This window comes from Euphorbia lathyris, chromosome 4 (genome assembly GCF_963576675.1).
Source record: "Euphorbia lathyris chromosome 4, ddEupLath1.1, whole genome shotgun sequence".
Taxonomy (NCBI): Eukaryota; Viridiplantae; Streptophyta; class Magnoliopsida; order Malpighiales; family Euphorbiaceae; genus Euphorbia; species Euphorbia lathyris.
In genome coordinates this window covers 52,173,247-52,244,303 of record NC_088913.1, presented here as the reverse complement: position 1 = coordinate 52,244,303, position 71,057 = coordinate 52,173,247, and the positions used below count along the sequence as shown (strand labels likewise).

At 38.3% G+C, this 71,057-nt stretch overlaps 2 protein-coding genes across 2 annotated transcripts; one reads left to right on the top strand and one right to left on the bottom strand.

Annotated features, from left to right (window-relative positions):
- Nucleotides 1-13,103: 13,103 nt before the first annotated feature.
- On the top strand, nt 13,104-15,259 carry LOC136227764 (copper transport protein ATX1). The gene is made up of 3 exons (XM_066016505.1): nt 13,104-13,254; nt 14,095-14,170; nt 14,950-15,259. The coding sequence occupies exons 1-3, from the start codon at nt 13,246-13,248 to the stop codon at nt 15,123-15,125; spliced, it is 261 nt and encodes an 86-aa protein (XP_065872577.1). The 5' UTR covers nt 13,104-13,245; the 3' UTR covers nt 15,126-15,259.
- An 8,642-nt stretch (nt 15,260-23,901) lies between these two features.
- LOC136226073 (neutral/alkaline invertase 3, chloroplastic-like) lies at nt 23,902-43,511 on the bottom strand. The gene is made up of 7 exons (XM_066014366.1): nt 43,294-43,511; nt 41,888-42,684; nt 32,682-32,847; nt 32,369-32,580; nt 24,802-25,295; nt 24,666-24,714; nt 23,902-24,426 (listed from the first exon to the last, which is right to left on the bottom strand). Exons 2-7 carry the CDS (start codon nt 42,593-42,595, stop codon nt 24,100-24,102), a joined length of 1,956 nt encoding a protein of 651 aa, XP_065870438.1. The 5' UTR covers nt 42,596-42,684; nt 43,294-43,511; the 3' UTR covers nt 23,902-24,099.
- Between the last annotated feature and the right edge of the window lie 27,546 nt (nt 43,512-71,057).

Sequence of the window (71,057 nt, the reverse complement as noted above, 5' to 3'; positions counted from 1 at the left end):
GAACTCCAATCTCTATGTAAACCATATTTACTATCCTATGATGTCAACCTAAAAGAAAAGGACACCCAATCATATCTGTACACACATTTTGAAAAGATGATTGATGGCGACTCGAAAAAAAATGATGGAGCAAGTCGGCCACGTGTCTCAACATGGCGATAGGGTGCCACATCAAGTAGTAAACTTTTATTTTATAGAATATATTATATTATATTATTTATTTATTGCAGTGGGTGTGCAGTATTAGTAACTCCATTTGCTAAGTATATCATGGAGAAAATATACCAAATGATATTGATTCACAAATGCATATATTATAAGTGTCAACTTTGTTCTTCTATTACGACAAGATGGATCGTGTAGATTGAAATGAGAGTGGGAATTTATATGTTCAATCATTTAGTGATCTTGAAGACGATTAGATTAGTGGGTCATTATGAATAGTATTGTTTTTGTACATTATATAATACTCAATTTATGTTTTTGAAAAGTATTTATATTGTAGTGTTATATATTTGTTATTTTTGTTGTTGTTTGAAATTGTAATTTTTTTATAAAAAAAAATTTAGAGAGAGACTCTCATCCTTCTCTACCTTTCTTCTCATTTTTTCTTTTTTCTTTTCAGATCCCATCATTACCGCTATCGTCACCGTCACTTTCTGTATTCTAGCTCTCTAAACATGTCTAGTTAGAGGAGGAAGAAGGAAGCTTGTCTTTCTTCTTCCTCCTCCAATTTATGTTTTAGTCTTCGTTTTAGTTTCAAATTACTTTTTCTTGTTAGTTTGAAATCTATATATCTTCTTGAACTTCTATTTCCGTCAGATCTACAACTGTTCGCTATACTTCTTTCTTTTAGTCTTTTTTCGGTCTTAGCAAGAGCGAAAAAGCTTCATCTTGTCCGTAGATCTATAGATCTGCACGGTTGCAAAAACAGAAAAGACTCAGATCCGAACGTCCGGAGGAGCCTAAATGATGAAGCATGGATTACAATGGTTTTTCAACGGGATTTGGCTTACGAGAAGAATATGATTTCTATGTTTGTTGTATTTGTACCTTTTATGGTTATTATTGCTCGTTGTAGTCTTTTATTGCTCTTTGTAGTCATTTTTCTTCCTTTTGTGGATCTTATACTGGCTATAGCTTGTATGAGTTTATTTTCATACTGTATTTTGTACCTTTTAAGTTAATGAAATGAGATATGGCATTTCTATCAAAAAAAAATTGTAATTTTTTATTTTTGAAAATCATATAAAATTAGTTAAGCAATTTTTTGAATGAATTTTAATTGTTTGTATTATTTTGACACAAGTTTCGATCGATGTCTTGCACTTTCACTAGTGTTGAGCAATTTCCGCAAGTGCATGGCTTTCGCTTGTAGTAATAAAAAGATATCGATCCCACAGGAAATATTTTGATAAATAAAAAAAACTTATAATTTAGATTAAATTCGTTTTCTCGAGGTTAATAGAAAAATCGTTAAATGGTTTAAAAGGTATGAATTCTGATTCTAATTTTGCCAATAGTTTAAATTACAATTTATAGAAATTATGTTTAGATTAAAGTAGTATTCTAAGGCTTATTTACACTAAGCAAGAAAACAACTTATAACATTGATCTGATTATTAAGATGTAACAATTTATCAATTAATTCAATTTAATAGGCTTTGAACTGTAATCAATCTTTCCCCTCGGCCTAAGACTTAAAACCTTAATCAAATTTGGTGTTTATATCCGATTAATCGACCTATCGTAATGACCAAATATAAATCCGAATTTGCTTAAGTGTTCAACAAAGTTTTCATGGAAAATATCAGATTTGTTTATAAATGGTTTTATGAAAACACCAGTTAAATTACTTAAGAATATCGCCTTAGATATCCAACTTGCATAAGATAATCATTCTAACACATCGGGTTCTCTTGTATAATACAATCCGTAATCACGAGTGTATCGTTGTTAAGCCCAAAATACACCTAAAATATCATTAGTATTTACATCAGTTTTGCTATGAATTTGTGCTATTTATACCTGTTTAGAATACTTTTACGTTCGAATATATTTCTTTCTTGCAAGGTACCTAAATATTTGATAAAATCCAAATAGGAGCGAAAGAGGTTCAAAACAGAATAAAAAGCCCTACAAAAGGAGTCAAAAAACGACGAAGATCAATTACACCAAAACGAAGACAAAGCCGAAGTCAGAAACAGAAGAAAAATTCCTATTCTCGATTGAGAATCCAAATTCTCGGTAGAGAATTTGTGGGCCGCGATTGAGAATCCAAATTCTCGGTAGAGAATTTGGGGCCGCGACCGAGAATCCCAAATTCTCGGTCGCGACACGCGTCGTCTAACATCTTCTTCCTTTGTTCCGAAGACCAAAAAATCACTTCCCCATTCTCGGCCGAGAATTAATTATTCTCGGTAAGATCAGAAATTCTGCAAGCACAACAAACACATGTTTGAAATCCAAGAAACGCGTTCGCTCGGGTGGATAGAAACGTCTCTTCACAGCAGACACGACTCTCCACAACGGACACGACACTTCAATCACGACTCTTCAACATCTATAAATAAAGTATTGATTTGAGAGTTGAAAGATAATGAAAGAGTTAGATTTTAAGATTAGTGCAAGAGTTATGCAGAAACTCTGACTCAGAAATGAGTCAGAGATTAGATTTCATTTTTGTAAAAAGCATTATGGTGTACACACATTGTTTATTCAATAATTACAAACACAGTAGTGTTTAGATTTGTTCATATTAGTTTACATTTTGGTAGAGGCCGACCGCATCCCTATTACGAAGTTACAACGAGAAGATTGAGTAGAGAATCCGCCCCTGAGTCTGACAAACTCTAACGAAACCCAAGGAAATGATTGACAACTCGTTCACTTGCACGCGTAGAATGTTTTCATGCTCCTTGTTCTCTGTAAACTTGTATCAAATTTATGTTTCATCTAATAAAGTCCGTTCTATTCGATAAATTTTTATGCAGCACTTTGGTAAAGGATCTGAAGTGGATTGCTTGTGTTTTCATTAAAACGTAGTTAAATTCAAAATCTTTACAAGGAAACTTTGTTGAACAACTTAACAAATTAATATCATCAGTAGAGTATTAATTTGATTAAGGTAGCGATCTTACCCGACCGTATGAAGATTGACTATGGTTCAAAGCCCTAAAATTAGAGGTTACGTCATTTATTTCATTGTTATAATTTATACAAAGTTTAAGTTGTTTTCTTTGCTTAATGCAAACGAATACATTTGTTTACTTTTCTAAAAGTATTTAAACGTTCCTGTCTTGCAAATTAATCCCTAAATCAGAAATATTTTCTAACATTTGTTATACTCTAATCTAATTCTTATTCTTGCAATTTCAAAACCAAATCCAATTCAACGATTTTACATATTATAAACCTTAAAAGTAAATCTAACTGATTCAAAATAAGTTTTTGTTAAAAAGCGTTCCCTGTGGGATCGATATCTTTTATTACTACAAGCGTATACCGTGCACTTGCGGAAATCGCTCAACAAGTTTTTGGCGCCGTTGCCGAGGAACGCCAAAATTTTTAACAAAAATTTATGTTTTTCGTGTTTTATTTCGAACCTTGGTTTATAATATATGTATTTATTTATTTTTATAGTTTTTATTTTGAGGATGGTCACTAGGACTACATCCTCGTTGTTATTTAACGTTTGCAATTAGATGTTTGCAGATAAAAAATTCAAGTTTTTTCAAAGATAACCTGGAGATTTGATTATCAATGAAATTCACAGAAGGAGTCTACAGAAAAGAAATTAAGCATGCAGTTACATCAGAAGGAAAAGAAAATTTTATGAAACAGGATGTCAGACGTGACAGATGATTTTTCCAGAAAATTTACCTCTTCCCAAACACATTTACCTCTTTTCTATACACTAAATCCTTCACCAAAACGTCATATCTCTTTATTAAGAAAATTATTCAATTCCTACACTAAACCCAAATAATTTTCGTTTTTATCACTACCTTAAACGCCTACATCTTCTCAGACAAGATATATCAGAAGTAGGATGAAATTACCTTATCCGCCAGGAAGGAGTTTTATACTTTTAATATAGTTTTGAAAGTTTTGGTTCATGTGCGTAGTTTTTTTGTTCGGGGCCTGAACCAGAAGTTCGGACATTCAACCGAAATCACTAGATCCTTAAATTGAGAAAACGCTAAAAAAAGAAAGCGCTTAAAAAAAAGAAAAAAAAGAAAAAAAAAGAAAAAAATATAATTTCAAAGTTTGGGATACAGTTCTACTTTTTTGATTCCAAATTGAAATTATTTCCAGGTAAGTTAAAATGAACAAGACTATATTTAGTTGAATTTTTTTTTTTAGTACGAAGACGCTCCAATTCGAGAAAATTGAATTCGTGGATGTATTCAATAAAAATTAATTACTTAGTTTTTCATACTTTTTGTTGTTCATCTTTAATCTTGTTTGTTGTTTTATTTCCATCTTTACTTGTTTTAAATTTAATTTACATTTGTTTATGATTTTTAGTTTTTAGATATGAGTATGTCGAGTTTAAAATCAATAAAAATTTATTTAAGTCATGTTTTTAGAAATTAATGTGATTTGAAAAAAAAAACAAAAAAAAAAGAAATCAGAAATCTCAGTTGAGATTTCCGGATTCTCAGTTGAGAACCAGCAATCTCAGTTTGTCCAAGCAAAAGGAAGAAAAAAATATATATTTCTGGACTTACTGAGAATGTGAATTCTCAGTTGAGAATTTTACTTTCTCTGCCTTATAAATTTCTGAACTTACTGAGAATGTGAATTCTCAGTTGAGAATTCAGGATTTCAAAATTTCAAGGGAAAGGAAGAGAAAAACAAAATTTCTGAACTTACCGAGAATCGAAATTCTCGGTAACTTCAGCGAAACCAAAAAAAAAAAATTTCGCGACCGAGAATCGCCATTCACGGTCGCGACACGGGCGCATATTAGACCTGTATCTCTTCTTTCTTCTTCAGTTCATGCACCATTTCTGAAAATTTTGAACAATTAAGTTTCTTCATGTTCAAATGGTGTGAATTTGCACCTTTTCGCCACCAATAGACACATTAATTAATCCTAACATCATTATAAATAATCAGAGAAGATCAGATTTCAATACTTTTCATCTCTTTCAGACAAAATCTGATATTCTTCTCCAATTATTCAAACCTTTCAAAAAGTTACAGAAACTTTTTCTTCTTTCAAAAACCACGACTTCCAAGCATAAATCTTCCATGAAGATTACTGCTGCACGCAACAAGCGTCCTGATTTATCAGAATGCTACGGTGCACCGTTTTCCATTTAGCACATAATGAAGAACGAAGATTTTATAAAACTATTTGTTGTATATAGTTTGTATTCGGTTTGTTTTCGTGTTTGTTCTTTCTATAACTAATATATATGTCTTCTATTTTTTATAAAACTATCAAGTTTGATTCTTTGATTCTTTTTGCTTAAATATACGTTAACCATACAGGTTATACGCATACATCCGAATCTAAATTTAAATAAAACAGTATAACTTTTAACATGAATCTGTAATTATTTTTCATGAATCTGTATTCATTTTAGAAATGTTTCTGAACATCTGATTTTTCATATATATTACATACTAATACGGTATAATCGTTAATAACTATTGAACAAGTTTATGAACATTCATTTTATATGATAATTCTAAGTTTTGTTCTGTACTTATGTTTTTCAATTTTGATAGCATGTCAACTTTGATTCTTTGGTTATTTTTTACTAGTATATGTTAACTATGCAAGTTATTAAAATGAATCTGTATATCATATTAAAATGTATCAGTATAAACTTCAAACATAAATATGTATATGATGTTAAAATAAATTTGTCTATCATTTCATTAATCTGAAGCATTCAGATTTGCCTAAACGTTCCTTGTTCATTTATGTTCTTGTTCATTTGTGAATAAGTGATTAATAATTTGATTTGTTTAATTTTCATTTGTTTGTTTATGTATATAGGATCGTTTTTAATTTTTCTAGTACATATGTTTTTTTTCATTTATGTACACATGTGTTATGCAATAAGAATTCAAATTCATTTCCTACTTTTAATTTTTCGTTCTGATTTTTGTCTATTACAATTTATAAACTATCCGCAAATGAATCTGTTCATATATATCTTCAATACTAATAAGTTATGATCATTATTAACTATTGAACATAATAATAAATTTTTATTTTCATGCAATCATTGAGTTTAATTTTAATTATGAAATCATGAACTTATATCATGTTGATTATTACATATATCAGTATGAACTTATTAAAATAACACATACAATTTTTCATATGAATCTGTATCAATTTGCATAAGGTTCATGTTTAAGTTTTAAGCATGACTAAATACCTACATGAACTTACGTTCATTATCTTTTAGAAGATTGATTTACCTTATGTGAATTAATGAGCATTGTTTATATATTAAACTCTATTTAGGGCTTTTATTGTTTCCTTACTCAAATTTATCAAGGCTAAACCTTTGGTTTTCCTTGCATTTAATGTTTTATTTTGTGTTTTTAAGTTTCAGGTATATATGTTTTCATTTATAGGACATATTTGCACATGAATTTTATCAAAACAGAATTTTTTTTTATTCGCGACACGCACCCTGTAGGACGGGTATAGGCACAAATTTATGTGAACCACACCAATTTTGCAATCTTTTCCTATTCCTACACTAAACTCCTAAACACCTATATTCATACCTATATATACCTATCCCTTACACAAACTTTACATCACCTCCTATTTTTCCCAATTACACAATCCAAACTCTTCCCCGTACAATTAATTCCACACCATATCGCCTTTACTTTTACCAAATTTTTACCTACCCAATATACTTCTTTCCCAACCATAACCTCCATATCCTAACCCTCCAAATGCCTCGACATAAGAAGGTTACTCACAAGGTTTCCTCTACCTTTAATAATTGTTTGCATGTTGAATATGAATCCATTCAACATTATTTCAGATGAGGACGGGCAGTGGTACAAGCACTTTTATGGACATAATGCATATTGAAACAGACATTATTGACTTTTTGGTTACTCTTTCATATGCTAAAAAGAATGAGTGGGGTACATTTAGGAATTAGGTTCCAATTTATGAAGTTGGGGATGACGAGATGAGTATTTGGTTTGGAAATCATACCAAATAGTTTATTGTTAAGCCATCAATTTTCAAACTAATCCGGGTTGGACATATTTTGCCTAGATTAGATAAATTTACAAGATCAGGATTCGAAGTCCGGCTTTGTTTGTTAATTTTGGATTACATCATCAAGGTTTTCGTGGTAGATAGCATTGGACTAATTTTTGATAATTTTTAACCATGCTTCCATTTCCACCAATAAGCACGTTTCTATGCGTATTCTGATTACGGGTATTGTTTTGGATGCTACAGGTATCATGGAGTAATTTTTAAATCACTTACTCCTAATTTTCCACATTCGTTTAGTGGTTAACCAATGTTGGCTAGTTTTGCAAGATTCAATGTTGCTACTTCACGTTCACATGGGAATGGTAATAGTAATGAGCAAAGCAAATTTTGGTGGGGCTGCCGATATGTATTAAAACGGGTGTGGAGGTGGAGCATGTTGATGCCTACACACAAGCACAAGGACATGTTGGTGACGAGTACATTGTTGATAACCCAGTTAATTTGCAACAAATTTGGAACCAAATGAATACCCACAACCGCCAAATGAATTTGCGGTTAGATGATATTGATGAATGCTAATCAAAATATGAGGGATTACCGCGGTAGATGCAAATATACATACTTTGAGGAACGAGCACCCGTTCACCTGATGCCGGTTATTATCATTTTTCCGTCGTCTGGGAGTCGTGCCTACGCCTTCTCCACCAGGTTCACCTTCACAAGAATAGGTTTTATCTTATCTTTTCTCAACTCATTTATCTCTTATGTTATTTTTGATACGTTTGGTACAATTTCAATTTCTATTTATGTTGGATACCATCCTTTTCATATTTATATATTTTTTTCAATTTTGCTTTATTTCGTACAATTTTTTCGTGTTTTATCAATTTTTGCACCAATGAGGACATGGTCCAAATAAGTGTGGGAGGAGATATTGCATATATCATTTTATTTTTAGTACGAATAAATGCAACGAATAATTTTAATGCAACGAATAATTTTTAAGCAACATTTATAAATGCAACACTTGTTTTATGCAAATGCAACATATATTACAACACAATTTATTAAACATTATTTTTCATAACGTTACATTTTCATATGTTTATAAATTAATCATAAGTTAATATGATTATTTTTAGGTTATCTTTATCAATAGAAATAATATATTTCTATACAGGCAATATTTTTGAAATTTTTCACAAATTTTTCATAAATATTTGACACAATTTTAAGTAAAAATTGTCTCGAGTAGATGTATTTAAGTAAAATAAATTCTTTATTTCAAATCTCTATTTTATATCATGCAATTCATGATAAAATAAATCTTATTTTAATTTTCAATTAGGTTTATAGGCATTAAATTGAACTAACATTTTTAGCTCGGTTTTGATTTCGTCTTACATTAACACCAATTGAAGTTTTTAAGGAAACTTTAGTCATAATACATGTTGAATTTTAAGTCAGTATAAGATGAATGTGCTATCTTTCTTTTTCCCAAGTTACAATTTCATAAATTCATATTAATTAATCAATTAGTTGAATTCTTAACTTTTGGCAACGATTGAGACCAACCTTATCACAATCGAGGTATGAAAGGGAAGAAAATTAAGTACCGTTTACTTTTGGCCACGATTGCGACCACCCTTATCACAATCGAGGTATGGAAGGAACGTTTAAACAAAAAATTAAGCGTGTTTAAGTTTAAAGTAACGATTGCGTCCACCCATGGCATGGTCGGTACCTCTTAAGCAAACACTAAGCAATAAAATACGTATAAAGTTACGATTGAGACCACCCTTATCTCGGGCGTAACTAAGTAAATAAATTAAAATTAAGTACTTATTTAAATATAATATATCTCATATATTAGTTTAGGTTTGGGAAAGAAAATTTTGTGCTTTGAAATGCCTTGAGACGAAAGACTCAATAACATGCGTGCTTATATCGTCCCGAATACTTCAATTCAAAATTGAAAATACAAGACGAATGATTTATCGCCTTTATACTAAGTTAGTTTGATATTTTACGTATAAATTTGCCATGCAAAGTTAGTCTTTTCGGCTTAACTAATTTAAAAGGTAATACCAAGATATATGTTTTATTTTTATAAAGAGATTAGTTAAAGAATAAATTCAGTGAAATTTTGCTCAGAACTACCAAAAGATTAAGTGTGGAGATTTGTTAAGCCCAAAATACACCTAAAATATCATTAGTATTTACATCAGTTTTGCTACGAATTTGTGCTATTTATACCTGTTTAGAATACTTTTACGTTCGAATATATTTCTTTCTTGCAAGGTACCTAAATATTTGGTAAAATCCAAATAGGAGCGAAAGAGGTTCAAAACAGAATAAAAAGCCCTACAAAAGGAGTCAAAAAACGACGAAGATCAATTACACCAAAATGAGGACAAAGCTGAAGTCAGAAACAGAAGAAAAATTCCTATTCTCGACTGAGAATCCAAATTCTCGGTAGAGAATTTGTGGGCCGCGACTGAGAATCCAAATTCTCGGTAGAGAATTTGGGGCCGCGACCGAGAATCCCAAATTCTCGGTCGCGACACGCGTCGTCCAACATCTTCTTCCTTTGTTCCGAAGATCAAAAAATCACTTCCCCATTCTCGGCCGAGAATTAATTATTCTCGGTAAGATCAGAAATTCTGCAAGCACAACAAACACATGTTTGAAATTCAAGAAACGCGTTCGCTCGGGTGGATAGAAACGTCTCTTCACAGCAGACACGACTCTCCACAACGGACACGACACTTCAATCACGACTCTTCAACATCTATAAATAAAGTATTGATTTGAGAGTTGAAAGATAATGAGAGAGTTAGATTTTAAGATTAGTGCAAGAGTTATGCAGAAACTCTGACTCAGAAATGAGTCAGAGATTAGATTTCATTTTTGTAAAAAGCATTATGGTGTACACACATTGTTTATTCAATAATTACAAACACAATAGCGTTTAGATTTGTTCATATTAGTTTACATTTTGGTAGAGGCCGACCGCATCCCTATTACGAAGTTACAACGAGAAGATTGAGTAGAGAATCCGCCCTTGAGTCTGACAAACTCTAACGAAACTCAAGGAAAGGATTGACAACCCGTTCACTTGCACGCCGTAGAATGTTTTCATGCTCCTTGTTCTCTGTAAACTTGTATCAAATTTATGTTTCATCTAATAAAGTCTGTTCTATTCGATAAATTTTTATGCAGCACTTTGGTAAAGGATCCGAAGTGGATTGCTGGTGTTTTCAATAAAACGTAGTTAAATTCAAAATCTTTACAAGAAAACTTTGTTGAACAACTTAACAAATTAATATCATCAATAAAGTATTAATTTGATTAAGGTAGCGATCTTACCCGACCGTAGGAAGATTGACTATGGTTCAAAGCCCTAAAATTAGAGGTTCCGTCATTTATTTCATTGTTATAATTTATACAAAGTTTAAGTTGTTTTCTTTGCTTAATGCAAACGAATACATTTGTTTACTTTTCTAAAAGTATTTAAACGTTCCTGTCTTGCAAATTAATCTCTAAATCAGAAATATTTTCTAACATTTGTTATACTCTAATCTATTTCTTATTCTTGCAATTTCAAAACCAAATCCAATTCAACGATTTTACATATTATAAACCTTAAAAGTAAATCTAACTGATTCAAAATAAGTTTTTGTTAAAAAACGTTCCCTGTGGGATCGATATCTTTTATTACTACAAGCGTATACCGTGCACTTGCGGAAATCGCTCAACAATCGTAAATACCTGAGTATTCTTACTATGGCTTTTAAGTCGTTCTCCCCTAGATTTCTCGTGTACCTACTTAAATCATTGACACTAAAAACAGTATTAGGGCTCGCACCACTTATGAGATACATCAGACTGTCTATAACTCTTATGTATTCCACTTGGTTAACACTTTAACCTTACGACAAAGGAAATTGAAATGCTTCCAAAGCTTAGTTACATTCAAGGCAATATCAACGTGTACCTCATCCTCACTGATATCAGGAGAATCATCCTTCAAGAAGTTAGCTATATTTGACGTTGTTAGGTGAACAACAACTTTTACTGCCAAGTCTTAAAATTTACTCTAGTGAATTTTTTCGATTTTTCTTTGCAGATAACAGATGTTGCAACTAGTATAGATGGGTATGAAGCCTCTGAAGTGACCGTGTTCTTAGAACTAAATCCATCTTGAATTAATACATTTACCACACATGTCAAAAGACAATAAAAAAATAAACTAACCAGTTTTTAAAATTTCAAATAAACTAATTTGGAATCAGAAAATAATAATTTGTTTAAACAAACACAAACGTGACAAATAATTAACAACAAAATATCGTTTATATTTTTTTATTATCCAATTTGTCCGAATTCAGATATGATTTTTTCGTTCAAAAATCTGAAATTGTATTTCGTTCTTCTAGGTAATCGGGTCAAATATTCGTATATGTCTCTTTGGAAAATAAATAATATTATAACAACTTCATATTATAAATAAAATAAATAATATTATTAAGAATCCTCAAGCAAAATTTTACAAAGAAAAGAAAGGGAATATGATCTCACACTCCACAACCAGACTCAGAACTGGCAGCTCTTGCTAGAGTATGCGCTACATGATTCGTTGATTGACTAACAAAACTTATACGACAGTAAATGATGTCCGCACAAAGGAATTTACAATCAGAGATAATAAAATCAATCAGATAATCTATTTCGTCTATACTATGAAAAGCATTACAAATGTTTGAGAATCAGATTCCATGATAATATCTTTGTAGTTGTCCTCTTTCAACCAACTCAACGCTTCCTGCTCACTAAGACACTCAGCAATAAGGGGTCTAAAGAACAGGATAATAGTCCAGCTGACGCAACGACCGGGTTAGTAGAATTATCTCTAATAATGAAATCAAAACTAGCAATGCCTTGAATAAGGAAAATCACAACATCGATATTACACTTCAACATACCAGGTGAAGGCGGAAAACACTTAGCAGCTAGATGGGGTGTCGGAGAAGACGGACTAGCGGACATCGAACATAACTGAGTTTGGAAATGAGCATTAGAATAATATCTTGCTTTATATACCCGAGCCACTAGGGAAGTAGCATGATTCAAAAGCATGCACCCTTGTTTCGTAAGCAGAGCCAAATTAAAATCATTCATTTTTCTAAAATCCATTCCACCAACAGATTTTGGAAGGTGCAATTTATTCTAGGAAGTCCATCGGATGCATTTGCTATCTCCACCATTCGAGTCTAGTCAAAATGAGTTTATAAGACGCTGATGTTCCATATAAAATATCTTTGGAATTAAAACCAAACTCATAGTATGATTTAATCAACAATTCCTTATTAGTTTTGAAAGGATTTACCCTTTTTTTTCATAGTTCCAATTTAAAGTATTCATTAATTCTAGCCACTGCGAACTTGTGAGAAGAAAGACATTTGACAAGATATTCTGTTTGATAATAATAAAATTGAATTATTATTTTGTAAATTAAAGATAAATATGCATTCCTAGAGATAAATTTGGGTCTTATTGCTCACATAGAAATATTAGAGTAAAAGTTGACGAATGTAATGTGCACGGTCACGGTCACGGTGCACCAAACCCGATCCACCGCCCAACCCCCATGACGAAACTGTCAATGTCATCTCAGATCATAAAAGTTAAGGTTTTACAAAATTAATATTTGTTCTTTGATTTTCTTTTTTTTTTAGATTTCACACTTTGCCTCTGATATATCAAAATTTAGACGGAATCCGTTATCTCTATCTAAATTGAAATGAAAACAGATTTTACAGAGTTAATAAATTGGTGCAAATGTAATAAAGTGTTGTTAGATGAAGGAGCAAATACGTTAAAATAAAAAGTGAGAGGGTAAATATGAAAATTTAAATAGTTTAAGGTCAAATAGGTCATTAAGCCTAAAAGTCTATATAAATCCACAGGCATCGGCAATTCATCGGCAATCAGCTTTTCTTGGTTTCCATTACACACTCATAATCATGTCTCAGGTACTCATTTTCTTGTTTAATGATATGCAACCGCCCCTTCCGTTATTCTAATTCATGTTTTTATTCAGCTGGGTTTGACCAGTTTGCTAGATTAGATATATATTCATGTATTTAGATGTTTGGGTTAGGTTTTCTATTTCACTTATGGGGAGCATCGGACTTTTCTTTTTTTTGTTCAATTTTATTTGATTTTACATCTTTTACGGAGATTTTCTTGACTAATTTGAACACCTGCGCTTAATTTATGGTGAAATTTGTTCATTTCGAAGGATAAACAAAAGCACGAGCAATTTTTCTTTTTATATTGTTATCCAAATTCTGGGAATTTGGATCTTGGGGAAAAATAATCTTTACAGTTGACCGGGAATTAAACTGCCTTGACAACAAGGGCAATTGGATAAAGGATTTGTACTTGTCTTTGTTTATCATCTCATGTAAGAAGAGTCCGTTTAACCAATTTAACTAAATGCCTAGACTAGTTTTTTATATTAATCTGAAGCCTGAACAACACAGGCATCTTACCATGTTTTGAAATTAAAATCAACAAATCAGGTGACAGGAATCAAACCCTTGATTACTTGGTTAGAGAGACTTTGATACCATGTCATGAAACCAATTGAACTAAAAGCTTAATTTAAGGCCCAAGGTTAGTTTTTGTATTAATATCTGACAAAGCCAAAGTTTGAATACAGATTATGCCGCTTGATATTTTTTTAATAAGATTTTCGATATATACTTGTTTCCAAAGCTGATGATTTGATTGCCTATCTCTGCAAAGTTGTGTTCTTTGGTTTGTTTGTTGATATTAAAAGTGTTATTCCATTTGGTTTGGTGGTGCAGACAGTTGTTCTCAAGGTTGGTATGTCATGTGAAGGTTGCGTTGGAGCTGTCAAAAGGGTTTTGGGCAAAATGGAAGGTTTCTTTCAATCTTTTCCTTCTTCTTTTATAGTATTAGATTTTGTTAATTGATCTTGTTTATCTATTTGTGAATAATTTTTAGGGGATAGTAAAAAAAAAGTAGGTGGTTTGTTTGCCCTGTTTGCGACTCAAGTTTGTGGTTTAAAAGCTTGTAAACTCAGTCGTTCTGTCAAAATTGCTTTCATGACTATTTTTACCCCAAAAGGCAATTTGGAACAAGTATAAAAATTCTTTTTTACCGACAGATTGATATAAAAATTCTTTTACTGTAAAATGCACAAAGCACAAGCCCGAGTTTAAAAAAAAATTAAAACCACAGGTTTGCATTCCCAAATCGGGCATTGTAACTTGACATGATAAAGTCTGAAAATTACTTGTTTGTTTTGTTTATGTGATTTTCAAATATATTAGGGATTGGGTTTGATAGGTTTGAGTTCTTTCCAGTTGAAGGGTGGTGTTACAATTTCTGTTCGAAGAATCTTCTTTTTTGTGGTCTGGTTTGGAAATTTGTGTTTATAGGGGGTGGTCCGGGAATATCTTGTTGTGAAAAACCCAAAATGATGCTCTCAATTGATGTTGAAGTGGGGCAAGCTAATTTTAAAAAAGTGTGCATCTTTGAGTAGAGATAACACATGCTAAATATTTGTCAAATAAGTTGGTACATGACAAAAGTGCAAAAACCATAAACTCATTTGGTTTGATCGATGACATTTCACTTGTTTGGGCCATATTTTTGTTGTTGTTGTTGTTTAACTGTATTCATACAATTCAATTCAGGTGTGGAATCATACGATATTGATTTGAAGGAGCAAAAGGTTACGGTGAAAGGAAACGTGCAGGCGGATGCAGTTCTTCAGACAGTTTCGAAGACCGGGAAGAAAACAGCCTTCTGGGAAACAGAAGCAGCTGCAGAACCTGAAGCAAAAGCTGCAGAAACCGTTCCTGTTGCTTGATGAATTGATGTGGTTTATGGTTGAAATATTACTACTTTGATTGAAATTAGCTAAAATAATTGCTTGAATGGGTTATCTCATTCTGTATCATAATTGAATAGCATCTATTCTATATATTCCTCTCTTTTTTTCTTTTTTTGGTATCCAAAGGTTGGCTTTGCCTGCTATTCATCATTTAATGGAAAACGTGAACCCTCTAATGATTTGGGTTGGGGCCTTAACTCATTCCTTTATGTGTTTGTTTTTAACTTCAATTCATCAACTTACCATTTTCTTATATTATTTTGTCAAATATCATTATTCACCTTTTTCTTTTTTTGAACTCTATTATCATAAAGAGCAGAGAATGCTAGTATGTTTTATAGGGCTAAAGGGACTTTAAGTTTTCCTACTTCTCCTCAAAATATTATTCTACAAAATTTAAATTATTAAACTGTCATTTTTTAATATTCTTACAATATCAAATTTTTTCTCTCCTATTAAACACTTTTTGTTTTTAATTTCTCTTATCATTGTTTTCTTAGATTTAGGACCCATTTGTTTTAGCTATCCTATTTGTTGTTGCCATTTGTTTGATATTGTTGATAGGTAATAGATATTAGTTGTTCTTTCTACAAAAAAAAAAAAAAAAAAACATAACCAAACACTTTCTATTTCATATTTAGTATTGAAAGCAACAACAGTTCCAAAAAATGGAAACAAACGGGGATACAATAGGTAGTGCTCTGATATTTGAGATTTTTTTATGCCTGAAGTAAGATAGAGAAACGAGACTAACGATCTGACTCCGATATTTAAGTTAGAAGAATATAGGATGATGATATTAAACAATTATGAGTAAACTGTGATAAATATATATGTACCTTAATTAAATTTTAAAAGATGAAACCGTTACGGAAATAATCTTAGGTTTAAATAATTCGTAACATACATCTAGACACAATAGAAGGAGGGGGCTAAAAATAAAAAAAAAATTATAAAAAAATTCAGATATTAAAATCTCAAAAGATGCAATGACAATAAATATAAGGGTAAAGTTCAAATAAAACCCATGTGGTTTCACTAATTTTCAGATAAAGGACTGTGGTTTACTTTTTGTCAAAACGATGACTGAGGTTTTCAACTTTAGCAAAATAAGGACTTTTTCGATTGATACTATTAAAATCACCCTTAACAACTTCAAAAATGACATATTTTAAGAACTACTAATATTCTAAGCAACTTTAATTCTTCAACTTTTTTATTTCGAGATTATTTAGATGATGTTTGGTAAAGAGAGAGAAAGTTAATGTTTAGAGAGAGAAAGTTCCAAAAAAGATGATTTTATAAAATCGAAAATGTAGTTCCATAGAAAATATGACATTGAACAACTTTTTTTTTGGTAAACAAGGAAAGGAAAAAACAAAACGAAACAAGCACAACTGAGCCTGGGATCAGCCTAGGAAAGCTGACCCCGATCCTATCTTCAAGCAGAAGGGGTAAGAGAAAGGAAGGAGGACTAGAAAGAATGGAGACACCCAGCATCCTCTCATGGCCAGCAGCAGCCAGGCGGTCCGCAATACGGTTTTGCTCTCTGTAAATATGTCTGAACTCAACAGATTCAAAATCGGAGACAAGCCTCCTAATGGCTTTAATAAGGTTTTGGCTATTAAAACAGATAGCATGATTGTCGGAGATCATATCAATGGCCTCCTTATTATCAGACTCCACTGAGAGCCTCTTGACACCCAGACTCTTGGCAAGCTTAATCCCAGAGAGGATACCCCACAGCTCCGCCGAGAAGGATGAACCCATACCAATGTTATGAGAGAAACCAGACATCCAGGCACCCCCTCCATCCCTTAAAACCCCTCCGGCCGCAATTCTCCCACTAACCAGACAAGAACCATCTGTATTGAGCTTCACCACCCCTTCCTTGGGCCTACACCAACCGACAAGACGCTCCTCCTTATTCTGAGAAGCTCTAACCAAAGAATCCCCTTTAAAACTTTCAATAACTGAAGAGAGTTTCCTCGAGAAAAACTCAGGTAAGTTATGAACATACATCTCCTTACCACCAAAGATTTCTTCATTTCTCCACTTCCATATTTGGTGACAAATGATAGCAAAGATAACCTCCCCATGCTCAACCTTAGCCAGAAGCTTCCCACTCACCCCAGATTGGAACCAATCAGCCTCAGGATAGGCAAGGAAGGACGGAAGAATGTGAGGAGGAAGGACTTCCTTCCAAACCTTCATACTTTTAGAACAATCCCTCAGAGCATGGCAAAGGGACTCAACATGGCCAGAACACCTACTACAAGCACCAGAGATAGCAAGATGTCTTCTGTGCCTATCGACATTGGTCAGCAATCTGTCTTTCATTCCCAGCCAAATGAAGCTCCTGATTCTGTAAGGGATCTTCAAAGCCCAAATGGACTTCCAAGAAAAGGAGGGCTGGCCGGACCCATTACAAGAGAAGGCTTCAAAAGCAGACTTACAAGAATACATACCATTATTGGAAAGCGCCCAACAGTGCTTGTCCATATCTTCCTCCTGAGTACTAACCTTGACTCCCCTGATTTTAAGGAGAATATCCAGACCAAAGAAGGACTCAAACATAGGCCACTTCCAATCACCCTCAGCGTCAACCACATCCGCAATCCTCCAATGGTGGATACTGGAAGGCGGGGGAACGCAACAGATATCTATAAAAGGTCTATCCCCAATCCAGGAGTCATACCAAAAACTGATAGATTTGCCATTCCCCACATCCAGACCAACGCCTGAACAGAACTCAGCAAAGACAGCACTAAGACCTTTCCAAGTAAAAGAGCAATGAGCAACCCTATCTTTCGGACCACCAAAGATCTTATCCTTTCTGTATTTACCACGAAGCAGCCGAACCCAAAGAGAAGAGGGAGACTGCCACATACGCCAAAGGAGCTTCATCAAAAGGACTTTATTATTATCCTTAGCCTGTCTTATACCGAGCCCTCCTATAGATTTAGACTGGCAAACCTCCTTCCAGGGAACCAGGTGGATTTTCTTCCCTTCTCCAGACTCCCCCCAAAGAAAGCGCCGATTAATCTTGTCAAGGTCATTAAGAACCGGCACGGGCAGATTACAGGCCTGCATGATATGATTCGGAGCTGCACAATTGACAGACTGAACTAAGGTAAGGCGCCCAGCAAAGGAGAGAGAATTAGCTTTCCAGCTAGCACATAACCCATTTGTCCTATCCAGAATCTCCTTAAAAGAGGCTTTGGTCACTCTTTCACTATGGAGCTGAACCCCCAAATACTTCCCCAAGGATTGGGTAAGAGGAATACCCGACAAATCGCTAAGCCTCTTACAAACACTTCTATCCATATTTTTAGAACAAAGCATTCGAGACTTATGGATGTTAATCTTTTGACCAGAGGCAGCACAGAAATTATCCAGAATATTCATGATAACACCAATTTGCTCCTCATTCCCATCCACAAACAGTATCACATCATCTGCAAAAAAACAAATGGGAAATAGGAGGGCAAAACCTATTAATAGACACAGGATGAAGGGAGCCGTTATCCACCGCTTCTTGAATAAGGAGGGCCAGCCGCTCCATAGCTATCACGAAGAGAAAATGGCTCATCGGATCCCCTTGCCTAATACCCCTAGACGGAGAGAATTCCTCAGACATATCCCCATTAATCAGGACTTGGAAGACAGGAGAAGAGATACAATCTTCAATCAGCTTCCTCCAGTTCTCAGGGATTCCCACTCTATATAAGCTATCCATAAGAAAGCTCCAATTTAAGCGATCATACGCTTTCTCCAAATCGAGCTTAAGGGCCACAATCCCTTTCTTGCCTTTCCTAACTTTCATAGAATGAATCATCTCCTGGGCGACAACCACATTATCCATCATTTGCCTACCAGGGACGAAGCTCCCCTGGTTCTGACTAATAACCCCAGGAAGGATAATCCGAAGACGATTGGCTATAATCTTTGTGACCGCTTTATAAATAACATTACAAAGACTGATAGGCCGCATTTGCAAAAAAGAAGAGGGTTTCTCAACTTTAGGGATCAGGACGAGGAGAGTTTTATTAACCAGACTGATGTCAATGGAACCCCCAAACACCCCAAGGATAAAGTTGAACACGCCATCCTTGACCGTATCCCAGTGTTTATGGTAAAAACACGCAGGAATACCATCGATCCCAGGAGCTTTAGTAGCCCCAATGCTAGAGAAGGCGATCTCAATATCTTTAATGCTAATAGGGCGAAAAGCTTCGACCCTAACATCCTCCTGTAACCTAGGAAAGGAAATCCTGGAATGAGCTCTGCTCAGATCCACCTCTTCAGCTTCAAAGAGGTTCTTATAGAAATCGAGAGCAAGGCGGCGAATGATTTCCTCCTCATAAATCCAATCACCATTGGAGTCTTTAATAGCGTCGATTCGATTCCTCTTCCTCCTGATAATAGTTGAAAGATGAAAGAATCTAGTATTCCGGTCACCATCCTTAATCCAAGTTTTTCTAGACTTCTGGAACCAGAGGAGCTCCTCCTGTCTAAGAACCGCTTCCAATTCATTCTGGAGCGCTCTAAGCTGGCAACTCAAACTGTGGTCGAAACGAGCCTCCAAACAACGCTGAAGCCTTTCCATCCTGCTCAACAACTTATTCTTCCTTCGGACAATATGGCCAAAGATGTTTTTATTCCATCCTACCACCTCCCTTTTGAACTCCTCTGCTGCCAGGAGAACATCAGAATGCGGTTGCCAATTATCCTTAACAAAGTCACCAAAACTAGGATGGGCATCCCAAGCAACAAGGTACCTAAAAGGCCTATTCCCTTTCAGCTTATTACTCTTAACCAATCTAACCAGAATAGGACAATGGTCAGAGTGCCGGAAAGGAAGATTCAGCACATATAAATCAGGAAATCTGTAAAGAGCAGCCATATTCACATAAGCTTTATCCAGTCTTACAAACACACTATTCCTTTTCCAAGTGAATTTATGACCAGCGGTCCCCAAATCAGACAGCCCACAACGGTCCATATCCTGCTTATGATTAAGGCACCGGTTAACATAATGATTGCCCCCCCCCCTTTTTGATCACTCAAGAGGGCAATATCATTAAAGTCACCAGCAACAATCCACGCATCCACCATGCTAGTGCTAATGGAATACAACAGCTCCCAAAGGCGTTTACGATTAGAAAGAACCGGATCAGCATAAACAAAAGTCACATAGAAGGGGTTACTGCCAGGATAACAAACCTTGCTATGGATACACTGTCTATCAAGATTAATAATATCAATCCTAATTCGATTAGGCTTCCAAAACAGCCAAATCCCCCCAGCCCTACCAGTAGCCTCAGATCTGATACAACTCCAAGACTTAAATTTACTCACCACCTCATCAGCCTTGACTCCACTAACCTTAGTTTCGAGAAGGGAAAAACAAGAGGGATTAAACTGCTTGATAAGGTCGTTTACATGAATGCGGGTAGCCTTACTAGCCGCACCCCTAACATTCCAAATGCAAAAGTCCATCAGAAAAGAGGAAACTGGCCCAGACCCAAACCTTAAGCAAGGTATTTATTAGGGGCTCCTGAGAGCCTAGAGGAAGAGCCCGCAGGTCCCCTCTTATCCCAAGAACCCAAAGAATTCTGGATCTTTTTGGGGTTAACTTTAGGCTTCTTCAAACTCACCTTGTTAACACCTATAACTTTTAAAGGAGGGCACTCCACAGGGGATTTAGAATTACTGACTTTACTGGTTGTTGCTCCACCTCTAGAGCCAATAACAAGGGAGTCACTCTTAGAAGAAATGGGATCAAAAAGAGGGTTGAAAGAGTCCCCCAAGGCGGAATCCTGCTCAGCGGAAACCAGGCTAGGCAACTCCATATGCTCATTAGATAAAGCATTATCCTGACTTACATCATGGGCCAGGACACCAAACCTCAACCCAGAACCAGAAGTAGAGGCAACCTCAGCACCAATCCTTAAATCAGGGGGCCTAACCTTAACTTCAGGGTTAATCTGCAAAGCGTTTAACTTCTTACTAATTTCGGAGCTCTAGTTACGAACAGAAGTAGCCTGAGGCTTCCGTCTCACCGTCCTTTTGGCCAGCATCCAAGGACCAAAATTATTCTCTTCCATCTGAGGTTCAGCTCTACCTATACTAGGTTCCACCATCTCATCGACCGCCTTCCATCTCCTAGGGCATCCTTCAAAGGTATGACCAAACATACCACATTCAAAACAAATGTTGTGAATCCCTTCATATTCAATATGAAAGACTTTATTCCGGATCATAAACTTTGACAGAAGAGGCTTAGCTAAATCAATATCAATACAGACCCTGGCAAACTTGCCTCTCTCTGCCCCAACAGTAGTTTTATCAACATGGTGGACTTTACCGATAAGACCACCAATTTTGTTTAGAAATCTTTCGTTATAATATTCTAAGGGCAGCCCTGGAAATCTAACCCAGGTAAGAATTCTATTCACAGAACAGTCATGAGGGTCAAAATTTGGGACCCAAGGTCTCAAGGCCAACACATGATTGGATATAATATACGGGCCACCATTGACAATTCTATTATAATCCTCAGCCTTTGTGAATTTGACTACATAATAGTCATTTTCCAGGTCAGTAATGGTGACCTTCCCTTTCCCTGCCCATTGGGCCTGAATCCTCTGAGCAAAATATTTAAAACTTATCCTTTTACCTAGAACGGTAACAATTAAGGACAGTTTCCATTTAGCCCTTAGGACACATTTGTCCTCCGAAGACAAACGGATCATCGGACAAAGAGGGTCATCTTTCACCCCTTCTTCTTCGGTATCCGAGTCGGACAACTCAGCCTCAGAATCCTCCTCAATACTGACGTCCTCCACCATCGGGTCCTCCTCAATCACTCCTAAAACTTTGTCTCTCCAAGATGACTTCCCATGACTAATCCTATCAGTAGGACTAATCCCGGGAACCATCGAAACAACCGGAATCCCTCCTCCTCTTCCATCCTCCTCAAACAAAACATCAGAAATCTTATCAGATTGCACAACCCGCGTGGCCAGCGCGGCCTGCGCGGCCTGCGCGGCCAACGCGGCCAGCGCCACCTTCGCTGCACTAGCAGCCTGCTCAAAATCCACTCCTTGCCCTTCCAACGCGGGACGGGCGGCCCCTCCTCCCAACCTAACCTCCGAATCCCCCTGCCCCCCTGGCCTCTCCCCGGCCACCCTGACCTGATCACCGGCAAAATCCCCGATAATACCACCCTCAACCCCTGTGTGAACCCGAGGATCTGCCCGATCCGATCTAGCCTCCTCCCCTCCTATCTCGACCCTACTCGGATCCGGCACCAAAACCCCACCCCCACAACTAGGCATCGCCGGGTAGAGAAGGGCCGGCCTCCCCCGCTCGCAGCTCCGATCCCGCTCCCTCTCCCTACCCCCCCCTACTAGCCGCCAGATCCGACAACCTCGCCTTCCCGCGGCCTGACCTCGCCATCTCTGCCGAAAATTTTCATTGAACAACTTTAATTCTTGAAAATTTCATTTTCAGGTCATTAAAGATAGTTTTAATAGCATTATTAAAAGTGCAAAACCTCAGTCCTCGTTTTGACAAAAAGTAAACCACATTTCTTTATTTGAAAATTAGTGAAATCACAGGGGTTTTATTTGAACATTCCCCTAAATATAATTCACATGCCTAAACAGTCACTTCACACAAATTTATGACTATCCGCATGTTGATGCAGGTGATTTTTTATTATTATTAATGAAAGTGTTGCAAATGTTTTTGCCAAAATTGTTGATGTCAGAATTTGAAATTCTTAAGTTTAGTAAAGGAGCATGTTGTTATCCAAATATTTCAATTGCGTTTCGAACCTTTTTAACTATGTCAATGACTGTTGTATATGGTAAAAGAATCGTTTCGGAGTTAAAATTATTGGAAAAACTATTTGAGATTATCAACGTCTCAAGAAAGATAGATGATTTAATAATTTTATTATTTCGAGAAATATATTAGAGAATATTGATTTAGACACTATTTTTAGTGATTCTTCATCTAGAAATACTCGTACATTGTGTTTTGTATGAACAACTGGATTTTTATTGCGAAATAAAATATTTTTTATTTGAAATTTGATATTTTTATTAGATGCCTTGTTAAGTGTAATAAAAAAAATGTGTCGTTTATAAGTAATTTTTTTTTTACCTAACTGGTTTTTTTCTTTATTTTTTACTTGTACTTATTTATAATTGAAATAGTTTATTTATATTGTTATTGTTGGTTTTTTATAAATTTATTATTTTATATATTAGTCTGCTCCCACCAGTAGAAAATCCTAAATCTATCACTCCTGGTTAATAATTATTATTTGATAAAATTGTATGAAATATTATTAATATATAAAATATCTAATATGAAAATGTTTGAAATTAATCTACAAATAAATTATAAAAGTAAAAAAAAAAATACAAAAAATAATAAAAAAATAACCTAAGTAAATTATTATTAAAAATAAGAATTTATTGAATGGAAAAAAACTTAAGCAAACACTATTTCATGTTTGGAGTAAAAAGCTACAAATTGCTCCAAAAAAGTAAAAGGAGGATCACTCGTTAATATGTTAAAATGCAGCTGCCAAGAAGTTAATTCTGCAGTAATTAATAATTACTTAAGCCTGGTCCAAAAATAGATTAAAACTGGTGAATAAAAAAAGGGAATTAATATTTATTTGAATGGATGCGGTTTGAGCACCCAAAGACTGACTGCTTATACGAGCAAAACATACAAAAAATTACCATATACATTTTATTTACCTGAAATATAGTTCATCATGTTTACAAATGGTCCAATAATAAATAAATAAATAAGCACGGTGGCATCTTATCCACCACCAATCAATTGGAACAATTTAATCAAATAATTAATATAATCAGCTTTTAGTAATAAATAAATATATATACCCAAATTTCACCTGAGAATGTTAAACTATGTAGGTCTGTTTTGAATCCTTTCTCCCTCGCTTTCTTCTAGGGTTGGAACTAATCATGCAAGAGAAAGCATTGACAAGGTCAGAATCTTCTTCTGTTATCAGCATTTTAGCCAAAGATGGGTCAGCCAGCAAGAGCTTCGACACAAGGTATCCAGCAATAGACCAGGTCTGGAACAGCTGTGACTGTTTTCCGATAAACCTTGCTCTTTTCGTGTCATAATATTCAGGCCACTTATCCCTTGATATGCGTTGTTCTGCAATTTCAACAGCTCTCGCAGCAATTTCTGGTCTGTTCATCTTTATGCATGCAACTGTCAGCTGAAAGTAGACTCCAATATGTTAGGTTGCATTACCAATATCCATCAACCAAGACATAATATCATCTATCCAATGCTCTATTTGCAATTCCATCAAGTTATATGCAGTTCAATAAATGACCAAACATATATTCTAGAAAATAAGACAAACCATGCACTTGGCATAATATTTCAATTGGCTCTTTTACTTCATTTTTGAAATACAGGAGTCAGTCATGTCACACTTGGGCCTTAACTGACCTGCCAAAGAAGAGTTGGCCATGAACCTCCATTGTGGTAAGACCAAGGCCTGCATCAAGGACAATGAATCATTATGCAAGAAAAATTTGAAAGAACAAAGCGTATAGGTTGAATTATATAAAGGAAGTCGCATTACGTATTCTTAGGGTCACTGCCTGTGATAATCTGCCATTCCTGACCGTCAAGAGCAGGATAACATATTTTGAATGGCATGTCTGCTACCAAATCCGTCCACTTGGCTTCAATGAGATCTAATATTGCATGTGACTGATCTCCCGTTGCAAGACCACTTGCAATAGACCATATGTTTCCAAGAGAAAAGAATCTAAAATCCATATGAGCAGGCTGCAAATTTCCAATTAGATAGCCCCCTTGGCAGGGCATCCATTCCACCAACCAAGGAGAGATCTGATCTGGGTAAATGTTAAACTTATTAACTGCATCATAAGAGTATTCTTCAGTTTTGTAACGATATATCTCATTCAACTTCTTTAGATCAATCCAGTAGTACTCTCTGATATGAAATGACAGAGCAACAAGACGATTGTTCAATGCACGGATCAGATCAGCTGATCCATCCTCAGGAGCAAGCATCTCCCGTGCACATAGTAATGCCGAATAAAAAAGAGCCTACAATAACAAATACATCACAGTGAACAATGCTGAGCATATATATTTTTTTTATAAAAAAAAAAAAAAAAATTCAGTAGCAAACATTCTAAAAGTAAAACAAGTTAGTAACAAGTTAACAGCACATTGATTTGAAAATAAACGGTGGTATTGTCGAACATGGAAAATGCTCTCTATAAATCATTCAGTTTTAATTTTCCTTCTAGGCCTTTCTCGTCAATGAATCACAGAACATATTTAAGTTACCACTAGCTGCCTACAACAAATTGTATTCAATGAAGGGGCTAATAATTAAAATCTTGGGATATCGGGTTAATTAATGTGCAGAATATATATAATCTCAGAATTATATCTCCATAAACAACATAAGAATTTCAAATAAAATGCCAGTGCTGTTTTCTCTCCGACAGTAATATTTCGTTCAAATTTGGCTTTCAAGTTGTTCAATAAAAATCCTAAAAGGATAAAAACCAAATCATGTGTGCCAATTGCACAAACAACAATCAACATGCAAGTTCACCCAACAACTTCATTACATAAAAATAAAACAATTCAGTGGAAGTCAAATGGCAAATTAATGAATACCACAGCCAACCGACAAGAAACTAGATGTCTAACATTGTTGGATGTTTTGAAAAGTAACATTTTCTACAATAAATTCAAATTATAATAAAAGTCGTACTTCAAGGTTCCTTTGCATTAATTTTCAATTGAATTTTCATGACACTACATGTCTCATCCTCTTATCTCAAAAAGTTCAAACATTCAAAAACTGTAAGAGAGCAAACTGTACAATTAAATCAGTATAGCAATTAATTGTGCCAATAGGAAAAGAAGTATGTAGTGTGCAAAACTTCATAAAATCAGCAATAGAAGGTCAATTCAGTTTGTTTATCATTCCCCAAATTGAATGATGCAAGAGTGAATCAAATCACAACTTCAGCTCTAAAACTCAAGGAAATATCCATATAACAGTATCCAACAACCAAAAGGGAAGAAGCATCAGTGATCCCACTCATACTCAGAATGCTACTAACAAAGATTGTCCAGCATTTTTTTTTCATTTTCCTTCACAAAATTAAACTGTAATTTTATTATTATTATATTAGTTAACAGAATAGCACATACGTTAAACAGCATCAAGTGTGTACTCACTCAGATCAAATAAAGTAGAGTTCTCATTTATATGACATTAAATTTAAAAGATCAACGACCCCAATAGGCATCCATCATCACAAAATGTTGAAGAATGTAATAAATGTAAAGTCTGCTAGAGTCTGCCCAAGTCAACTGAAGGGCTGCTACAGCACCTAAGTGTGCTGCTTGTAGGGTAAAGTGTCCCCTAGCTGTGTGCATATATATATGTGTATGTAATGTTATATTGAATTGTAGAAAATACCAAAAAAACACAGATTACATGGTATCAGAGCCCTAAGGTTCTGTGGAAATTTCCTTGTTTGTTTTCTGGGTAGTATTTCCCAGGGTTAGTGAAAATTTTGTTCTGGGTATTTTTCCCAGGGTTAGTATTAGTGAAGAGCTTGGGTCTCTTGGTTATATTTTCTGGTACATCAGTTTATCTCACCACCCATCCCATTCCTCCTCTCCTCCTCCGATCGGCGCTCCTGCAAATTCCGGCCACCATCTGACCAGCGCGTGGGCCTCACGCGCCTCCGCCCTCATTCACAGCAATCATCACGCGCCGGCGCGTGGAAGCGCGTGGCACCTCCTCCTCCGTTCCGGTCTACTTCTCCGGCGTCGGAATATGAAGTCCGGCCATTCCTGGTGCTCGCCTGTGTCAGGGAAGTTATCTGAATCTGCCCCCCTTCTATTCTTCAAGTCTGTGTTGCGTAACTTTAGTTTTTAGGGTTTCTCTACTGCTCCAGTTTTAAAGTTATTAGTACTGCTGTTATTGTTTAAAAAAAAAAAGAAAAAAAAGAAAAGAAAAAACAGTGAAAGAAAGAAAGAAAAGAAAAAAGAAAATATATATCTTTTCATCTAGTTTGATGGCAGGAGGGATTGAAAAGAAAATTGTGACTGCATTTACGTTAGGGTCCTCCAAAATTACAAATAGAAAATTAATCGGGAGTCAAAATTACGCCTGTAAGGATGGCGTCACAGTTTCTGGTACATTGTCTTCTGACACAGTCGTCTTGGTAAGTAATGCTGGTCCAGGTTGCAGAAGTGGAGACAGTATTCTTCCTAGTGGCAACCGTAGCTCCCCTCGTACTTGTTATCACTGTGGGGGAGAAGGTCATGTTAAGAAAAATTGCTGGAGATTACGTGGTAAACCGCCTCAATACTCGGGACAGAATGCTCCTAGGAGGTCTGCAAATACTGCAACTCACAGTGGCATCGTACCAACCCCTTCCTTTGTCACCATTTCTGCAGATGAGTATGCTCGGTTTCAGCAGCTTTCTGCAACTTATGGTGCAGCACAACCATCTAGCTGATACAGGTAATCATGTTGTATGTTTATCCACCTCCTCTCGTAGTTGGGTTATTGACTCTGGTGCTACAGACCATATGACCGGCAACACAGGTATCCTTTCTTCTTTCCAACATGGGACCAATTTTCCATCTGTTATTTTAGCTAATGGCTCAAGTGCTTCTGTAATTGGACAAGGAACAGCTAACCCAACATCTACTCTTCCTTTATCATCTGTTTTATGTTTACCCCGTTTTCCTCTAAACTTATTTTATCCTACCCATTGTCTATTTCAGGATCTTGGGACGAAGCAAATTATTGGTAGAGGGAACCTGGTGAATGGATTGTATGTCCTTGATTCAACTTATCAGCAGGTGCCAAGATCCATTGCCTGCACTAGCGCGTCTCTTTTACAACTTCATTGTCAATTTGGTCATCCGTCTTTACCAGTTTTGCTAAAATTATGTCCTAGTCTTCCGCGTGATTCTACTCTAGAATGTGAAGCTTGTCAGTTTGCTAAGCATCATAGAGTTTCGTATCCTCCGCGAATCAATAAACGTGTCGAGTCTCCCTTTTATTTGGTGCATACTGATGTATGGGGTCCGTGTCCTGTTGTGTCCAAACTTGGTTTCCGTTATTTTGTCACCTCTGTTGATGATTATTCTCGTGTTACTTGGCTTTATCCAATGAAATGTCGTTCAGAATTATTTACTATCTTTTGTAACTTTCGTTCTGAGATTCGCACACAATTTAACAAATCTATTTGTATTTTGCGAAGTGACAATGCTAAAGAATATGTATCTAATACATTCCAGTCATATCTTTCTCAACACGGTATTATTCATCAGACTTCTTGCATCGTTACCCCTCAGTAAAATGGCGTTGCTGAACGTAAGAACCGTCACTTATTAGAAGTTGCTCGTGCACTGTTGTTTCATATGCAGGTTCCTAAAGTTTTTTGGACAGATGCGGTGTCCACTGCCTGTTTTCTCATCAACCGTATGCCCTCTTCAGTCCTCAACGGTCAGATTCCATACTCCCTTCTTTTTCCCTCGTCCTCTCTATTTCCACTCGCCCCACGTGTCTTTGGGTGTACTTGTTTTGTTTAAGACATGCGACCACAAGTCTCCAAACTTGATCCCAAATCACTCAAGTGTATCTTTGTAGGTTATTCTCGGACTCAAAAAGGGTATCGTTGCTACTCTCATTCTTTGGGTCGTTATTTGGTGTCTGCTGATGTTACGTTTTTTGAAAGCACTTCTTTCTTTAGTCGTGAATCCATTCCCTCTGTTAATGTGTCAAGTCCTGTTGATGATGATTATCTTGTTTACACTGTGAGTGAGCAGGTGGTTTCTGCTCCTTCTCGCCCGATTATCCGTCGCGTTTATTCTCGACGCACGCATCCCTCAAGTGCTACAGCTCCGCCTGATCTAGTTGCTAGTGTTCCCCCTCCTGCTCCGTCTCCAGATCCTTCCCCATCTTCAGATCCTAGTCTTGAACTTCCTATCGCTCTCCGCAAAGGTACCCGCCAATGCACTTACCCAATTTCTTCATTTGTATGTTATGATGCGTTATCACCCTCCTCCAAGTCTTTTGTTGCCTCTTTAGATTCTGTTGCTGTTCCTTCCTCTCTCTCTGAAGCACTGACTCATCCTGGCTGGCTTCAAGCAATGAAAGAAGAAATCCATGCCCTTGAACAGAATCATACTTGGGATCTTGTGTCTCTTCCATCTCAGAAGCGTGCTATTGGTTGCAAATGGGTGTTCACTGTCAAATTCAACCCCGATGGTTCTGTTGCTCGTTTTAAAGCTCGCTTGGTTGCAAAAGGTTATGCTCAGACTTATGGCATCGACTATTTAGAGACATTTTCCCCTGTTGCTAAACTCCCCTCCATCCGATTGTTTGTTTCTTTGGCTGCTACGTACAACTGGCCACTTTATCAACTTGATGTCAAGAATGCATTTTTGAATGGTGAGTTACGCGAGGAAGTTTATATGGAGCAACCACCTGGGTTTGTTGCTCAGGGGGAGTCCGGGAAAGTTTGCAAGTTACGAAGGTCCTTGTATGGTTTGAAGCAGTCTCCTCGTGCCTGGTTTGGACGATTCAGTGCTGCCGTACAAGAATTTGGTCTTCATCGGAGTGCCTATGATCATTCTGTGTTCTACTCATCATCTAGTTCTGGGTGCATTTTACTGGTAGTGTATGTTGATGATATTGTAATTACTGGGAATGATGAGACTGGTATTACGAAACTGAAAGAATTCCTTGGCACTTGTTTTCAGACAAAGGACTAGGACAATTGAAATATTTCTTGGGTATTGAAGTTTTTCGGAGCCGTAAAGGGATTTATCTCACCCAGAGAAAATATTGCCTAGATGTATTAAATGATGCTGGATTGATTGAGGCAAAGACGTGTGATGCACCTATGATACCAAATGGGAAGTTGAAGACTGACGATGGAGATTTACTTTCGAATCCTGAAAAGTATAGACGAATCGTTGGAAAATTGAACTATCTTACAATCACTCGTCCTGATATTTCCTTGGCAGTGAGTGTTGTAAGCCAATTCATGTCATCTCTTAGAACTTCACATTGGGATGCCGTCAGTCATATTCTGAGATATCTAAAAGGGACTCCGGGGCATGGTTTACTGTATCAAAATCATGGTCACCACACTGTAGAAGGTTTTACAAATGCAGATTATGCCGGAGATATTACAGATAGACGTTCTACTACGGGTTACTGTGTATTTGTCGGAGGCAATATTGTATCCTGGAAAAGTAAAAAGCAGAGTGTGGTATCCAGATCGAGTGCAGAATCTGAATACAGGGCCATGGCACAAACTACATGTGAACTTGTGTGGCTACGCAATCTTCTTGGTGAGATTGGGTTTGGTCAGACAAAACCTATGAAGTTATGGTGTGACAATGAAGCAGTCATCTATATCGCCAACAATCCTGTATTCAATGAAAGAACAAAACACATAGAAGTCGACTGCCACTTTACTCGAGAAAAGCTAGAAGATGGCACAATCACAACTCAACATGTCAGAACGGGGAGCCAATTGGCAAATGTATTTACCAAAGCGTTACCAGGAAATCGGGTTAACTATATATGTAACAAGCTGGGCATGATTAATATCTATGCTCCAGCTTGAGGGGGAGTGTAATAAATGTAAAGTCTGCTAGAGTCTGCCCAAGTCAACTGAAGGGCTGCTACAGCACCTAAGTGTGCTGCTTGTAGGGTAAAATGTCCCCTAGCTGTGTGCATATATATATGTGTATGTAATGTTATATTGAATTGTAGAAAATACCAAAAAAACACAGATTACAAAGAATAAAGGTTCAAATTGGCCTTCAAAGTTGGAATGGAGGGTCAATTTAGCAAATCAATCTTTGGCTATCAACACAATCCTTAAAATTGGCGGGAAGGGTAGGGATGGCAACGGGTAGTGTACCCGCGGGTACCCGACACTACCCGACCCTAATGGGACTACCCGTACCCTGTATAAAAGGGTATGAGACGGGTATGGGATCAAAACCATTACCCGTTAGGGTAATGGGACGGGTATGGGAATACCCCCTAGGGTACCCGCTACCCGTTACCCATCATAAAAAAAAAATTATATTAATAAATATCGTTGTTTTTTAGATGTAATACGTGAAATTTAAACTCCAACCATTTATTTTTCAACAATTGAGTGATACCACTAAGCTACTTTATTCTTATTAATTAATGAGAGATTCTACGGTGGACCGGGTGCAATGGACCCAACCAATGAAAAAAGAGAATCATGCTACCTCATTGGGAGATGATTGGTGTAAGAAAAGAAAGTGCACAATTGTCACGTTTCTATTGGCAAGGTCCAATAAACTGGAACTATAGTAGAATTTTTCTTAATTAAGGTTCAATTTATTCAATTTTTAGATTGATGATTTATTAAATTTATAGTTTGTTAAATTTGTAATATTTTTTTTATTTATTGATTCTTAACGGGTAAGGGTACCCGCGGGTACCCGCGAATTAAATGAGAAGGGTATGGGATGCAAAAAGTATACCCGTTAGGGTAATGGGACGGGTACGGGTAATTAAAAAATAAAAGGGTAAGGGTTTGGGAATGATATTACGCGCGGGTACCCTACCCGTTGCCATCCCTAGGGAAGGGTCATATCAACCCATGATCGAATCAGCCCTGAAAATATAATATATTTTTAATACCCAAACTTTATCATGTTTACATTTTCATGGGTTCCCGCCATCTTTAAGGACTGAGTTGATACCCAAAGATTGATTTGGGGTAAATTGACCCTTCATGCTAACTTGAGGGCCAATTTGAACCTTTATTCAAATGTTGAACCATCTATGCATAGGCAATGGAAAGAAAATTTGAACTCATTAAAACATATTTCCTGCTGCTCGATCTAGGATTAAGTGCATCGAATTTTTTCCCCTTCTTGGCTATAAGACGCACCCCTGCAATGCATAGCCCACTCTCTACCAAAGTCTATTGCAACCCAAGAAACTCTATGATAAAATTTACACAACCATCAGCATAAAAGTGTAAAATTAAATGATAAATGTACATTATAAATAATCACCTGAGAGAAAGATGGAAAACATCCAAACAATGAGCTTTTTTATAAATTACCTGGATTTCTAAAGGATGGCCATGAATTCCCATACGACGATCTATCATACAAGAACCATCTGTTACTAACAATGTAGGGAACATGTCAAAACCATCAGCAAGACATAGCCTCAGAATCATCTTAATTCCAGTCTGCACATCAATCCTCTCCTGAACTGATCGATCACTAGAACATTTTCCATATGCTCGTAATAAGATAATCCACCATAATCCTGAAATTGACATGAATGGTGTAAGAGAAAAACTTAGCGAAGTGAAGGTATGATAAGTAGTTCCTCACTAGAGAAACTTTTTGACCTGAATTTTTTTTTACCAGAATCAACTGGTGCAACACGGCCAATTGCTGCCTCTCCAAAGTCCGGATCCAAAACCTCTTCAGTTGCAAAGTCATCACCATCCAGAGGAACTGTACGCACCTTGAAACTAGCAGGCATCAATCCCTGGCCAGGACTATGACAGTCCATTGTTTTCTCCCAGCTCTACAATAGAAAGCAGCATAAATACGTGATTAAACTCCAACATAAAATAGTAGAAAAATAGATGGCAATAAATAAAAACAATAATGAAGACATGTATCATAAGCCCACAGGACGTATATAATCAATTTTTCTTACTATAGGATTAGGTTTTCTATAAAACAAATAATAAGGAAATAGTTCTACTTTGGCATTAATCTAGATGTGTGGCCATGATTGGGTATATGTAAAGGCGAAACCCTTATTAGATCCACGTACTTCCAATATTTTTGCGAATAGAGTACTTAAACAGGTAAACTTTATTGTTTGATTAGGTCCTTATACTTTTTCGATTTTGTTTGACTAATGACTTCCACATTACCCTAATTTTTTACTTTTTCAGGTTTGACACATAAAACTTCTTTCCTACTTCAAAGAAATTAAAATCTTAATTTTCTTTAATGAGAAACTGTCAACTTTAATCGCTATGTGATTAATTAACTGAACTTTTCTCCCTACTTAAGATAAACTTCCAAATACAATAAATTCAAACACTTGAATTGATTTCTAAATACATCGCTAATTCAAAAAAATTGACGAGTCTGTGAACTACCATCCAAGGGGTTCCAATTATATATAAGATCTTTCTAGGCACACATGATCAACCACAAGCAATGCATTCACATATTGGGCAATGAATGCCATGTGTTTTACTTCTTCCATTGCTCATAATGGCAAATTTATCACATGCTAGCAAGTTTGCAGACATCAAACTCACAAGTGACGTCGGTTTAGATTTCTACTGGAAACTAAACAGTAAAATTGGGTTTGACAGAAAGTCAATGAATAATTCACCAAAAACCTTAATCATAATGAAATATACAAAGTGATGACAGCAAATAATAAAGATTCTGAAAGGAACCTTGAAGAAATTGGAAAAATGATAGAAACCCTCAAAACAAAACAGAATAACAGAGCAAATTAAGAGGAGAAACCAGAAGGAAATTGATATATTAACATCATAGAATGAGCTAAGAACAGATAGATGAAATAGGGACTGCAAACAGCACCTTCCAGGGATATTCCCTCTCTCACTAAGAGCCAAAATAGAAGAATATTATCATGCCCACGTCACCCACACACGCCTACAGCCTACATAACTAACCTGCCCCTTTACCAAGATCTGTAACTAACTTGGTGCCGCAACAACAGTGCCAGCTGTAGCATCTTTTCTCCTTCTAGAATAAACATTAACAATACTGGTTCCTTTAGGAAAATGGGCCTGAACCAGTTCTCTATCAGTACCCCTCCTGAAAGAACTGTCTTGTCCTCAAAACAGATATGAGGGAACTGAACTTGAATAACAATGACATCTTCCCAAGTAGCTTCTTGGGCTGGTTTCCCTTTCCACAAAATCAACCATTGCTGTATTGTATCACCCAATTTGTTGATCAAACATTGGTTGGCAAGAATGGCTTCAGGAACACAAAGATCAGAAGGTCCCAGTGCTTTCATCTGTTCTTGCGCCTGCTGTAAATGATACTTAAGTTGGCGTAATGCCTTATCACGGTCCTGTAATTCTTTATTCGACCTTAACTTGCCTAGGGAAGAATTGCACCACAGAAGAGATTTTCTGCCATACAAAATTACGAAAGGCGAAATTCCGGTGGAGCTATGAAGAGTTGAGTTATACCAAAACTCAGCCCAAGGGACCCATAGTGACCACAACCAGGGGCTGGTCTACAATGTAACATCGCAAGTATGTCTCTAAACAACGATTAATGATCTTTGTTTGCCTGTCCGATTCCGGGTGATGGGAGGAACTCATGTTGAGCTAAGTTCCCTGTAATTTGAAAAGCTCTTTCCAAAAGTTACTGACAAAAATCGGGTCCCGATCACTAAGAATGGACTTAGGAATCCCATGATCTCGAACCACCTCACAAACAAAAACCTCAGCAATTATCTTGGTTGGTTAAGGATGTTTCAGCAAGATGAAGTGACTATACTTTGACGGTCGATCGACCACCACCAAAAGAGCATCATGTCCCTTAGATTTCGGAAATCCTTAGATATAATCCATGGAAACATGTTCCCATATCACTGCTGGAATATCTAACGATTGCAGAAAACCACCCGGGACTAGAGAACTAGCTTTACACTGTTGGCAAGTATTGCAAGACTTAACATATTGCTAAACTGCAGCAGCCATTCCCACACAATACAAGTTTGCAGTCAACCTCCTATAGGTTCGGTAATATCCGGAATGACCCCTATTTTGGCGGGAAAGAACTAATCAACTCTTGAATACCGAATACTATTATGAAGAGAATAACCAGGGTGTAGATTAGAATCAAGTTGCAAATCACTTATAATTTCTGCAAGTAAGAATCCCGTTTTGCCTCCTCTAATAAGTGAGCTCTCTGAACCCAATGAGGGATTGAAGTAATGGAAGAAAATTCCCCTCTTCATCACGACGAGATAAAGCATCGACAGCTCTATTTTCTTTACATGGCATGTAACAGATAGAAAAACTTGTTGCCCCGGTAACTTTGCTGAAAAAAGCGATTGGGCAATGATTTTGCATCAAAACAACCCCTATACCCAACCCGAAGCATCACATTCCACCAGATGAGAAAGATTATCCTCCCATCTACCACTGTAGAGCAGAATATCATCGAAGAAAACAAGTACAAGCTTGCCTAACAAAGGGCGAAAAAGATTATTCATAACAGCTTGAAATGTCGAAGAAGCATCGGTAAGCCCGAAAGGCATTACTAAATACTCATAATGTCCGTCATCTGTACGGGAGGCAGTCGGCCTTCATACGAATTTGATTAAATCCCGACTTCACATTCCACCAGATGAGAAAGATTATCCTCCCATCTACCACTGTAGAGCAGAATATCATCGAAGAAAACAAGTACAAGCTTGTCTAACAAAGGGCGAAAAAGATTATTCATAACAGCTTGAAATGTTGAAGAAACATCGGTAAGCCCGAAAGGCATTATTAAATACTCATAATGTCCGTCATCTGTACGGGAGGCAGTCCGCCTTCATACGAATTTGATTAAATCCCGACTTTAAATCGGGCTTAATGAAAAATTGAGCTCCCTTTAATTCATCAAGTAACTCGTCCACAATGGGAATTGGGAACTTGTCTCGAATGGTGACCTCATTCAATGCACGATAATCGACACACATTCTCCAAGAATTATCCTTCTTCTGCATCAAAGGCTTAGAAAGCACTTTTGCTAGGCCTAATCACTCCAATTTGAAACATTTCTTGAACTTGGCTCTGAATTTCAACCTTTTGATGATAAGGACATCGGTAAGGGCGAACACATATTGGACCATGTCCCGGCATGAGATTAATTCCATGGTCATGTAACCTTTGAGGAGGCAAACCTCTTGGTTCTTGAAACAACAACAAGAATCGCCCCAAGAGAGCATCCAAATCCAACTGTTGAACAGGTTCCAATTACTGGCCTCCAAACTTAGACATTTGTTTTTCAATTCTCAACACTTGTAGCGTCTCCACGGGATCAACAGAATAAGCTAAACACCCACGCAAAGAGGAATTAGTGTCCCAGTTGTCCTTTTCAGTGCCCTATAAAATAACTTCCTTGCCTCGAGAGATAAAATGCATATACCGCAGATCCCAATGGTGAGTTACTTCGCCCAAAGTCTTCAACTTCAATGCTCAACACCATATCTGAATTTCCCATATAACAAACTAGAACCTCCATACAACAAGATAAAGTACCCAAAACAGAGAGGAAGAGAACGACATTGTTCTGAAACTGGTATATGATGCCCATCACCTAAATGGACAATCATGCCGGCGAATTTTCGAACGGAATCCCCAAAACTAATGCCAACTTTCTAGACAGAAAATTGTGATTTGCATCGGTATAGGCCAAAACCTCTATGGGAATGCCCAACAATTCCCCACTCAATTTCCGAGTCTTTAACTGTTCTAATGCCAAAGCATGCAATTTAAGAATTTGGCACTCACCTTCTATAGCAGGAGAAACTGTGTCATCTTTTTGATCCCGAAATATCTATCCATCATCATCATCTGAGTTTTCCTTCTTGACATTTATGAAAGTTGCAAATAGGAGAAAATTACATGGTATGTTCACACAACTAGATGCTTCCTAATTTACAACTAATAATATCATTAATTCCCCCCCCCCCCCCCCCCTCAAACTAGTGAATAGGAATTTGACATTCCCGGCTTGGATACAATATTCTCAAATATTGAGCTACTTAGCCCTTTAGTGAGAATTTTAGCAAGTTGTCCATTTGTTGACACATACGGAATGCATAACAAACAATGTTCTATCCACTTCAACGTGTTTTGTCGTTTCATGTTAAACTGGATTGTGGGCTATGCTTATAGCTTTAGCACTTGAATGTGCTACCAATCTTGCCTTGTACCTTTCAATTGACCCATCGGCATGCTTTTTCCCATCAAACTCCAAGTTTTTTTTTTTTCAATACTTGAATCTCCACATCCATGACTTGTTTCCCTTTTTCATTAGACAATTAAGGAAGGCTTTGAAAGGTTGGTGAGAAGTTTTGGGAGGATGTGTAGTGTGTGAGTGGGTATAAAGGCCTTTTAATGCATGCTCTGGTTCCTTTCCTAATAGCAATTTGTAGGGCTCCATTTCTCAATTTACATTGCAAAGTAGGAAAGTCAGAAACTGTTACCTCATTTGATGGACATGGATCAGATTCTTGTATGTGATTCTAGAATGGCCTCTTTTTGCCTTGAGTAAACCATGTCCTTCTAAAATCTCACTTCTCCAATGATAGATTCATTTCAACAAGTTAAGGTCTTGACTGATTGGACTTATGAAGGATGTTTCCAATTTTGATTCTAGATGTTCAGGTTTGAACAAATTGGACTCGTGGTTCGGTTTTGGTTGGATCAAAGGTATCCTTATTGTATTTCAATGAAAATAAGAAATCAAATTCTGATAGCCCAAGAATGAGTTCCTTATCTTCCTTAACATTCTCCCCCTGAAAATAAGTTTGGATGAAGTAGGCTCGTTGCTCATTAAAGGTTACATCTTGAGATACATAAAACCTTTTGGAAGGAGGATGATAACACTTTTACCCCTTCTGAGTTGATGAATAACCCACAAAGCAGCACTTTAATGCTCTAGGATCGAATTTTCCACGGTCTTGAAAAGACACACCTAAAAATGCGAGGTAGAAGATTCTTTGTAGTTGACAGATTCGGGTAGAATGAAGAGAGCACCTCCATTGTACTTTTGAATCCTAAGACTCTAGAGGGTAATATGTTAATGAGATGAGTGGTTGTTAGAAATGCTTCCCCTAAAAAATATTTAAATACATTTTTCTGAAACAACAATGCTTGAGTTTGGAGATAAAAAAAATTTCTCAGAACAAGACCAAAGCAATGAAAGAGATTGGCAAAAGGATTACATGTATTTATAGTTAAGCATATGACTAATTCCTACATTTCTCCTATAGTTGCTCCTTGATTTGCTGATGTAATTGCTCCTCTATTTTCTCCTATTACAGCATGGTATGTTCACATATATAGTAAACAGCTAGCTGCTTCCTAATTTACAACTAATAATATTACTAATTCCCACATTGTCTATACTGGATTGTGGGCTATGCTTATAGCTTTAGCACTTGAATGTGCTACCAATCTTGCCTTGTACCTTTCAATTGACCCATCGGCATGCTTTTTCCCATCAAACTCCAAGTTTTTTTTTTTTCAATACTTGAATCTCCACATCCATGACTTGTTTCCCTTTTTCATTAGACAATTAAGGAAGGCTTTGAAAGGTTGGTGAGAAGTTTTGGGAGGATGTGTAGTGTGTGAGTGGGTATAAAGGCCTTTTAATGCATGCTCTGGTTCCTTTCCTAATAGCAATTTGTAGGGCTCCATTTCTCAATTTACATTGCAAAGTAGGAAAGTCAGAAACTGTTACCTCATTTGATGGACATGGATCAGATTCTTGTATGTGATTCTAGAATGGCCTCTTTTTGCCTTGAGTAAACCATGTCCTTCTAAAATCTCACTTCTCCAATGATAGATTCATTTCAACAAGTTAAGGTCTTGACTGATTGGACTTATGAAGGATGTTTCCAGTTTTGATTCTAGATGTTCAGGTTTGAACAAATTGGACTCGTGGTTCGGTTTTGGTTGGATCAAAGGTATCCTTATTGTATTTCAATGAAAATAAGAAATCAAATTCTGATAGCCCAAGAATGAGTTCCTTATCTTCCTTAACATTCTCCCCCTGAAAATAAGTTTGGATGAAGTAGGCTCGTTGCTCATTAAAGGTTACATCTTGAGATACATAAAACCTTTTGGAAGGAGGATGATAACACTTTTACCCCTTCTGAGTTGATGAATAACCCACAAAGCAGCACTTTAATGCTCTAGGATCGAATTTTCCACGGTCTTGAAAAGACACACCTAAAAATGCGAGGTAGAAGATTCTTTGTAGTTGACAGATTCGGGTAGAATGAAGAGAGCACCTCCATTGTACTTTTGAATCCTAAGACTCTAGAGGGTAATATGTTAATGAGATGAGTGGTTGTTAGAAATGCTTCCCCTAAAAAATATTTAAATACATTTTTCTGAAACAACAATGCTCGAGTTTGGAGATAAAAAAAATTTCTCAGAACAAGACCAAAGCAATGAAAGAGATTGGCAAAAGGATTACATGTATTTATAGTTAAGCATATGACTAATTCCTACATTTCTCCTATAGTTGCTCCTTGATTTGCTGATGTAATTGCTCCTCTATTTTCTCCTATTACAGCATGGTATGTTCACATATATAGTAAACAGCTAGCTGCTTCCTAATTTACAACTAATAATATTACTAATTCCCACATTGTCTATAGACTTGGCCACATCTATAGCAGACGCCTTTCTTGCATAAATGTGTGAAGGATGTGGACCAAAAAGTCCTAGTTGGAGATACGGATATCAAAGAACGATGGAGGTCCTATTTTGATGACTTATTTAATGGAGATCGCGGACAAGAGGTTGGAGATATAAGTATCCCTCAAGATATGATAAATCGTGACTGCATGCGGAGAATTCAAAATGGTGAAGTCGAAATGGCATTAAGTTAGATGAGATTGAAGAAATCAGTAGGACCTAATGGCATCCCTATTGAGATTTGGAGATGTTTGGGAGAGAGAGGAATCGAATGGTTGACAACGTTCTTCCACAAGATTTGGAGAAACAATAAGATGTCATCAGAATGGAGGAAAAGTATCCTAATCCCTTTGTATAAGAACAAAGGGGATGTCCAAAATTGTGCCAACTATCGAGGAATGAAATTAATGAGTCACTTTATGATACTTTGGGAGCGAGTGATTGAACAAAGGCTGAGGATGACGGTGAAGATCTCGGAAAACCAGTTTGGCTTTATGCCAGGAAGATCAACTATGGAGGCCATCCATCTAATGAGACAATTAATGGAGCATTATCAAAATAAGAAGAAAGACTTGCATATGGTTTTCATTGACTTGGAGAAAGCATATGATAAGGCACCAAGGGAAGTACTCTGGTGGGCCTTATTAAGGAAAGGCATTTCGCGGAAATATGTTGACATCATAACGGAAATGTATAAGGGAGCGTGCACGAGTGTACTTACCAGTGTTGGGAAGATTGAAGAGTTCCTTATTACGATTGGAGTGCATCAAGATTCCGCACTTAGCCTTTTTTTTTTGCCATCGTTATGGATGAATTAACGAGTTCACTTCAAGATAGTATACCATGGTGCATGTTGTTTGCAGATGATATTGTGTTGGTTGATGAAACGAAAGAAGGCGTGGAGAGGAAGTTGGAACTTTGGAGACAAACTTTGGAATCTAGAGGCTTTAAGTTGAGCCGAAGTAAGATGGAATATTTGGAGTGTAATTTTAGCGATGATAAGAGTAGGGAGGCAGGGACAATCACCCTGGATGGGAGGGTTGTCCAGGGCTCAGATTGCTTTCGTTATTTGGGGTCTATTATTCAAACGGATGGAGAAGTGGATGGAGATGTTGCCATAGGATTAAATCTGATTGGTCGAAGTGCATATCTAATAGATTGAAGGAAAAATTCTATCACATGGCAATTAGACCTGCATTGTTATATGGTACAGAGTGGTGAAATACTGTCACAATCATAAGATGTCGGTGGAGGAAATGCGTATGTTGAGATGGATGTGTGGTCATACGAGAAAAGATCGGGTGAGTAATGAAATAATTAGGACAAAAGTAGGGGGTTACATCTATTGAGAATAAAACGAGAGAAAACCGACTAAGGTGGTTTGGCCATATAAGACGAAGAGCGCTTGATGCGCCGATTAGGAGGACTGGAGAGTGGCAAAGGGATGCAATGGTGAGGGGTAGGGGAAGACCTAAGCAAATTTGGAAGAGGGTGATTGAAGGGAGAGAATTTGTCGCTGACACGACTTGATTTCACGGTTTCGTATGACGGTTCATACGACTTGAATCTGCTCTTCATGAGCATCCAAACGGGGTTGAGTTCTCGTTTCTATAGGTATTTCAGTTCTTCCTGGTCAACGAATTCGGTAGGTCGGAACAATGACAGAAACCCTCAAAAGAAAACAGAATAGCAGAGCAAATTAAGACAAGAAAACCAGAATGAGATTTATATATTGTAGAATGAATTAAGAACGGATAGATGAAATAGGGACTGCGCACCCTCTATCAGGGAATAATTCATCTCTCACAAAATAGAAGAATATTATCATGCCCACCTCACCCACACCTACAGCCTATATAACTAACGTGCCCCTTCACCAAGATTTGTATCTAACTTGGTGCCACATCAGCAGTACCAGCTGGAGCATCTTTTCTCCTTCTAGAATAAACAATAAAAATCCTGGGTCCTTTAGGAAAATGGGTCAAAACCAGTTCTCTATCAAAAAATATAATAGAAAAAGAATAAAGAACATTAAATATAATAGCAGTATTAATCTAACAGTTATGAAAACAGAAAAAAAAGGTCTAAAGTGGCATGAAAAGATGAGATAAATCAACTATCTATTACCTGCAACTGAAGTGTATGAAGGATGAAATTCCGCACAATATCGTATTCTCCCTTCAAAAGAAAAGCTATTCCAGAAGGTATAAAGTCTCTAATGAAGACCTGATCATAATTCAATACATTGGAACAAGTGGGATCATTGGCTGCAATAGTGCCAATTGGACTGCCACAATAGTAAACCACAGAACTGCGCAACAGGTCCCAAGCTTCATCTTCAATAGAATCTGTATTAATCTTTTTAGAGGTATCTCTACCTATCCCTGTTGCACCATTAGTCGACAAGCTCCCTTTTTCCTGATTCACTTCACCATTAGAAGTCAAATCTTCCTTCTCTTGTTTTGACTGCTGAACTTCATCAATCTTCAAATTGTTTGGTGTATTTAACGTGCCATTAACGTTTACCCTTGCACTCTCTACAAACCATGTTCTATTTCCATCATCAGCAGTTGTGCCACTAAAACTTTCTGCTTGTTGGCATTTGCAACTCAGAAGCTGCAATGAGTCTGTCTTCCTAACCTGATGAAACCTTACATGATTCTGCAGAAAACTTGAGCACTTGAATATTTGCTTACGCCTTGAGGCTTTTTTCCTAGCATAATTTACATGGAACTTGGATGGAAATCTCAAATCTAATTTGCTAGGACACGGATCCGAACTAAAAATGTGAGGACCAGCAGACAGAATTTGAAGAACTGCCTCGAAAGTTCCCATCACGAAAACGGTTATCAAGTAAATTAAATGGTACGAAATTCAAAATGCTTTGCATTCAGTGTCAAGAATTCCGTTTTAACTCGAGAAACCTACATAAATAAGCCTTGGATTAGAAAGTCTTACAATAACATAACAATTGGTTAACGAAATCATTGGCAGATAAGTCATCCAACATTTTAAATTACAATGATCATACAAATAACGAAATTTATTCTAATCACATAGCATTAACTTCCACTTCGAAGCTGGGCGTACGCAAAAAGGAAATGCCCAAAACCTAAAATCTTCACGAACTTGAACCTAATTCCAGCTATTTTAAAACCCAATAATTTAAAATAATAGCACTTATAATAAAAGTGTTGTCAAATTCGATCCTCTTTCCCACTTTTTTTCTGACTAATAAAACAGGTCCAGCTATTGGATTTCAACTCGTATTTAGAATAAAACTCATTAATAGCAAGGAAAAACTAGAGAAACAAAAAAAACCCAGGATTTACAGTACATCGAAACCCATAATTTCAAACTGAAATTCGACGAAAGTAAACGATATCGAATGGCAGTTAATCCGTTCAGCCACAAAATAAAGTTAAAATCTGATTTTTTATTTTTGGAATCATTTTAAGTGAAAAAAGAAATTCAGAACAAACAGAGGATAAACGATCAAGACGCAGATAGAAGAGAAAAACGGAAGGACGTACCTGGATAGCAATTTAGAAATGCGAGCAGAGATAAAAACTCAGTTGAGGAAATAATGAAGAGACGTGTAATAGCAATTTAAAGAAACTGAAGAAGCATAATCAGAAGAACCCAAGATAGTTTGGTGAATGATTACCATTCTTTTTTTCGTTTTATTTTCTCTCTTTTTTTTCTCAGTTTGGCAGCTTTTTCTACGTATGTATGTTCAAAAACTCAGAACCACAAGAATATTTTTCTACGTACCCTTCTTTTTTCATTTTTTATTTTATTGATACGGTTTCTTTTCTTTGCATGGTACCCATTGATGTGGTTAATCCCGTAGGTCTGATTAAGCCTCTTATAAGATAGAAATAGGGTAAATGATGGGTTGTTTTTGGCACCAGCCGGTTCTAGTGTTGGGAAAAATTCCGTTACCAATGTCGGGTAGACTTAGTAACGGGCCTCGAATAGTTCGTGCCAGTTTAGAGCATTGAGCTTTGCAATGAAGGCGTCGCAGAGGTCAATCTGCTGGAACGTGAAAAGGTCAAAGTGTTGGAGCGGTAGGATGTTGGTGGCGGTGATGAATTGGAAACGTTTGCCCTCTTCCTCACCGAGAATGTGGAAGGGGACTTTGTAGTGGAGAGGGAGAGGTGGGAGGTCATCGGGATTGGGGTTTTGTGGCTGTGGTTGTTGGGGAGGATTGCGGCTACTTTGACGGCGTTGGTTTTGGAGCTGCCCCATTGCAGTTTCGCCTGCGGTCCTTTTGGTGCGTTTCCTGTTTTCGCTCATGGTGAGGGGAGTTGAAAGTGTAAATAGAAAAAGTTTAGGAATTGGAGAAGAGTATGGAAGGTAGCGAGAGAGTGGGGGTGAGGAAGATGATGAATAGTGGTGATTATATAGGAGAGAGTGGTGGGAAAGCACTAGAAGTCTGCATAACATTGAAGTCACGCGGAGCTTGACTTACGTCACGCTCCGCGTGACTGTGGCTCTGCTCCAATTTTCCAATTGGAGCTATGGCACGCGGAGCTTGACTTATGTCACGCTCCGCGTGCCAAGTGCGGTTTTTGTTAAATTTTTTGAAGTTGTGATTGATTTGAATGGTTATGTCTTTTGGTTTTTTTGATTTTTTATTATTATTTGTATTTAATATGGGGATTAATTAAAGGGAAATAAATTTATTTAGAGGGGATCTTATTTATGTGTGTGTATTGGCGTTGATTAAATAAAATTAAAAAGGGATTTATGAGAGAGTTAATGAGAGTTAATTAGGGGAGTTATGGGGAAGAGAGATAAGTGGGGAAGTGGGAAATGTTGTTTGGGGAAGAGGAGAATATGGGATTGATGGGATGGGATAAGGGAATGTAGAAGGCTGCCAGAGGGAGTTGCAATTTGCAACTCTTAGAGGTCACGCGGAGCTTGTGACAGGCCACGCTCCGTGTGATCGACGTGGCAGGCGATAATTTTTTAAATTTTGCATTGTCCGGCACATGTCAACCCTTGCACATGTCCGGCACATTAACATTCAGCGTCATTCGTATGATTCTGCATTGCTCAAGATGTATTATCAATCTTATGCCCGAATGACGGACTCCATTACTTGGATTGAGAAATCTCTTGAGTATCTACTCAGCATGCTCAGCGCAAATATTAAGATTCCAGCTTCAAGTATGGCCGATGGCGTGCAAGTTTTTAAGGGTCTTTGCGAAAGTACGGGTCAAATGCAACATTATTCATCCATACTGACTCGTGCTATTCAACAAGAGAAGTTCCTTGTACCTCGCCTTCATTCAGATGATGCTGGCAAAACGGGAGAGAAAGGCCAACCTAGCCAAGCTAAGCAAGCTGCCGGAACTCAGCAGAAACCGGGGGAGAAAAGTAAAGCCAAACTGCCAGCTGCCGAAACTCAGCAGAAGCCTCCTGGCTCAACTTCTGCTGTCCCGAGCACCCACACTCAGCAACAACGAACAGCCCAAATCAAACCTAAGTCAAATCAAGTTCAAGCCAATATCAAGAAATAGTACTAGCAATAGTCTATAGTCTTTGCTTGTAACTTATATTTTATGGCGTGTTCGTGTTAAGCTGAGTAATTTTATATATAAGCATCTTTTATCCAAACTGTCTTTATATATGCGATGCTTACTTGCTGTGTTTATATGCTGCTCTGTCACATACAACTACTCATTGAACAATAAACTAAAACTTGTGAACATAGAGAATAAACAAGTAAATCATACTCAGTGCACCCCAACCTTAATAAATGAATCCAACTCTGATACCTGAACTTAACGTAATATCTCTGATATCTAAAATAGATAAGTATCAAAACTGAGTAATGACCATATGTTCCAAGTATTGACCTTCTTCGGAAGCTGACCTTAGGCTCTTTTCAATTAAAATCTTAGAAGGTTTAGAATTGAACTAAGTCAGTGACTTAAGTCTTATATTCACTCAATTAGATCTTAGAAGGTTTAGAGTTGAACTAAGTCAACAGATGCAACCCTTACGGGGGAGTAATCTCAGAAGAATAAAAAGGTCATCAATCATGAGGGATGCTCAACACTGAGTTCCTTAATTAAATAATTTTGCCAACATCAAAATGGGGGAGTTTGTTGAAACACCTTTCCACATGATTTTGATTTGACAAAATTATTTAAGTTAATCCCATGATTAAGACAATTAAATTTAAGTGCTTTGATTTAATTGTACTAATGTGTTTGTTCAATGTTGAGTATATTAACTAATGAGAACAGGAACTAAGTGTTCATAAAAAGAAAGACAGAACGAAGTCAGCATAAGCAAAGACACACAACAGAAGCTGAGTTGAGTGTAACTCAGCCTCGTTAAAAGAAAAGTCTTCTGTGGAATAACGCTTGAAGGCAAAGCCGATCAAAGAAGCTGAGTAAGATGTAACTCGGTCCCGACAAAGGAAATCTTAAAGGCAAAGTTGAACGATCAAGCTGTGTATTCGTCAGGACAGCGCCAATGATCCGTTTACTAGAAGACAAGGTCCGACAAATCTCTGCAACAAATCAGAAGCCTCGGAAACATGATCAAGGATCTTTTCGAGACGCATGGACCATCTGGATTTTAGCTAGAAGACAAACCTGGCGCTAGAAGACGAACCTGGCGCAAGAAGATGAAACTGGCAAGCCTACCTCCTGCACAAATCAGAAGATAGGATTGGCCTGCGATTCTGGAAGCTGACCAATGCATGACGAAAGAAGACCGTTCTTCTTAACGGCTATGTCGGATTTTCAAATCATAGGAGCTTCAGAATTCAGTATGAATGGACAAGTTCATTACTTGGATCATTGTCGAACATATACAAGAGAAACAGACAAGTAAAATCTTCACTAAGTCAAAAATCTAAAAGAGAAGCTGTCTGAATAGAAAAATCAAGTTCTTACACCCAATTCCAATCATTGTGTAAAAGTCTAGAGTGAATTTGTATTCATCTAAAGTGTTCTTCATTGAGTGAGAACAATCTTGTATCAATTGTAAAGGTTAGAAGAGTGAAGCTGAGTACTCGGTTATAGTACTCAGTGGTAGAGAAATTCTGGATACTCGGTTATAGTATTCAGTGTGAGATAGGATTGAGTAGACGAATAGAGGACGGTACTCTTGCATACTCAGTTGCTATTATAAACGGTTTGTGCTCTACCTTTAAAGAGCTCAGTAGTGGATTGAAAAAGCCCGGAGGGATTCTGGGGACTGGACGTAGGCGGTGAGGCCGAACCAGGATAAGACTGCTGAGTAATCTCTAACCCTTTCTCTTGATATATATGTATGTGTTGCTTGCTTAAATTACTCAGTATATAATTTGTACAAGTTGACGCTGAGTAATCAGAGTGCTGAGTTGGAAGCTAACCTAAAGTGTTATTTCCCAACTTACAATTGAAACAGCTCTAGTCAATGTTTGATTAAAATTGTCTCACACTTCACTCAGCCTTGCTGACCTAAAGCTGAGTTAAATTATCAAACATTTAATTAAGTCAGAATTATTAAAGAAAAAGTTATATTATTTCCTACCCCCCCCCCCCTTGGAACTAATCATATTAAGTTACACGGGACCAACAAGTGGTATCAGAGCTCAGTAGCTCACTATTCAAGATAAAACTATCTTGATCTGATCTCTGTAATGGCTGAGAACAGCACTCGTTTCCTTCTAGGAAATCAAACAACACAGATACTCCCCGAGAGATTATCTATTAGTCGGCCTCCTCTGTTCTTCGGGTCAAACTATACATTTTGGAAGAACATAATGAAAAACTTCATTCAGGCAACAAACATGAGTGCATGGCTGGCTATAGTCCAAGGCCCATTTGTTCCCTATGAAATTATCGACGGAGTAAAATCTATCAAGAGTGAGTCTAAGTGGTCAGAGGATGACCTTAAAAAATTACAAAAATAATGCTTCGGCTATCAACTTGCTTCACTGTGCGTTAGATGCTGCAGAATATAATAAGATTTTAGGTTGCGAGTCAGAACAAGAAATCTGGAAGAAGCTGGAGGTGACCTATGAAGGAACTAGCAAGGTCAAGGAATCCAAAGTGAATCAGCATATGCGGCTATACGAGCTGTTCGAAATGAATGACAATGAAGACATCTCTGAAATGAATGCAAGATTCACTAACATCATAAATTAGCTTAAGAGACTCGGCAAGAACTTCACAGAAGAAGAACAGGTGAAGAAAATCTTGAGAAGTCTCCCCAAGAGCTGGCAAGCTAAGAAGACAGCTGTGGAAGAAGCTCATGACCTGACCACGTAAAAATATGATGAGCTTATTAGATCTCTGCTGACCCACGAGATCTCCATGAAGAATTTTGAGGCCAAAGAAAAAACTGAGGACAAGAAGCAAAAATCTCTTGTTATGAAAGCTGACTCAACAGAAGCTGACTCATCAGACGATGAGGAAATGGCCATGTTTACCAGAAAGATGAAGAAGCTGTTTAGGAAAAATGATAAGAACAGCAAAAGGCCATTTAAAAGAAGCGATAAATACAAAGCTGAGTCTAGCGACAGCAGACACAAAAGGGACAGCTCCAAGCCTGTTACGTGTTTCGAATGCCATCAAGCTGGGCACATCAAATCAAGGTGTCCTACCTTAAAGAAGGACAAGAAAGGAAGCAGAAAGGCAATGGTGGCCACATGGAGTGACAGTGATAAGTCAACCTCATCAGAAGCTGATGCCACTGAGTCAGCAAACATCTGTTATATGGCTGACGGAGCTGCTGATAACTACCGATCTGAGCAAGCTGGCCTCTCCGATGGGTCTGACCATGAGGAACACTCTAATGAGGTAACATCTATACCCTTGCTCAGAAATGAAATGGTTAATGCCCTGAGTGATCTCTATACACTGATCAAAAAGTGTAATAAGAAAATAAGAGCACTCAGCAAGCGGTGTGATGAGATTGAAGAGGTAAAACTCAGTGACCTCCGACATCTTCTTCAGGACAATACCAGGCAGGATGAAAACTTCAAAATCATGCACGGGTTTGTCTCTAAAGTCCAATCAGACGCTAAAAGACTGAGAAAGGGCATCACATCTATACAGAACCAACTGAGTTCATCGGCTAAGAAAGGGTTCTATCCAAAAGCTGAGTATTCAGGTACTAGTCAGCAAAGACGGTACACTTAGCAGAACAGTCAGTGTGACTGTTGTGGAAAGAGAGGACACACTGTAAGTGTGTGTTGGTATGCTCAACACCATCGTGCTGACCAAAAATGGAAACACCCTCAAAGGGTGGTTTATTGTGACTATTGTGGGAAAGATGGCCACACTATAAATGTATGTCGTCACAAAATCAAATATGATGCATCACCTGTTAAATCTAACAAACGAGGACCCAAAAAGAATTGGGTACCTAAAGATAACTAGTTCAATTGCAGGTGAGCCTGAGGTGCACGGAGAAGTCAAATCTATGGTACATTGACAGCGCATGCTCGAGGCATATGACTGGTGATGAAACTCAGTTCATCACACTCGTGCATAAACGAGGAGGAAATGTAAGTTTTGGAGACAACAAAAAGGGTAAGATAGTGGGATCGGGTACTATTAGAGGAAATCCTACTATTGAGTCAGTCTCCCTAGTTAGGGGTCTTAAATATAACCTATTGACCATAGCTCAGCTGTGTGACAGCGGTAGAAATGTTGTATTTGATGCCACTGAGTTTCGGATACTCGAGGGTAAAACAAATGATTTGATTTTAACTGCCCCTCGTGTTGACAATGTCTTCATGCTGAGTTTAGAAAAGAAGTTTTCAAAAAATATATGCTTAGTGTCAAAGGAAGATAATTCCTGGCTATGGCATATGAGACTTGGTCATATAAGCATGGACCTCCTAGCCAAATTAGCAAGAAAACAATTAGTTGAGGGTTTACCCAAACTTAGATTTGAGAAGGATCAATTATGCAATGCTTGTCAGCAAGGTAAACAAACCAAAAAGTCTTTTCAAAGTAAAAGTGTAGTCTCAACCAAGCGTCCATTAGAGTTACTACACTTGGATCTTTTCGGACCAGTCCATCCGCTGAGCTTTGGGTGGTAAGAGATTTTCCTTGGTCATTGTAGATGACTTTTCTCGGTATACTTGGGTCATCTTGCTGAGTATCAAGGATGAAGCTTTTAAGATGTTCTCAACACTGATTAGAAAACTTGAAAATGACAAAGACCTAAAATTCTGTGAAGTCAGCGGCATTGACCACAATTTTTCTGCTCCTAGAACTCCTCAACAAAATGGGGTAGTTGAGAGGAAGAACAGAACCTTAGTTGAGATAGCTAGGACAATGCTGAGTGAAAATAGGCTTCCAAAGTATTTCTGGGGTGAAGCTGACAACACAGCTTGCTATATACTCAATAGGGCTTTAGTTAGACCTATACTTAAGAAAACCCCCTATGAACTTTGGAAAGGATGAAAACCCAACATTGGATATTTTCGTGCCTTTGGTTGTAAATGTTTTATTTTAAATACTAAAGACAACCTTGCTAAATTTGATTCAAAAGCAGATGAAGCTATCTTCTTAGGGTACTCAACAAACAGCAAAGCATATAGGGTGTTTAATAAACGAACTCAGGTCGTAGAAGAGTTTGTACATATTGAGTTCGATGAAACTGACCCTGCAGGGAAGATAAGTCAGCCTACCGAAGATGACCCATGCTCAGCTTCCGCTGACCAAAATGGAGCCACTGAGTCACAACCTCAAGGGCTGACCAATGGTAAGAACGAACCTGAAATTATATTTGCTGACCAATATAATCCTACAGAGATTGTTGAAACACCAACTCCTGAAAACTCAACACTGCCAAAAGAGATCAAGATTCTAAGAGGACACTCAGAGAAGTCCATTCTTGATGCTGCTGAGAACACCTTGATGACCAGAAATCAACTCAGGAGATATCTCAGTAATGTAGCATTCATCTCAGTGCATGAATCGAAAAACTTCTTAGAAGCTGAGCACGACGAATTCTGGATAAACGCTATGCAAGAGGAACTTGATCAATTCAAGAGAAATGAAGTATGGGATTTAGTGCCTAAACCGAAGAGTCAAAAGACCATAGGAACAAAGTGGGTATTTCGCAATAAGCTAGATGAACAAGGTAACGTAGTCAGAAACAAAGCCAGACTTGTAGCTCAAGGTTACAGTCAGCAGGAAGGTATTGACTATGGTGAGACCTTTGCACCCGTAGCTAGATTAGAAGCAATAAGAATATTGTGTGCATATGCTAGCTTTATGAATTTTAAATTGTTCCAAATGGATGTAAAAAGTGCATTTCTTAATGGAGTTATAAATGAAGAGGTTTATGTTAGTCAGCCTCCAGGGTTTGAGGATCCAAAATTCTCAAACCACGTTTATAAACTCAAAAAGGCTCTGTACAGCCTAAAGCAAGCACCACGTGCTTGGTATGAAAAGGCTGGCCAGTTTCCTGCTGACCAGGAACTATGTCAGAGGAAAAGCTGACACAACTTTATTCATTAAGAAAAAGTGTAAAGACACCCTGTTGGCACAAATTTACGTAGATGATATTATCTTTGGTGCTACTAACGAATCTATGTGCAAGGAATTTAGCAAACAGATGCAAACTGAGTTTGAGATGTCAATGATGGGAGAACTCAACTTCTTCCTTGGACTTCAAATCAAACAATGTAAAAATGACATCTTCATTAGCCAGACCAAGTATGCTAAGGAGATATTGAAGAAATTTGATATGGAAAATAGTAAACCAATATCTACCCCAATGGGTACTGACATTGTGCTTTGTGCTGACGAGAAAGGTAAGTCGGTAGACAGTAAATTATATCGAGGTATGATTGGCTCTCTACTCTATCTAACTGCAAGTAGGCCAGACATTCAATACTCAGTATGTTATTGCGCAAGATATCAAGCTGGCCCTAAGGAATCTCACTACATAGCTGTAAAAAGAATCCTTAGATATTTGCAAAGCTCAATGAATGCAGGTTTATGGTATCCAAACACAAATGATTTCACACTTATTGGATACACTGACGCTGACTATGGACGAGACAAGCTTGAGCGTAAAAGCACTTCAGGAGGATGTCAATTCCTTGGAAGCTGTCTAGTGTCTTGGTTCAGTAAGAAGCAATCGTCAGTTGCCATGTCAACAACTGAAGCTAAGTACATTGCTGCTGGAAGCTGTGTTGCACAAGTCATATGGATCAAGCAACAGCTGGATGATTATGGAGTTGAAACCAAAACAATTGAAGTCAAATGTGACAACAAAAGTGCCATTGACTTATCTAAAAATCCAATCCAACACAGCAGGATGAAGCATGTTAGCATAATGCATCACTTCATCAGAGATCATGTACTCAAGGGTGAGATCAAGCTGACCTATGTACCAACAAGTGAACATCTTGTAGATATCTTCACGAAGCCATTGGCTCGAGAGCAGTTTGTTGGTTCCTTATAACGTGACAAGTTAGTTCCAAAGGGGGGGATAGGAACTATTAAAAAATTTGTCCGTTGAGGCTGACTTCTTTTCTTATGAAAAGGTTTACACAACGTCACTAAGTAGATTCAAGACACAAGCTTAGTCAACTTGTGACTAAGTCTGCTTCTCTACTTGAGTCAGGAAATAGCACTTAGAGTCTATTCCTGAACTCAGCTTCTTAGTAAACTTAACTCAGCGTGAGTTCTTTACTTAGTCAGTTTTATAGCAAGCAATATATATTAAAGGAGTTTAAGGGTTAGAAAGATGTTACTCAGCAGACTTATCCTGGTTCAGCCTCTCCGCCTACGTCCAGTCCCCGGAACTCGTTCCGAGCTTTTTGAATTCTCTACTGAGCTCTTTAAAGGTAGAGCACGAAACCTTTTATAGATAGAAGCTGAGTATAATAAGAGTACCTTCCTCTATACCTCTACTCACTCCTATATCTACGCTGAGTACTATAACCGAGTACTCAGCCTCTCCTTTCTATTCTTCTAGAAATGATAAAGTGTTTGTCCTAAACAACAATTGCTAAGACACTTTAGATGATTGAAAATCACTCTAGACTTTTACACAATAATATGGAAATTGGTGTAAGGTATTTGCTTTGCTTTTCTCACAGAAACTTCAAGTGTGAATTTGGTCAGCGTTTCGACTAATTGAAGATCTGCATCGATTGAAGCAAATGGATGGCCTTTATATAGTGACACTTAAGGCACCTGGTTATTTCGAATTTCGAAATAACCGTTGGAGGGAAACGGCTTCCTGTCGTTGTCACTCTGGGCGTGCTCAGCGTCGTTGGCCAATAGGATTCCTGCATCTTCTGTCTTCGTCAGTCCATAGCAGAATGTTTCGACATTTAAGGAAAAGTCCACGAGACAGCTTCCTGCGCCTTCTGAACTTTTCCCAAAATAGAAATACTTTGTCTAGAAGTTGAACATTGTCTGCCGCTGTCCAGACTGCATTGTCGTCCAACTCAGCAGCTTCCACTTGAAGCTTTTGCTTCGAAGGCTTCTCGATCCTTCTTTTGCTGAGTCGTCGTTTTGCTTGATATGGCTTCGTTTTGAACTCTTGGGCTGAATGGTCTTGATGTGTTGATTTGGGCTTGACATCCACTTTAAGGGCCTTTGGGCTTTTTAATCTTAATGTCTTGTAAACAATTACACTCAACATTGAACAAACACATTAGTGTAATAAATCAAAGCATTTAAATTTAATGTGTTAGCATATTTTTATCATTACTTAAATAATTTTGTCAAATCAAAATCATGTGGAAAGGTGTTTCAACAAACTCCCCCATTTTGATGTTGGTAAAAATATTCAGTCAAGAACTCAGTGTTGAGCTCCCCCATGATTGTTGACCATATCTTACTCAGTATACTCCCCCGTAAGGGTTGAGCGGCTGACTTAGATTTACTTTAAATATTTTAAGTAAGTCTAAGGTTAGTTTTTTTCAGAATTAGGTCAGCTCATGGAACATATTCTATTTAACTCAGTTTATGCGGAAGATTTATATATCAGAGAGCGCTGAGTATTTCTTTGTTCAATGTGTTTAAGAAGACATGTAAAAGCGGTCAACACAGCATGCAGTCATAAAGCAATGTAGACAAGTAGCACCGTTGATTTAGTGAAGATGCGATTTACTATTCAATACAAAACATAAGTAAGCATCACATAAGATTGGTGATAGATGCATCAAGGTTTTGTATTCAGGTCAGCACAAAAAAAGCACACAAGGAAAGGACTACAAGTTTTAGCAAAAAGGAATCTAGTCAGTCCTAGTAAGTAAAGCGTAAGTAAAGCTAAAGCTATTTCTTCTTGTACTTGAGTTGGGCTTCATACTCTTTTAGCTTACCCTTTCCCTTGTGTCTTTGCTGACTTCTTGAAGCTTCTTCAGATTGCTGAGTTCTCTGAGCTTGTACTTTCTCCCCTGTTTTGCCACCATCAGCGGGAGGAGCAATGAAAGTATCGTCAATGGCAGCTTTAGTTAGGCGTTTAGAGAATGCCTTCAGCTTGTGTGTGCTTGTATTTATGCCATCAAAGATGGGAACACCATCATCCAAAATAGGGCGAGGAATCCTGACATCAGCAGCACTCAGCATACTTAGAACATATGCTTGACCCTTTGCAATCCAGTGTATGCTGTCCGTGAGCATTGCGAAAGCTTGATGAAACATCTTTAGCAAAGACGAATCATAATACTCATGCTGAGCATTGGTGTGTCGCACGTGGTTGAAAGTAACGCGAGAGTACTTCATGATCTCGTTTGTTTTGAGCTGGCCAGTGTCCATCTCTTGCTTGCTTAAGTTTAGTAGACGCACAGCCTCGCTAATTTGCTCAATGGAGCATTGTGAGGACGAAGAGAGTTAGTGATTTGTTTTCTCTTGCTCAGTATGAAGCTGGCTGAAGAGATGATGAACTTCGGCAGAAGTGGCATATGTGGAGTTCGCAGCTGACAATTGATGAATCTGCCCTTGCAGTGAGTTCATGTGGTTTACCATGGTCAGCTGGAGTTCGGCCAGCTTTGTTATAGAGTCCTGCCTGGGCTGTTGAGATTGCAATGAAGTCATGACACTCAGAAGATCCTTCAGACCTTTGATCCCAGTTAGAAGCTGAGTGACAAACGAAAGTTGAGTGGTCTCAACATTAGTAGACCCAGCGGCATTGGTGTTTGATTGATGAAGGTCCTGGATAAGAGCTTGAGCTGAGTCAACAATTCTTCAATCTGACTCAGTTGCATTTAGGTAGCTAAAGGATCCATCATGTGTTGGCCCAGATGCCGGAGGAGGAGTAGAACCGAATGAAGGCGGTGTTTGGTTCTGCTCATCATTAGAAGGCCCAGCATTGTCAGCGGTTGGCCTGGAATTAGGATTGTCAGTAGAAACTGACTGGATTTGATTCTGCATATTGAGTTGTGGAAGTGGATTAAGTTCATTGTTCACCTGAGCAGGTAATTCCTTGGCTTGCTCAACGTGTTGAGGAGCAGAATCTTCTAGCACTTGCTCGGCATTACTTAGGTTTGGAGAAACGGTTAAGTCGGCATGTTCCTTTGGCTGAGAAACATAGGCTTGTTTTTCTTATTGCTCTGGTTGAGACTCGGGAGGGTTGGAGAAGAACCTAAGATGTACATCTGTAAGGTCAGAGATCTCATCCCTTAGTGGTGAGTCACCCATTAGGTCAATGATGGGTGCTCGAAATGCCTTCTTCTTCCTCAATCTCTTTAGCTTTGGAGGAGTAGGGTCACAAGGAATGGACTCAATGGAGTCAGTGGGTGAAGCTTCCCTTTGAACAGCAGGAGCATTTGCTGTGTGCTCAGTTTCTTCTTCATCAACCAACTCAGTGTTGATTGGTTCAAGGTGCTCATCATCAGCTGTTTCTTCAGTGTCATCCTGACCACTTTCTTCTTCTTCAGACTCATCATCCAATTCTTCTTCCTCAAACTGTTCCTCTAGTTCTTCCTCGACAAACTGACCACCCAGTTGGTCTTGTTCTTCCTGATCATCTAACTGTTGCTCAGCGTCAACGTCTTGACTTTGTACATAGTGTGAGTTAGGAGGAACGACGACATCAGTTGGTAGTGCATCGATAGGTTTTAACTCAAAATTGAGCTGCTTCTTCCTCTTCCTTAATGGTTGGTCATCAACCTCTCTTTCTTCTGTCTCAGGCTCAGCTTGCCTAGGTCTTTTCTCAGTTGACTTGGATCCACCCTGTCCTTGTTGAATCTGAGGCTTAGTTCCTCCGCATACAAATTTAAGCTTCTTTGGGGCAGAAGCAACAGCTTTAGAGGTGCTCTGGACAGCCTTCCTCTTTCTTTGAGTTCTTCCCTTTCGAGTCACCGCCCCCTCAGCGTTCTGGACAGCTTCCCCTTTACCTTTCTTCGGCACAATAGGTTGATCATGGGCCAAACCGAATAGGGCAGCAGCTGTAATCTCGGTTCCCTGAGTGCTGATTTCCCATGTCCACATTGTGATCCTTGAGGATCCGGGTGATAAAAGAGCCTAACCTAAGGGTTCCTGTACTTCGTAGAAACCCACCGATTATGAAGACGGGCATGTTTATCGGTGTGTAGGTCAGCATGTGCCATATAAAACACTGCTCAAAATTGGTTGCTGAGTTGGTGCAGTTGATTTTAGGAAAAAGGAAATTGGTCAGAATGTAATGGGCCATCTTTTGATGCTGACCCATGGAAGTACTCAAGATTTCACCTACATGACCAGCAGGTTTACAGAAACTGTGAATGTAGTTGGTTTTATCTTGGTCACCTGATTTACGAAGTATAGCTCCTTCGTTTTTTAGTTTGAACAGTGAAGCAAAATACGCAGGGTTGATGAAGATGGCTTTCCCTCGAACATTAGAAGCCAGGTAGTCCCGGTTATCATCGGCGACCTTTAGGTTGGCGTAGAATTCTCTTACCAGCTCAGGGTAAGTAGCATCACGAACTGAGAACAGCTCGGTCCAACCATTATTCTTGATCCACTCACAAAAGGGTTGCTCGGCTTCCACGAATCCCTTTGAAATCCATCGTGAGTGATCAATCTTACACCCCTTCACACTCTCGAAAACCTGAGAGTAGGTGCATTCCACTACTTTCTTGCCCTTATCCTTTGGCTGTTGTTTTCCCTTCGAAGAGGTGGCTTGGACAGCTTGAGCTTTCTTGCTCGGTGTTGTGACCTTAGTGTGGTCACGCTGGGTAGAAGATTTGGGATTTTCATCGGAGCGGTTGTCGGATAAACCAGCACCGGAGATATTCAGAGAAACGTTCGTCATATTCTCAGAGAAGTTTTGGGAATTTTTTGAGAGAGTAATTGGAATGCCAAAGTTTTCTAAGCGTAGAGAGGTAAAAGTGGGAATTCGTCCACTATTTATAGAGGTATTGAGTTGATCTAAAGCGTTGGGTTGTCAAATTGACCTCGAGATTCTCAATCGATAAAGATTTTGGCATTTATGACACATACGGCGCGTGTATTTTCTAATTATAGCGCATACGTCATCCTATGTGGCTATTTAATTCGCGTGCTTGCATTAAATTTTGCAACGGATCCTTACTCAGTGTTAAGAATTTCAAGCGTTTAAGATTCTGAGTAGTCAGTGTTATGCAAGGAAGCATTTCTTATGCTTAGTAGCTCAGCTTAAGATAAATACTCAGCATATATATATCTACTCAGCAAGCGATAGCATAAATCATTCAGCATGGTAATTCACTCAGCATGCATACAATACTTGGAATTTATTGAAGAGGATTAAACATACCAATGGCTTCTCTAAGTATGTTGAATTGCTCACGAGCCAGTGGCTTTGTGAAGATATCAGCAAGCTGCTCATCCGTTGGGACATAGGTCAGCTTGATCTCTCCCTTGAGTACGTGATCTCTGATGAAGTGATGTCTTATGCTGACATGCTTCATCCTGCTGTGCTGGATTGGGTTCTTTGATAAGTCAATGGCACTTTTGTTGTCACATTTGACTTCAATTGTTTTGGTCCGAACGCCATAATCTTCAAGTTGTTGCTTAATCCATAGGACTTGAGCAACACAGCTTCCAGCAGCAACGTGCTCAGCTTCAGTGGTTGACAGGGCTACTAACGCCTGCTTCTTGCTGAACCAGGACACAAGACATCTCCTAAGGAAGTGGCATCCTCCTGAGGTGCTTTTTCATTCAAGCTTGTCTCGTCCGTAGTCAGCGTTAGTGTATCCAATGAGTGTGAAATCATGAGTATTGGGATACCACAAACCTGCATTTACTGAGCCTTGCAAATATCTAAGGATTCTTTTTACAGCTATGTAATGAGATTCCTTAGGGTTAGATTGATATCTAGCACAATAACATACCGAAAACTGAATGTCCGGCCTACTAGCAGTTAAGTAAAGTAGAGAACCAATCATACCTCGGTACAATCTGCTATCTACTGACTTACCATTCTCATCAGCGCAGAGGACAGTGTCAGTGCCTATTGGGGTAGATATTGACTTACAATTCTCAAGTTCATACTTCTTCAATATCTCCTTAGCATACTGATAACTTGTGGAAAATCCTTGACGGAGCACTTCCCTGTGAGGCGCCGTTGGGATCGGCTGGTGACACTCCGATGCCAAAGTCAGTAATATTTCTAAGAATAAACTGTAAGCACAAAAGTAGAGAATCAGTAAGTGTACCTCAATAGCTTGGGAGTTATGTAGTTGTAACCCTCGGTAACTAGAAAGTCTCCATTAATGGCGGTTACTGATCTTATTCAAGTATAACCGTTAGCACATTAATGAGTTATTAGTTGCCTTTATTGGGAATCGGCTCTGCCATTGAGTTGGCGTATCGAGGTATGATGGCGGGTCTCCCAAGGCGTTTGACTCTTTGTGGCGTGTTGGAGAATCTATAGATCCACCACCTATGAGTCTTGCTTTATACGCCATCTGGAGATTCGCCAATGGATCCTTATCCATAAGAGTATTGATGGCGGATCCTTCATTCTTTGTCTAATTATCCTTTTTCCCCATGTATGATATTTGGATGTTATGGAGATGTAGATGAACAGTCATGTCATTACTCATCTTTAATTGCTATCAATTCTCCATTAATCCCAGCATTTATCCTTGAAACCCTTAGAGTTGGAGTATTCGAATAGTCAAGTCTTTATTCCCCTTTAATGACTATTAATTGCCATTTAATTGTATTTATTCCCATTCATGGATGGTAATAAAGGCGCTTTTTGGTATTCTTAGATCCGTCAAGGCGTATGTACGCTCTCATTGAGAACAATGGCGGGTCTCGTCATGGTCCACGTGGCGTGGCATAATGCTAAAGACTCCTTCCTTTTCCTCATTATTTGCATATTCACCCCTGCATTAACCATGCATTAATTATCATTAATTCCACATTAATCATGCATACATATCTCTTTTAGAAGGAATAATGGTTTGCCATTATTTCTATTAATTTTCCTTTATTCCTTATTCAAGAATAATTCGGGTTGTTATCACATACTTAGTTTGACTGATGAAGATACCATTTTTCCCTTGTTTGATTTGAAGTCCAAGGAAGAAATTGAGTTCTCCCATCATTGACATTTCAAACTCAGTCTGCATCTGCTTACTAAATTCCTTGCACATTGACTCGTTAGTGGCACCAAAAATAATGTCATCAACATATATTTGAGCCAGCAAGGTATCTTTACCCTTTCTCTTAATGAATAAGGTTGTATCAGCTTTTCCTCTGGCATAATTTCTAGCCAGCAGGAAACTGGTCAGCCTCTCATACCAAGCACGTGGTGCTTGCTTGAGACCATACAGAGCCTTTTTGAGCTTATAAACGTGGTTTGGGAATTTAGGATCCTCAAACCCTGGAGGCTGATTAACATAAACTTCCTCGTTTATAACTCCATTAAGGAAAGCACTCTTAACATCCATTTGAAACAGTTTAAAGTTCATATAGCTTGCATATGCACATAAAATTCTAATAGCCTCTAGCCTTGCCACTGGGGCAAAGGTCTCACCGTAGTCAATACCTTCTTGCTGATTGTAGCCCTGAGCTACAAGTCTTGCTTTGTTTCTGACCACGTTCCCTTGTTCATCCAGCTTGTTGCGGAAGACCCATTTTGTTCCTATGGTCTTCTGGCTTCTTGGTTTTGGCATTAGATCCTATACTTCATTTCGTCTGAACTTATCAAGTTCCTCTTGTATTACATTCATCCAGAATTCATCATACTCAGCTTCAGCGAAATTCTTTGGTTCCTGGATTGAGACGAATGCTACGTTGCTGAGGTATCTCCTGAGTTGATTCCTCGTCATCAGGGTGTTCTCAGCGGCATCAAGAATGGCACTCTCTGAGTGGCCTCTTGGTATTCGAATCTCTTTTGGTAGATTGATGTCTTGTGCTGGTTGTGTTTCAACAATCTCTGCAGGTGTAGATTGGTCAGTGAAAGTAATTTGAGTTTCACTTTTACCTTTGGTCAGCCCTTGAGGCAATGACTCAGCGGCTGTTTCTTGGTCAGCGGGAGCTGAGTATGGATCATCCTCAGTCAGCTGCATGTCTCTTCCTGCAGGGTTAGTTTCATCGAACTCAACGTGTACTGACTCTTCTAAGACTTGAGTTCGTTTATTGAAAACTGTATATGCTTTGCTGTTTGTTGAGTAGCCCAAAAAGATAGCTTCATCAGCTTTAGAGTCAAACTTAGCTAGGCTGTCCTTAGTATTCAAGATGAAGCATTTACAACCAAAGGCACGAAAGTATCCAATGTTGGGCTTTCGTCCTTTCCAAAGTTCGTAGGGGGTCTTCTTTAGTATAGGTCTAACTAGAGCCCTATTAAGAATGTAGCACGCTATGTTAACAGCTTCTCCCCAAAAGTACTTTGGAAGCCTATGCTCACTCAGCATTGTCCTGACTATTTCAACTAAGGTTCTGTTTTTCCTTTCAACAACCCCATTTTGTTGAGGCGTTCTAAGAGCAGAGAAATTATGGTCAATGCCGTTGGTTTCACAGAATTCAACAAACTGTTGGTTATTGAATTCTCCACCATTATCACTTCGGATGTGAGCTAACTTAAGGCCTTTATCATTTTCAAGTTTTCTTACTAAATTTGAAAACGTCTCAAAGGTTTCATCCTTGCTACTCAGCAAGATGATCCAAGTGTACCGAGAAAAGTCATCTACAATGACCAAGGAAAATCTTCTTCCACCCAAGCTCAACGGCTGGACTGGACCGAAGAGATCCAAGTGTAGTAACTCTAATGGACGCTTAGTTGAGACAATGTTTTTACTATGAAAAGATTGTTTGGTTTGTTTTCCAGCTTGGCAAGCGTGGCATAATTGATCTTTTTCAAACTTAAGTTCTGGCAGTCCCTCAACCAATTGCTTTCTTGCTAATTTGGCCAGGAGGTCCATGCTTACATAACCAAGTCTCCTGTGCCATAGCCAGGAATTTTCTTCCTTTGACACTAAGCATACAGTTTTTGAAAACTTCTTTTCTAAGTTCAGCATAAAGACATTATCAATACGAGGGGCAGTTAAAATTAACTCATTTGTTTTACCCTCAAATATTTTACATCCAGTGTCATCAAATATAACTTTTCTCCCATTGTCACATAGCTGAGCTACGCTGAGTAAGTTATATTTGAGTCCGCTGACTAGGGAGACTGACTCAATAGTAGGATTACCACCAATGGTTCCTGACCCTGCTATCTTACCATTCTTGTTGTCTCCAAAACTTACACTTCCTCCTCGTTTACGCACAAACGTGATGAACTGAGTTTCATCACCAGTCATATGCCTCGAGCATGCGCTGTCAATGTACCACATCTTTGACTTCTCAGCACACCTCAGGCTTACCTGCAATATAGCTAGTTGCTTTTAGGTACCCAATTCTTTTTGGGTCCTTGCTTGTTAGGTTCAACAGGTAAAGCATCATATTTCATTTTATGACGACATACTTGGACAGTGTGTCCATTCTTTCCACAGAAGTCATAGCTGACCTTCCGTTTAGTATGTCTCACTGACTGGTCAGCACCCCAGTGCTGAGCGTGCCAGCACACCTTTGTGGTGTGTCCTTTCTTCCCACAGAAGTCACACTGGACATTCCGCTGAGGATTCCATCTCTGCTGACTAGTACTTCGGTACTCAATGTTCAGAGGAATATTTCTTTTGTTCGGAACCTTAAGTTGGTTCTGAATTGATGTGACATCCTTTCTCAGTTTCTTAGAATCTGATTGGACCTCAGAGACAAACTTTTGCATAATTTCTATATTACTGTGCAAAGTTAAGTTGTCGTGGAGAAGATATCGAAGGTCACTCAGTTTGACCTCCTCAACCTCGTCACATCGCCTGCTGAGTGCTCTAACCTTTTTATTACACTTTTTGACAAGTTTGTAGAGGTCACTCAGGGCATTAACCATTTCATTTCTGAGCAAGGGTAGTGATAATACCTCAGTTGAGTGTTCCTCATCGTCAGATGCAATGGAGGGGTCAGCATGCTCAGAAACACATGGCTCAGCAAGTTTGTCAGCCATGAAGCAAATCTTTGCTGACTCAGTGGCATCAGCTTCTGATGATGAAGACTCATCATTGTCGCTCCAAGTTGCCACCATTGCCTTCTTGCTGTTCTTTCTTTCTTTCCTCAGCGTGGGACAGCTTGACTTGATATGGCCAGTTTGATGACATTCAAAGCATGTAATGGGCTTTGAGCTGTCCTTCTTGTACTTGCTGTCACTGGACTCAGCTTTGTACTTATCAAACTTCTTGTAAGGCTTCTTAGAATATTTGTCATTCTTTCTGAACAGCCTTTTCATCTTTCTAGTGAACATAGCCATTTCTTCATCGTCTGTTGAGCTCCCATTAGTGGAGTCAGCTTTCATGACAAGAGACTTTTGCTTCTTGTCTTCAGACTTTTCCTTCACCTCAAAGTTCTTCATTAATATCTCGTGGGTCAGCAGCGAGCCAATGAGTTCATCATACTTGTAGGTGGTTAAGTCTTGAGCTTCCTCAACAGCAGTTTTCTTTGCTTGCTAGCTTTTAGGAAGACTCCTAAGAATCTTCTTGACTTGCTCTTCCTCAGTGAAGATCTTTCCAAGTCTCTTGAGCTCGTTGATTATGTTTGTGAACCTTGCGTTCATGTCAGAGATTCCTTCATCATCACTCATTTCAAACAGCTCGTACAACCTCATGTGCTGGTTGACTTTGGATTCCTTCACCTTGTTGGTTCCTTCATAGGTGACCTCCAGCTTCTTCCAAATCTCATGTGCTGAGTCACAACCTGAAATCTTGTTGTATTCTGCAGCATCTAAAGCACAGTGAAGCATGTTTATAGCCGAAGCATGATTTTGTAGCTTCTTAAGATCATCCTCTATCCATTTAGTCTCAGCTTTGACAATCGTTTGGCCATCAATAGTTTCAACAGGAACAAATGGGCCTTGGACTATAGATAGCCATGCACTCATATTTGTTGCCTGAATGAAATTCTTCATTCTATTCTTCCAAAAGGTATAGTTAGACCCGAAGAATAGAGGAGGCCGAGTTATGGACAGACCCTCAGGTAAAATCTGAGTTGTCAGATTTCCTGGGAGAAACCGAGTGCTGTTCTCAGCCATAGTGGGGATCAGCTCAAGGTAGTTAAACCTTGCACAGTGAGCTTTCAGGCTCTGATACCACTTGTTGGTCCCTTATAACGTGACAAGTTAGTTCCAAAGGGGGGGATAGGAACTATTAAAAAATTTGTCCGTTGAGGCTGACTTCTTTTCTTATGAAAAGGTTTACACAGCGTCACTAAGTAGATTCAAGACACAAGCTTAGTCAACTTGTGACTAAGTCTGCTTCTCTACTTGAGTCGGGAAATAGCACTTAGAGTCTATTCCTGAACTCAGCTTCTTAGTAAACTTAACTCAGCGTGAGTTCTTTACTTAGTCAGTTTTATAGCAAGCAATATATATTAAAGGAGTTTAAGGGTTAGAAAGATGTTACTCAGCAGACTTATCCTGGTTCGGCCTCTCCGCCTACGTCCAGTCCCCGGAACTCGTTCCGAGCTTTTTGAATTCTCTACTGAGCTCTTTAAAGGTAGAGCACGAAACCTTTTACAGATAGAAGCTGAGTATAACAAGAGTACCTTCCTCTATACCTCTACTCACTCTTATATCTACGCTGAGTACTATAACCGAGTACTCGGCCTCTCCTTTCTATTCTTCTAGAAATGATAAAGTGTTTGTCCTAAACAACAATTGCTAAGACACTTTAGATGATTGAAAATCACTCTAGACTTTTACACAATAATATGGAAATTGGTGTAAGGTATTTGCTTTGCTTTTCTCACAGAAACTTCAAGTATGAATTTGGTCAACGTTTCGACTAATTGAAGATCTGCATCGATTGAAGCAAATGGATGGCCTTTATATAGTGACACTTGAGGCACCTAGTTATTTCGAATTTCGAAATAACCGTTGGAGGGAAATGGCTTCCTGTCGTTGTCACTCTAGGCGTGCTCAGCGTCGTTGGCCAATAGGATTCTTGCATCTTCTGTCTTCGTCAGTCCATAGAAGAATGTTTCGACATTTAAGGAAAAGTCCACGAGATAGCTTCCTGCGCCTTCTGAACTTTTCCCAAAATAGAAATACTTTGTCTAGAAGTTGAACATTATCTGCCGCTGTCCAGACTGCATTGTCGTCCAACTCAGCAGCTTCCACTTGAAGCTTTTGCTTCGAAGGCTTCTCGATCCTTCTTTTGCTGAGTCGTCGTTTTGCTTGATATGGCTTCGTTTTGAACTCTTGGGCCGAATGGTCTTGATGTGTTGATTTGGGCTTGACATCCACTTTAAGGGCCTTTGGGCTTTTTAATCTTAATGTCTTGTAAACAATTACACTCAACATTGAACAAACACATTAGTGTAATAAATCAAAGCATTTAAATTTAATGTGTTAGAATATTTTTATCATTACTTAAATAATTTTGTCAAATCAAAATCATGTGGAAAGGTGTTTCAACACAGTTCAGCATACTAAGGGAAGCTATCGGTATGTCTAATCCTCTTCAATAAATTTCTGAGCTACATGAATGTTGAGTGATTATAATATGCTGAGTGATCATTACATGTTGAGTAACTATCATATTCTGAGTAAAACTGAATGCTATGAAATCACTGTATGCTGAGTTGCCATATATATATTGAGTGATTACTAAATGCTGAGTTACTTCACATGATATGAATCCCTTCTACGCAAAACTGAGCACTCAGAACTTCAAACATTTAGTATTCTAGATGCTGAGTAAGACAACTTGTGAAATTTAATGTTTGCACGCGAATTTAAGTAGCCACGTAGGATGACGTAAGCATAATGATTAGAAACCCATGCGCCGAACGTGTCATAAATGTCAGAATTTAAAGCCATTGGACGTTTCAAAACCAAACCACCATTCTGACCTATCAGACCGCGCTCCGACTATAAATAATGGATGAATTCCCACTAACTTCTCTTTACGCTTGAAACTTATCGCACTCTCTCTCTCTCTCTCAATTCCCTCTTCTGCACTTCTCAAATCCTCAAGAACATCATGTCGAGCGATTCCCAGAATAACTCGAGTGAAAACTACGACGACAACCGCTCAAACATTAACCCAGCCTCTCCTGCTGAGCAGGAATATAAGGAGACTTCCTCCGAGTCTCAAGCATAAATCCATGGTCAGTATGACCAAGCTATGCCCGAGGTCAGCATCCTTGGTGAAAGCCCTCACACTGACCAGACGACTCCTTCGAAGAAGAAAAAGAAGAACAAACATCCTAAGGAAAAGAAGTTCTTCAAGATCTTCAATAGCATTAAAGGGTTAAACGTGTATCATTCCCGATGGTTTTCCGGGAGCTTCATAAATGAAGAAAAACCCTTCTGTGACTGGATTTCCAAGAATGGGTGGACCGACCTCTTTTCTATACCTGCAACAACTTACCCACAACTGGTGAAGGAGTTCTATGAAAACCTAGCGGTCGCTGAGGACAATGATGATTATTTGATCACCAAGGTCAAAAATAAGGCAATCACCATCACCCCTTCTTACCTTGCTACTGTTCTTAAGCTTAAAGCAGAAGGTGCTGAGTTGCGATGCACGAATGACTACAAGCGGGTTCATTACATTGTTGAATTCTGCAAACCCAAGAACCACAAAGGAGAAATCGCCAGTACCTGTATGGGTCAGGCTCAAAATCAAGCACACTACATCCTGACTAACTTTCTCTTTCCTAAGGTCAACTCCTCCTCCTCAGCTTCTAACTTTGAGCAGTGCTTCATCTGGCACATGCTGAATTACAAGCCACTCAACATGCCCGTCTTCCTTATTGGAGCTTTCCAATATAGCACTGGGATTCTTCGGATGGGTTCTCTCATCACTAAAATACTTCAGGATCACCAGGTCAGCTTTAAGGGAGAAATTGACATAGAGGGGACTGAGATCACCTCGGGAATACTGTTCGCGCTGGCCCACAGTCAGCCTATCAAACCTAAGAAAGGGAAGGGAGTTGTGATTGAGGAACAACCTACTGAGGATAATATGGTTGAAGAAGCGGATGCTGAGGTAACCAAGAAAGGAAAGAAGGTTATGGTTGAAGAAGCACCGGCTGTGCGAACCAGAAAGGAAAGAAAGAGGAAAGCTGACCAATCCTCAAGCCCTCCAACCAAAGACATTAACAAAGCTCCAAAGAAGATCAGGTTAGTGGCTGGTACGAAGAAAGATGCTCATACTGAGCCAGCTCAAGAAAAGCCAGAGTCAACTGAGAAAAGGAAGGGGAGAGCTGACACTGAGGAAGAAAGTGAGGAAACACCTGATCAGCCTCTAAAGAGGAAGAAAACCTCTAGGTTGAAGCCAGTAGATGCTAACCCACTTGACTTTATGATTACAAAGGAATCACACTTCGTGCGAAGTCAAAAAATTGATTTGGAAAAGACTCCGTGTGATCAGGAAGAAGAACTGGACCGTACTGAGGAACAGCCTCAAGCTGATAAACTGGGGTCTGCTGAGCTGAGCAACACAGCTACTGCTGAGCAAGCTAATGAGGAAGGAGCTCAGTCTTCATTGAAGGATAAGGTCGAGGACAACCTCTACACTAACTTAGGACTCAACTTCTCCTCTGAGTCACTTGATTCTCCTGCTGCTGACCTTTCTCCTCCAATCAAAACTTCAAAAGGCAGTGCAGATAAGCGGTTTAAGAAAAAGGCTCTAAAGCCCAGCGTGATAGACCTGCTGGATGAATCACCTCTAAAGGACCCAATCACAGATCTAACTGGTCTTCAGTTTCAATTCTTCACCACCATCACTGAGCCCACTCTAGACCAAGTAAAAGAAAAACAAGCCTCTGTTTCTCAAACTGAGGAACAAGCCACTAAGGGTCCCATTTCTGCCGACACTTCCACTCAACCTTCAACTGAGCAAGTGCTCGAAGTTCCTGCGGCTCAACATCAAGAGTTAGCAGAGGAAACTCCACCTGCTAAGGACAGTGCTGAGTTGCCTCAACCTCAAAGCTCTCCTCAACTTCAGACTAACACTGAGCAGGTGAATAATTCTGCTGATCAAACTCTTCCTACTCCTATCAAGCAGACAGAAAACCAATCAGCTCATGCTGCTGGCCTAAATAAAAGTGCAGCTGCTGACCAAGCTGGCACCTCCACTTCCGGGCAGCACCAAACACCTCCTCCATCCGGTGCTGACAACAATACGACCCCTGAGCATAACACTGATGAATCCTACACTTATCTGAATGCTTCTGAGTCTGGAAGGAAAATCATCCACTCAGCTCACGCTCTACTTTAAGATATTCATCAGTCTCACGCCGATGATGCTGGGTCTATTCCTGCTGAGCCAACCCAATTCTCCTCTGTCACTCAACTTCTGACCGAACTTAAGGGTCTCAAGGAACTGATGAGTGTCATGACTTCCTTAGTCTCTCAGCAGCCCAAGCAAGAATTCATAATGAAGCTGGATGAACTCCAACTGATGATGGTGAATCACATGAACTCCATCGAAGGAAAACTTAATGCCTTATCAGTTGCGAACTCAACATCTACAACCTCTGTTGAGGTCAATCAACTTTTCTCCCAGCTGTCCTCCGAGCTGACCGGGGCTCGTGAACTTATCTTCTCCTCTTCTTAGTGCTCCATTAAACAGATTGGTGAAGACATTCGCCTACTCAACTTGAGCAAAGAGGAGATGGACACTGAACAGGTCAAAACCAATGATATCTTACACTACACCAGGTCAACCCTTGCACATGTCCGGCACATTAACATTCAGCGTCATTCGTATGATTCTGCATTGCTCAAGATGTATTATCAATCTTATGCCTGAATGACGGACTCCATTACTTGGATTGGGAAATCTCTTGAGTATCTACTCAGCATGCTCAGCGCAAATATTAAGATTCCAGCTTCAAGTATGGCCCATAGTGTGCAAGTTTTTAAGGGTCTTCGTGAAAGTACGGGTCAAATGCAACACTATTCATCCACACTGACTCGTGTTGTTCAACAAGAGAAGTTCCTTGTACCTCCCCTTCATTCGGATGATGTTGGCAAAATGGGGGAGAAAGGCTAACCTAGCCAATCTAAGCAAGCTGCCGCAACTCAGCAGAAACCGGGGGAGAAAAGTAAAGCCAAACTGCCACCTGCCGAAACTCAGCAGAAGCCTCCTGGCTCAACTTCTGCTGTCTCGAGCACCCACACTCAGCAACAACGAACAGCCCAAACCAAACCTAAGTCAAATCAAGTTCAAGCCAATATCAAGAAATAGTATTAGCAATAGTCTATAGTCTTTGCTTGTAACTTATATTTTATGGCGTGTTCGTGTTAAGCTAAGTAATTTTATATATAAGCATCTTTTATCCAAACTGTCTTTATATATGCGATGCTTACTTGCTGTGTTTATATGCTGATCTGTCACATACAACTACTCATTGAACAATAAACTAAAACTTGTGAACATGGAGAATAAACAAGTAAATCATACTCAGTGCACCCCAACCTTGATAAATGCATCCAACTCTGATACCTGAAATTAACGTAATATCTCTGATATCTAAAATAGATAAGTATCAAAACTGAGTAATGACCATATGTTCCAAGTATTGACCTTCTTCGGAAGCTGACCTTAGGCTCTTTTCAATTAAAATCTTAGAAGGTTTAGAATTGAACTAAGTCAGTGACTTAAGTCTTAGATTCACTCAATTAGATCTTAGAAGGTTTAGAGTTGAACTAAGTCAACAGATGCAACCCTTATGGGGGAGTAATCTCAGAAGAATAAAAAGGTCATCAATCATGAGGGATGCTCAACACTGAGTTCCTTAATTAAATACTTTTGCCAACATCAAAATGTGGGAGTTTGTTGAAACACCTTTCCACATGATTTTAATTTGACAAAATTATTAAGGTTAATCCCATGATTAAGACAATTAAATTTAAGTGCTTTGATTTAATTGTACTAATGTGTTTGTTCAATGTTGAGTATATTAACTAATGAGACCAGGAACAAAGTGTTTATAAAAAGAAAGACAGAACGAAGTCAGCATAAGCAAAGACACACAACAGAAGCTGAGTTAAGTGTAACTCAGCCTCGTTAAAAGAAAAGTCTTCTGTGGAATAACGCTTGAAGGCAAAGCCGATCAAAAAAGCTGAGTAAGATGTAACTCAGTCCCGACAAAGGAAATCTTAAAGGCAAAGTTGAACAATCAAGTTGTGTATTCGTCAGGACAGCGCCAATGATCCTTTTGCTAGAAGACAAGGTCCGACAAATCTCTACAACAAATCAGAAGCCTCGAAAACATGATCAAGGATCTTTTCCAGACGCATGGACCATCTGGATTTTGGCTAGAAGACAAACCTGGCGCTAGAAGAGGAACCTGGCGCAAGAAGATGAAACTGGCAAGCCTGCCTCCTGCGCAAATCAGAAGATAGGATTGGCCTGCGGTTCTGGAAGCTGACCAATGCATGACGAAAGAAGACCGTTCTTCTTAACAACTATGTCGGATTTTCAAATCATTGGAGCTTAAGAATTCAGTTTGAATGGACAAGTTCATTACTTGGATCATGTCGAACATATAGGGTAAACTACACCAATGGTACCTGAACTTTATATAGTTTACACTTTGGTACCTATATTACATTTTGTCCCAAAAATATACCTGAAGTAACGATGACCGGACAATTTAGTATATTTTTACCGGTTATGACCGGTCAACGCGAGTTTCATGAGTTAATTACATTAATGGTACCCAAACTTTACCATAATTCACACTTCGGTACCTGGATTTTATTTTATCCTAAAAACATAACACAAGTAAAGGGGGTAAACTACACCAATGGTACCTGAACTTTATATAGTTTACACTTTGGTACCTAGATTTCATTTTGTCCCAAAAATATACCTGAAGTAACGATGACCGGACAATTTAGTATATTTTTACCGGTTATGACCGGTCAACGCGAGTTTCATGAGTTAATTACATTAATGGTACCTAAACTTTACCATAATTCACACTTCGGTACCTGGATTTTATTTTATCCTAAAAACATAACACAAGTAAAGGTGACTGAAAAGTTTAGTTCATTTGATCGGTTAGTGACCGGGTAACATGAACTAAACATTGAGACTCACCATACACTCATGATAACATTGAGATATTATCCCAAGGATCAAAAGAGATATTCACCTAGAACGGCCACGTGTTGATCACCTGATACTAGAGTATCAAGGCGTATCGAGCAAGGAGATCCGACAGGCGGATCACCAACACCTCACCACAAGAGACCCGCGGGCGAACCTATGAGGCGAATCGCCATACGCCTCTCAATCCGCTACTGAAACAGCTGAGCCGATCCCGCAATAAAGACCATTAATAAGCTATCAATAAGCTAATGGGCATACTTAAAGGAAACCAGTAACCGCCATTAATGGAGCATTAATGGAGACTTTCTAGTTATTAATGGTTACAACTTCACTACTATATATAGCTTGCATCTCAATCTATCAAGGTACACATTCACACAATCCTAGAAACCCTACTTTGTCAATTCAGGTTACTCTCTCATACTCATACTAACTTTGGCATCAGAGCTTCCCCCCGTCGAACCCAATGACGCCCCCACAGGGACGGAAGCTGAACGGAAATTCTCCACTAGTCATCAATTGGTGCGGTGAACGTGGAACCTTAATCAAATAAAGGGTTTTCGTTCACGTTAAAAAAGATATGACGAATGGAGAACAGAACCCCTCCTCGGGGGTTGAAACGCCATTGGTAACACCATCAAGCCAACCTGTAGCCAGTGCTGGTCGTGCTGATTCAAGTGCTCCTACGACGCAAGCTGAAGGGAGTATGGCGCCGGACGCAAGGCAGACAAA

Excerpts from the sequence above, each read along its gene's own strand:
- LOC136226073 (XM_066014366.1), bottom strand. The coding sequence starts at position 42,595 with ATGGGAACTTTCGAGGCAGTTCTTCAAATTCTGTCTGCTGGTCCTCAC. Across the intron at positions 32,848-41,887 it reads TTCATACACTTCAGTTGCAG|AGCTGGGAGAAAACAATGGA; the intron begins GTAATAGATAGT and ends TTTCTATTGTAG. Across the intron at positions 32,581-32,681 it reads TGTTGCACCAGTTGATTCTG|GATTATGGTGGATTATCTTA; the intron begins GTAAAAAAAAAT and ends TGTCAATTTCAG.
- LOC136227764 (XM_066016505.1), top strand. Across the intron at positions 14,171-14,949 it reads GGTTTTGGGCAAAATGGAAG|GTGTGGAATCATACGATATT; the intron begins GTTTCTTTCAAT and ends AATTCAATTCAG.